Genomic DNA, 72,089 nt, shown 5'->3' with positions numbered 1-72,089 from the left:
GCAGACTCCCGAGAAAATTTAATAAAGTTAATTAAAAAGAACTAGTCGGGGCAGTCATCGGAAATTGTGGGTGGTTTATAAAGTAAAATTTAGAAAATACTTCATCAGTTACGCCTAGCGCGCCGGACACGAGAAGCCCGAAACGATAAAGCAGCAAGAGCAGAAACTAGCCCGACTACGAGACAGGGTAAGAGGATTAGTGCCAGATTAGCTAAGTAGGAACTTTTACACGAGACTTACGATTGCATATCTGCATATATATATATATATATATATATATATATATATATATATATATATATATATATATATATATGTGTGTGTGTGTGTGTATTTATTTGTACATGTGAGTATTTGTTTGTATACGTATGTATATGTACATATTAATATACAAATTAATAAAAAGTAGCGTTTCGTTTTTGTCTTTAAACGGTTGAATATAGAAACGACGTTTTCGTTCTTTTTCGAACAAGAAATAGCCGTTAAATTACAAATGAGCATCATAGCGTTTCTCCTTATAACATCTTATATGCTTTGAATTCTTATTCTCTCTTAGAATAAATAATATCGTTAGAATTCAAAGGATTGGACAGTTAAAGACGCGTTTCTCATTTTTATTTACTGTTTAACTTTTAATGTTTCGTTTGTATGTGTATATGTACTGTGTTCCTCTGTGTGTGTGCGTACTTATATGCGTATATATTAAAGACTGACGTGGCACCTTCTCATTGGCTATACCTCTTACTCCTCCTTCTTCTACTACTCCTCCTCTACCTTCCTTCCTTTTTCATTCCCCTTTTCCCCGTGCATGCTCATACTTTCACTACACCGATGAAGACTGAAGGATCAGTCGAAAATATGTACTTATAAAAAAAAGTTATTTTTATTTTTTTCATAATATTATTTTGTATTCCTACACGGCACCAATTGAAAACGAATAAAGAAACGTTATAAGCTTTTATACTTTTCGTATTCTTTTTTATTCATATATATACTTTCTAAGGAATACACGTGGATACAACATGCTATTCGGTGTATATATATATATATATATATATATATATATATATATATATATATATACAGTGTGTGTGTGTGTTTGCGTGTGTTTAAATAGAAAGCAAGAAACTATAAAAAACGTGTACACATTAACATCCAAGCGACTAATCAAAAAAGTTAAGAGTCAGACCGAACCTATACAAAATGTAGAGTAAAAAGTAAAAGCGGGTGCGTAAATGAGTAGTATGAAACTAAAGTAAGGACAATGTACAAAAAATAAAGATGTATAATTCAGTTAATGAAATAATTAGTGTTCTTTTTAATTTCCCTAAATAGACAAGTATAGTTTTCGTCATATATAAATATGCGGTCTCTACGAAATTATCCAGAAAAATGTAGGTCTTTACATTTGAAATCATACATAAAGTGTATTTACGGACAGCACACTGGCCCGTGGATGCCGGGCTGAACTGGTAGTCTCTCCCTCTCCCTCTCTCTCTCTCTCTCTCTCTCTCTGTGTCTCTCTCTCTGTATATATATATATATATATATATATATATATATATATATATATATATATATACGTATACTAGCAGTTACGACGGACACACACCTATGCACGCATCATTGTAACTTATATATATATATATATATATATATATATATATATATATATATATATATATATATATATATATACATACAGAGAAAGGGAGATAGAGAAAGAGACAGATATAAAGTGCAGGCAGCATGCAGTTTCCTGATTTTAAATATTATATTTTAATTAATGCGGATTTCTTACATCTTATAAACAGAAATACCCTAGGTATTAAAGACAATTTTTTTAAAAAGGTAAGTAAAAAGAGAAAGAAATAGAGGAATGTGCCTGCAAGTATTTTGATTTTTCTAAACGGTTCATTAAACAAAATATACTGAGCTTAAATCAAATCTAACACCTAAAAACAGTGTGTAAAGTAAGATAACCATTAGTACAGCTTGCCATGTTTTTAAGAAGTTGCTTCCAAGCATACTTATTCGTAACATAATGAGTGAGAGAGAGGGGGCTGTCATGGATCGCGACCTCGCATGTGCAATCGGTAAACAGTTGACAAACAAATACAAAATCGATGATAAATAAGTGCCAGTGTTACAATTTTGACCCCACAACACCCCTTTTTATTTATATGGATACGGATTAAAATGTTTTCTATCTCTATGAATCTTTTCTATACTATATATCAAGTGTATAGAAAAACGCCTATAGCATGATAAGTGTAATCACACACACAAACATACACACACACACTCCTTCTGCATTTATATATATATATATATATATATATATATATATATATATATATATATAGCTATATTATAACATATAATAAATATCAATATATGAGTGGCGTTTCCAAGGTAATTCCTCTTATTTTCTATTCTGCACGAACTGATCTGATGTCATTGTAAATGCTAATGATGTTGAGCAACTATATAATTATAGATGAATATATAAACTTAATGCATGCATATATGTTTATATATATATACACATATATATATATATATATATATATATGTATAACTACTTCATTTACTCACATAAAATCAATATACGAAAGTATAGATTTATGCGTAAACTTTAAGTATTTACTTCAAAAGTGCTCAATACGTAGGTAGAGCTAGTTAGTAATTCATAAAATATATATGGCGATTAAGCTACACTGAATACTCGGCGTTTCATCCACTCTAGGATTCCTCAGGCTTATGCGAGGAATCCTAGAGTGGATGAAACTCGGAATATTCAGTGTAGCTTAATCGCCATATATATGTTATAAATTACTATATATATATATATATATATATATATATATATATATATATATATATATACGCATTTACACACATATACATACACACATATATATGTGTGTTTGTGTGTGTATACTTTGTACTAATGCTGAATTGCTGCTGAAAAACATATATTTTAATATGTTAGAATCTTTGTTTATTATAAGTCGATTGTTTTTGTTTTTTTGTGATGGATTAATAAATATTATAACTTATTAAATCTTTTGAAAAAAAAAAACCTTTATCTTTGTTCTCTGAGATGAGTATTGACTGAAGATAGCGTGATATGGATATCTAAAACTGTTCTAATTATCGGGATTGAAACCGACGGTACCAATGACTTATCTCATCTAACAACTTTCTATACACAAAATACGAAATATAAAACGCTATTATTTTTCGGATTTTTTTTTAATTGAGCACTCTACTGGATTTCTTTAAAAAATATTCATATATGTGTATGAATGTGTGTATGTGTGTGTGTGTGTGTGTGTGTGTGTGCCACTGCTTTTGGTTGCCCTTATATATTGTAAATAATCGTATTTAATAATATTTGATATTTATTTGTGCAAACTAAACACAATAAAGCGAAATCAAATAAATGAATTCTTACGTTTCTGACTATTTTAGATGGGGATAAGTGTTGCATATTACTTACTTATTCAGAGTATTATTCCCATATTGAGTTTCAATTAAAAACAATATAACAACGATATAGCCCTAAATATTTTGCATATGAATCTTCTCGACCTTTTGAATCTTATGTTCTCGTTTCATACACTAAACTGGGAAGTAATTGTTAATTTTGTTCTCGCTTGCTGGCACTTAGGATTTACTCTTTTAATCTGAGATAATGTCAAATTTACGACAATTTTGTTTTACAGGAACCTTACAAAAACTGGCTGATGATGAAAGTTTGGCCGATTGAAATACAATTATAAATTCCATAGGATCTTTATTCAGCCTACATTAACAGATGGAGATCAGGCTACAGCTGTGAATTTAATAAGGGTTACCTCTCAAAATTCTTTGCAGATTCTCAAGTTCGTCAAAATACACGAAATATGAGATTGGGATTAGATCGACTGAAATCTTGCGAGATGGTACTCAAGTTATGAACCGTTGTATTAAGAAATCGATTACATTAAAACACATTAGTTTCATGTATCTTTTTATGGAAACAGTATAATTTTCTATGATTTATGGCAATGGTATGATGCAACTAGTAATCTCTGAAATATTTCCCTTTAAATCAATCTATAACAATGAGTAGCCTATGTTTTGTTTATGGAAGCATTGTTAATTAAAAATGCAATCAATCAGAACAATACATTCCGGCAAAATTCAATCAATGTTAAAGCATGTCATATGCATATATTAATTGATTTTATTTCATCAGCAGGGATTAAAATGTATTTGTAATGAAAACATGCATCACGTTTCTGAATTGTTAGATTATGATTCCGTATTTGTATGAGCTAGAAACTATATATCCAAACTATATATATATATATATATGTATATATATATATATATATATATATATATATATATATATATATATATATATATATATATATATAGTAACTGTATGTAGTAATTAAGGGAGACTGTTCTTAATTTGTAATGTCGTAACAGTGAAATTTATACAAAAATATAAGGAATGGAAATATACCAAAATATGTTTCTAACATAAGTGCTTTATCTTAACATTCGATTTAAAATATAGTATAGTTTTATAATCGGAAACTGTTTGCCTTTGAAGATTAATGTGTTAAATTAATAAGTATCTTGCTGTTTGACTCGGGGCAAAGAGTGTGTGTATATTATGAAATAAAATATAAAATAATTTTTTTTTTGCATAGGATGCACCACTTATCAAGGTCAGGAAGCCTTTTTTAGGATAAGTGTTCATGAGTGTACAGTAGTAAATTGGATAATATCGTAGTCTTCGTTAGTAGTAGACATTTTATGAATCGGATTATTAAAGGGGACAGCTCATAAAGAATTTCTTTGTGTTTGACTTGAAGAAGACCCAATTATAGCCAGTAAGAATTAACTTCTGTTATTATCACAGCCCATCTCCTTTATGAATGCGAAGCTTTTCTTCGATTTTTAGTTATCCCCTTTTATCCGAAATATAAAATTGTAAAATAAAGTTCCTTCTTTATGTTTTCCAATCAAGACTAAGATAAACAAAATTTCGATTTGTATTACGTTTCATCGGAATTATATTTTACTTTTCTTTCGATACTTAAATTTGGATTCATAAATAAAATCTATTCTTCAGTGTGTAGTTTTAATTTCGTAGAGCCCACAGATATAATAGAAAAGCATTGCCTCTAATTTTGATAGAAACATCATCCCTGATTAATTCAAGGTGATAGCAACAAAAACTGTATCAGGTTGTAAATGCTCCTGGATTCTTTCTTCAGCTCAAAATGTAATCGATACTTCCTCATTGCAGAAAAATATTTATTTTGTTATTGGTTTGTTATTTTAATAACACAATTTAATTTTAAGACATTTCCAAGTTCATTTAAGGAAATCCTATATAGATTTGGACTTTCAAATATTCTCTCTCTTCCAGAGGAATCCGAAGTAAAAAAATGGTAATTGAAATCCACCATTATCTTGTTTCGCATAATACATTTTAACAATTTATTATCCCATTGATTTCAATGAAACACTGATTACTAAGTGTATTTAATATATTTAATATATATGCTACCTCAATTTAAAAAAAATAATAATTAAGAGAAAATAAAAATAAAATGTTACTTTTTGTTTTATAGGAGGTGTTCAGGTGGTTGACACTTTGCATTTTCGACATTTAATTTTCTTGTTAGAACTTGAAAACAGAAGTTTACATTAACAAGATAAAATATCAAACAATATATCACCACTTTTAATATAAATATTTTGGCAACGGTACACACTGATTATCTTTTCCTTTTATTTGTTAAACTATTAAACGCATCTGGTTATACACAATCCATATTAAAGTGAAAAATAGCAAACTTGGATTAAGTATATGTCCAATAGATATAATATTCGCCATGATTGTAAAAAAAGCAAATATATTTAAGTTTTGGTGAGAATTCTCAATAAGCATATTATATTTGATAATGTGACGGAAAGTATGGGCTACTATTGAATTGGACATGCACACTTTGTTGAGTCATGACTGTGTGCATAACTGCTTTGTTTATGATGTATTTTTACAAAAGTATATATTTTTATATTGCTAAACAATAAACAAAGGAAATTACTGATAAAATGAAATTATAAAAACTAAACAAATCTGAAAAATAATGGTGTTACTTATCTTATAATTTAAGAACAAAAATAAAATAATTCCCACGCAAATACTCTGGCGAAGGAAATAATGTATTTTAAAATAAATAATTATAAAGTATCACAAATATTTAATGGTAGTTATTTTTTCTTAATAAAGTTAGTCTGCTAAGACATAAGATGCAAAATGTTTGATTATATTTAAATTTGTTATAACATTGGTTAGCACACATGTATTAGTTTTATGCTTAATGTGATTAAAAACAAAATGTGATCTATTCTCAACCGAGTTTTGTTTAAATGTATTGTGCCTTCATTTATAAAAAAAGCTAATACGTTTCCTTTGTAGATTACACACGCCAACATGCGGCCTAATGTTTCGGTATTTTCTATGCGCAAGAGATAATAATAACAAGACGGATGGAGTGATTTATAACTATTAAAAAAGGTACTGCATTTTTCTAGCATTGCATTTCTGCAAACTTTTCTAAAGCAGGCCATTTTATGACAACGCTACTCTTGTTCAGCACCTGCGCCACATAGTAGAAATATGAGTAAATCGCACTAAAGACAAATGTAAACATATGTGGGTGTATATATAACCAGTATTAATAGTTTTCACACCACAAATCTTATAACAGGTAGGGAATAAAAATGAATATTATTAAACATACATTGTAGTTAGTTTTCAACGGAGCCGTTTTTTTTAGTTTCTAAGAGTTATCTGCCTTCAGTTTTCAAAATAATTAATTTAATGTGCGGTTTTCTTTTTTTTCTCTCGGAACAGGTCCAATGTTTATGTTATAGGAACAAAGCCGACATAATGTATTATTTTTATACGTGCGCGATAGAAAATAATTATAAAACGAATGGAGTTGTGTATAATTAATAAATTAATGATATGAGTTTTGGGGAATGGCTTGAACGCTTTGACATGACATATTGCACGTAACAACTTCTAACATCTTAACAGTGATTGAGGTACATTTTGAGTAATATAGATTTATTTGTTTTCAAATATTTAAGTTTTCAGTATTTCGATTAGTGTCATCTTTTGTGAAAGGTTAATTCGTTTTTCTCACATTTGTAACACATTAATTGCATAGTGAAGTGAAAATGTTTCATAAAAAGTTAAAATGATGCTTTAAATTAACAGGATTGAAAAGGAATTATAAAAATATCATTGGTGTTTTTATTTAATATTTGCTTCATAAATTACAATTCTCAAAAGGTTTCTCAGATTAGTTTTATTATGAGAAAAACCTGTGTCATTAGTATTATACGCATCAAGAATATCCTTGTATATTATTCTAACAACGTTTTTTTAATGGTGTTAACATACATATGATACGGGAGCGTTTTAATAACAAAGATGTAGTTAGATTTGAAGTCGGTGATATGGACGGATCTTCTAGTCGAATATATGTCCTACAAGAAATTTCCGAGTTCACTAAGACAACAAAAAGGTTGTCGGAAGTAATGTCGGCTAAGTAGATTGTTACAAAAAGTAAAATACTAGATAATAGCCCGAATAATATTTACTAATTTACGAAGATTACTTGGTTTGCTTTTGTTAACGACGACCGTGTAAAATTCGTAATCAATTCGCAATTATATGCTAAGAATTTGAACGTTACGGGAGCAAATTCCCAAATTAGGCTGTGTAAAGGAGTTTCCTCGAAATTTGTCCATATTTTAGTTTGATCAGATAATCGAAGCTACAGCCTCCAAGATGCCGTGACAATTATATCAAAGATTAGTACTGTATTCTTAAAAAATATAAATCATAAAATTATCAAGCAATACTTCAACATTTCAAATACATATTTTACAAATTTCATGTATATAGTTATGTTTTTCAAAGTAAATCAATATTATCAATATTTAAGAAAACAAATAATTAATACTAACGAAATATACATTTAGTGATTAAATGTAGAGTTTCTCTTAAATGGCGTATATAGAAAATACATTAAAAGTTATCAAAATATTGATGGCATAAAGCTTAAAAAACTGTACCACCAAACGGGATAACGTCTTCATCTTTGGTCTTAAAAAGACGGTAATGGTCATGATATAAATCACAATTTACGATAAATAACGACACTTCGTTTGTTAAACTGTGAAGTATTAATAAACGCGGGTCAAATAAAATAGGTGTAAGAGTCAATTATGGAAGACATAGTTAAACCCCGACCTACGTGTTGAAGAAAATGTTGATCCAATTAGATATAACTGTGGCGTATAGTATAAATTCGATCAGAGTAAATCGATGATTGATGTAAAGACACGTGAACTGACATTGCCGAAAGATGGTTTAGGGTTTCAGTGACATTGATTTTGTGGAGATATAGGAATATACACGCTATTTGCATGATGCTAATGTTTTATTCCCCCAAACACGAAAACACACACACACACATAATCGAATGGATTATTAATATTTCTTCAGCACATAGAATTGCCCCAATAATAATAAACAAATTGCACAAAGTACATAGCACATAAAATATGTACAAGCAAAATATTGCGAATAATCTTATACCTACAAAAATCAGGATTATCTATATAAAGTTTATTTTAATTCGTAACGAATCTTGACTTGTAGAATCATAAAGCGTGTAATTTCACACAGGGTCGTTTCCGTCTCTAGTCCTTATTTTTAGGACATGAAGTTAACATTGAGAATGCAACTTATGCTCAAAGTGATTCTATTTTTAGTGAGATAACTCCATATTTACAGTTCAATGTAGTTTATTTTTTCTTAAACGCTGTTTCTTTGTTTTGATAGTTATAGATAGAACACAGGTATTTCATCATTTTTAGAATATAGTATTTTACCTGGAATAACTGCTGATAATGGTAGGTTTTTAGTATATATTGTTTTTTAGAATTGTGATGTTAACGTATAGTTTTCCTTATTGTTATTCAATTAACGGGTCTCTGCAAAATTCTCTTGGAAATTATAGATTTTGATACAAGTAAGGATTTTAATTCTCATTTATTTAAAATTTCACAATCTGTAATTAGAGATGTAATGTTTTACTAAAATGCACAAATGACAGAAAACTCCGTGTAATGTACACCTATATTTTGCAAAACATATGCACTTGGTGGGATGGTTTACTGTACAGGAGTAGCTGTTTCTTTATAATTTTACAAATGTTTTACTTGTCAAAGAAAAACATAGTTTATAAAGCCTGTTTACACGGAAAATATGTATTTCTACGAGGCGGCGTGCAATAAGTAATGTCCCTGACCAACTTTCAGTGGTTCGATCTAGCTGAATTTTTTCATGTGTAATGATGTATATCTCTACATATTATGTGGCAAATTACATATCTGAACTAATTGTGGTTTCTGTTTTACAGGGGTTTGCACTGATTCAGGTGTGAAATGGAGCCTGTTGAATGTCGAGCAGTGATCTGGTTTTTGTATTTGAAAGGACGCACACCACAAGAGACTTCTGATGAAATATAATGAAACTTATGGTTATAATGTCCCATCATATGACCTTGTAAAACGAATGCATTGTGAATAACAACATGACCGGATGTCTGCGGAAACAGCTCCCAGACCTGGGCGCCCCCCCTACCATTGATGAGGCATCTTTCCGTCAAGTTGAGGCTGCCATTTTTGAAGATCGGCACATTACTATCTGCCTAACAGCCCATGATATCAAAATTAGTACAGAGTCAGTGAAAACTATAATTCCTGACAATTAGCATATGCATAAGTAAGGTGTCGCCAGATGGATTCCCAGGTTGCTCACACCATTCCAGAAGCGAGAATGTAGCGAGTGCTCGAGTATGGATTTGCAGATGTGCCAAGAAGATTACTCAAAGTTTTTCAAAAAAACTGATTACACTGGATGTGAAAGGATGTTATTTTATTATTGACCTTATTATACACCCTTGTCTGATTGATATATTTTATTGTGGACTTAAAAAAATTAAACTAATAAAAATGATAATATTATTGGCGTCAACAATGACAACACACACAACAACAACATACACATAACACTACTACTAATACCACTACTACTACTACTACTACTACTACTACTAATAATAATAATAATAATAAGGGGAAAATTGTCGATTTATACTTTTAATATAATTACCCTCCCATAAACTGAAAAAATGCGGTATATAACCCTTTTCATATGCAATGATCGTTTACTTAATCTCATAATTTTTTTTATGGATCATTTCTCTAACTTTAAGCCAATATGTGTTATTTTACCAGTAACAATGGCACCAGAATAACAGTTCTGGCCCCATCTCTCTCGGTGTTAATGCGCATAAAATTCTATATTTATTCTTTTTTATGGTGAGGGGTTAGCTTTATTTAACTAGATAATTAGAAACTAGACTTGAACTTCTCGAACGGTTCTTAGTTTTCGTTATCTTAGAGTCGTTTTTATCTAATAATTCAATTTTGGAATTTTTAGCGATGCCATTTTACCGTGCATTTTTCTTGTGCCATTTTTACCCGTGCAATATATACCCGGAAGCCATGTTATCATATTAGAGCATACCTATTGAATGGGTGAGAACTGCGTTTTTTTAAAGGATGAGTATGTGCTCGTTTATTATATACTGGCTTAGAAGTATCCTCTGCACCCAGAAATATTAAGATGTAAGCATTACATATTAGTAAATATTTTTAACGATACGACACTTGTTTCTGCTTCTCATAGTTATATTACGTGTTCAGAAGAACAATCGATCCAGATTAAACTACCGTGCTAGAATATAGAGCCAGCATGCAGATATTTTATAATGCATTATCATTATCGACAAATAATATTTTCTTCTAATTCCTTTTTTTATCTCCACACCGTATTAATTCGTAGAAACATTGTATTACCGATTGATTCATCAATTTTCATAAAGAAGTTGGTAGTTATTTAAAGCAATTCTCAGTTAAGCTATAAAATCTTATAAAATATTCATAATTACCAAGAGTTTTCATTCCTCAAATAATCCCCTGGATCTTTTCCTGAAATATTAATGCGATTTAATTACTAAAAAAACATTAACACTGTTTTAAAACGTTGGAATTCACAAAGCTGAATGTTATTAATTATTGACGACATATCGGAAGTTGTCAAATAATTAATACCATTGCTAAAAAGAATTTGTTTTTCAACATTTTTAGGAAATAGTGTATTTGAGAATGTTGCACCGATTACTGAATATAATTTATGAATTAAGCCGATTTTTAACTCAATGAAAAGGTTACAACACTAACCTAGAATTTAATGTCCTCAATAAATTTAACACCAGTTCTTTCAAATAATGCTGTTGATATCGACATAAAATAAGTAAATAAGATGCGTGAATTTAGGATTATTATATGGACACTTTAGTAATAATGAATCGTAAGGCATTTCAAAAATTGTATGAAATGTCTATAAGTTTTGACATCACTTTATTTAAAATATTAATAAGGTTATAATTACATCAATAATAACGTCTTAAAAGATAGCTAATTTTACAGATTTTTAAACGTACACACACACACACACATATATATATATATATATATGCACGTACAGATTTTTAAATTTTGATTTTAAATGATGTATTTTCTAATAATTCCTTGTTATAATATATGTTCCTTATATATCAATTTAAATAGTGTTTTCTTATATCTCATCGTTTAAATTACAGTCGATTTCAGAACGTTTACAAGCTGAAATAAAGTAAAAGCGCACAATTTCCTTATTTTAATTCAGGCTATGTCCGAAAAGCAGCTGAAAACGTGCGATAGAAACGAAGGCTTTTTGCCATAGCAATACTGCTGAACGGACAGTACAATGGATGTTTAAGAAATTTGGTGGCGAAAAGTTATGTCTTGAAAATGATCAGCTCGGCCATTGGATGCTGGCGACGATCAATTTAAACCCGTAGTTAAAGCCAATTTACGCCCAACTGTTTCAGAACCTATTTCTGAATAAGACGTACTCTATACGCTTATTTACAGTAAGTTGAGACGTACTTTAAAGGCAAAATTTCTTGATAAATCGGTGCCTAACGATTTGAACGCAACGGAAACAACACTAGTCATTTGTACTTTGCAAAATTACGTAATATAAATATATTATAAGGTATTTACAGCTTCGTATATTAGCTTCCAAGCTTATACAGTGATAATTTTCTTGCGCGCTTTAATTCTTGCTTACATTTAAGCTGCGATATCGTATAATTACATTTGGCTAAGAGTATATATATATATATATATATATATATATATATATATATATATATATATATATATACTCGTAGTCAAATTGAATATGCAATGCTGATATCTTTGGATCATCGGGACGAAACTGCATGGAGATTTACAGGCTTTTAGAAGATTATAATTATATTATAGGGTAAAAATTGTCTAACAATAAATATCTTTTATAACAGATAAAATATGGCGAAATGCGCATACCTTTTAAATATAGTTATCTGGCAGGCTAGCTTCAATTTTAACGCTTTTGGATGAATTTTGCTTAGTTTTCTTGGAAGTTTTCTAGGTGTTTTTTAGACTTACCAGGATTCTAACAGACCCCCCTCCATATAAATATATATATAGTAAGTTATAAAATATATATGCCAATTAAGCTACACAGAAACACAGAATATTTCGCGTTTCATCAATGCTAGGATTCGTCAGGCTTATGCAAGGTTTGTGTTTGTTTAGCGTTTTTATATATTACATTCTATTGAGTTTTTTTAGTTAGCGAATCATTTTTCTAGTTTTCACCGCACCCTTCCTAATCAGCCAGTGATCAGGCATTTACAGGACAAAGGCCTTGTTGACCTGCGGTTTAGCTCTTTCGTTTAGGTGTGCTATTTTAGCGGGGAACGTAGATATCTAGTGCTTGACCTAGTTTAAAACTAAGCGTAGTTAAATGTGTGTGCATTTTTTTTATATAATGTAAGATTACATGTGTATATATGTATATATATATATATATTGTATATTTTATCTATATGTATGTTGATTTTATTTATTTATTTCCTATTGTTATTGCTAAGTTTAACATTATTTTGTATCGCTATCCTAGAGAAAAGTTTATGTTGTCAATGCAGTTGGTCGCTATCTCTCCAACAGTTTAATAGATGTTGTTGTTTTTTTAAGTTAAGGATAGCAGGTTTTTTATGGAGGCTTATTTACCTCGACCGTCGGGGTATGCAAATGTGTTTGTTTGTCTTACTATTTCCCATTTGACTACCGGCGAACGTCCGCTTACTTTGAGTTCCCAGTATTTGTTTGTTAGAGTTGTTTTTATTCGGTGTTATTTTTAATTTATAAAGTATTTTTGTGGTTTAATGTCGGATTCAACAATATCCACGTGAAGGTGGGAATTACATTCACAAAAACTTTGAAAAATGGCAATCAAGATAAGAACAGTAGTTCGACTTATCCAAATAATAGGAATAACGAGTCCTCGTCTTAAAAATTCAGAAACGTGAAACACAAATTCTTTGAACATCACATTCCATACAGTAAATCAGTAATGTATGTGTAATCGCTTAGGTAAGTGAGTGTTTTATATGTTTAGGCAAGAAAGAAAACTCACATTGCTCATAATAGCCTGCTAGAAATTCCAATTTTTTTTTGCACATTATACAACATACTTTGGGATAGGTTTGCAGGTATAAGTAAGATAGGTATTTCTGTAATAATAATAATAATAATAATAATATATATATATATATATATATATATATATATATATATATATATATATATATATAGTCACTTATAAAATGTATATGACGATTAAGCTACACTGAATATTCCGCGTTTCATCCACTCTAGCATTTTTCAGCCTGAAGAATCCTGGAGTGGATGAAACGCGGAATATTCAGTGTAGCTTAATCACCATATATATTTTATAGCTTACTAACTAGCTCTACCTACGCATTGAGCACTTTTTAAGTAAATACTTAAAGTTTACGCATAAATCTATACTTTCGTATATTAATTTTATGTGAGCACATTAAGTAGTTATATATATATATATATATATATATATATATATATATATATATATATATATATATATATATATATAGGAGAACAATAGGAATAAAAATGAAATCAGAAAAAAATAACTGTATATTGAATATATATGTGTTCATATATTCAATAAGGGTATACAAACATTTAGGTGTGGGATAGAGGAAATTCTTTATGCCAAGGCATTTCGGGGCCAAATGCGTCTCATCAGAAAGCTAGAGATGATGATAGGTAACATAATGGAGATGCGACGAATAGCGTGGGATTCATTAGGGACGAAATAAATCAATAAAATTATAGATGATGTTGGGAGAGTTTTATTGAATTCTAAGATAAGGAGTAGCGTATTATACGGAGTGCAATGGGAAAGTGTTGATAGGGTCTCTATCATAGTCTTAACTGTATGTAGTATATGACTTAAGGCTTTGGAGGATGTATTATGTGGATGGGTGGTAGTTCTATTTTATCGGTATGTAAGATGCCTATTATCTATGCAAGAGGCATTTTATTGGCAGATGCTAGTGAGACGACAACATCACTCTAAGGCGGTATATAGTTCAGGAGGAATATTATGATGATGATTTAAGGCGAACGGACGTATTCTAAGCAGGGGTGAACATGGGGTGTCGTGCACTAGGGTTTTAATTTAGTGAGGCGAGGGAGTGAGTGAAAGGAGCAAGTTATGGAGTGGTATGAGAAAATAGTTGTATTTTTATAATAATAAATTTCAGAATACAAATGTATATTAGAAAATATAAAGTAATAATCCGAGGGTTGCCTTGTTATTAGATGTACAGTGAGTATAAGGTATAGATATAAGGATAGTGAATTTTTTTTATGGAAGTGGATTATTAGACAAAGGAAATTGTAGGATGTTGGCAGTTGGCCTGGTGTGATAATGAGTGGGAGTATAGTATTAATAGGAATAAACGGTACTACTACTACAACTACTACTACTACTACTACTTACATTAATAATATCGAAAATGTGATTACAATTAAGGGATGAATAAAAGTAAAAATGATAAATGAATAAAATTAAGGGACAAAGGATAAAGAGTAAAATAAAAAGAAAAAGAAGAAATGAAAAAAATAATTAAACTGAAATTCGGTTTAATAGGAGAAGAGTTTGATAGTTAGGGTGCATACATAAAAAATGAGGCACAAATGAATAATTCGTATATGGATTTAGCCAGCAGAGGAGAGAATTCGATAGAGAATACCCCGGTGGATACAAATCTCTAGGACAGAAAAATGTATGCATGTCAACTATATAATCGGAAATATAACGACTGCAAAGACAATTGATATCTGGTATTTATGAACAAGAGGATACATGTATAAACGTTTATAAACGAGAAAAGTATTCTCCTGTGTGGTATTTCGGGGAATTGTGTTATTACTCGTAATGAAAAAGATTTACAAATCCAACAACAAGAGCTTGTTTTATCAATAGATGTGGAGGAAAGAGACATTATCTCTGTCCAAAAAGATGATGAGAAGATTGGGATTCAGTTAGTGGCAAGGTTGATGTTGGTATTTCCGCGTTTATCTTGTATATTCATTGTTATAAGATTCCGTGGGTGTTTCTTGGTAAGTGTTAATACATTGTAGTCTTTATTCGTCCTTTGCGTATATTGCGTGCAGGTTTGAAGTAGTAGAATAGACATATGGAGTCTACCTTTTTCCTCGAATACATTAAGAAAAATAATAAAACTTATCACCGATAGAACCTATTTCCTGTTTAATAATTCCTACTACAGACAAAAATTTGGACTCCCTTTGGGTAACCCCCTAAATGGTGTACCAGCTTGCTTATTTTTAGAATCCCTAGAGACCAATTTTTTTTCAAATTCAAAGTACCTAAAAACTCCACATACTTTAGATACATAGACCATATTCTTATTTTTCTCCCCATAAACGCACAAATAGAACAACTTAGTAAAATTAAATTCAGTAGAGCATTCCATAAAATTTTCACACGAATCCGAACAAGACCACTCCCTAGCTTTTCAAGATATACTCATCATCAGATCAGAAACCGATCTGAGTTTCAAAGTACTCAGAAAGATCACAAACAAAAACGATTATATTCACTACTACTCGAACCCCAATGATAAAATAAAGACCGGCATGATTATTGTTTTTTTCTTGCGTGCCTTTAGAATATGCAGCCCCCAATATCTTAATGATGAACTTCAATACATGACGAATGTTTTAAAAATATTACAGTGCCCGCCCTATTTCATTTCTTACGCAAAGAAAAAGGATACGAAAATATACTATGATATAAACAGACAGAAAAATAAAACAAATACATCCCTATAAAACATACATCTTTTCATTCCCAGCCACACTAAAATACAACACTTCGACACTCTTAATAGACTTGGTTTTTACTTGATACAAACAACTTCCACAACAATAAAACATACATTAAAAACTACCTAGCACTCTCCCTAAACCGTCACATCCGACGCCAGTATATATTTCATCCCATGTAACGATTTCGAACAAGCATACATAGGTGAGGCACAGCGTAAATTGAAACTAAGACTTTACGAACACAGAAGAGATATAGGGAATGGTAACGCCCTAAATGCACTCTTTTGCCATTGTGTAGAACACGGCCATTCATTTAATTTAGATCATTCGAAAATTATAAAATACGTGATGGATAAAGTAAAAAGAAGACTTTTAGAGTCAGCACTAATATTAAACACAAATACTATTACGCAAAGAAAGGGGGTCTACCATTTTGCCCCTAGTATAGGGAAGATAATATCGAAAAGGACAAAATATACAAACAGATCCTGCATAACCGTTTTTCCTTAATCCTTAAATAATTAAAACAAAATTAATAAGATTAGAGAAAAAAGATGTACATATTTATTTAACGTATTTTTAAAAGTGTATATATATATAGACATTGAACAACCCACCCTTCCCATACACACACATAGTTTCCTTCTCGATGTGAGTAGGAGTCTAACACTGTTTTCTTTTCATTTACGTATGGTCTTTCTTCTTCTGCATTTTTCTTTTTAATATTCTGAAGATGTCCTTGGCAATAGGGACGATACGTTGATTATTTCATAAATTCATTCGGTGTTTCTTTTTTTCAAAACAAGATACATACATATATATATACATACATATATATATATATATATGTATATATATATATTATAATTTTATGGAATTTCACTATTGGGACAATGATCACATATGAATGAACAATAAAAAATCCTCATTTCGATAGTTCGATAGTACTACACTAGAACCATAAGTATGTTTCTATCAAGTGATAACGTTAATTCGGATAGATACATCAGTATTTACACATGTTCGGAAAAAAGATTTCATTGATTACAGCAGTGGATACAATTGCTTCAGCCCGATTGAAACTGTATATACGAGGTGCCTAAAATAAGTTTGTATACTTTTTGTGCATTCCTTTAAAATGGTTGTGGACTCTTGAAAATTTAATACACTATTGCAATTATTTTTCTGAGACGACGGACCAATGTTTTATGATTTCAGGTACAAATAAGCAGTTACAATATGAAGAAGAATACACCCTACTCAAGCCTGATTGTCACAACTGATGAATTATATCAATGTAATCTTGAAAGGAGAACACTTTAGGAGAACGATGTGCAATAAAAGTATGTTTAAACTAAGAAAAATGTCACAGAACACTATGGAATGTTACAGTCATGTTTGTATTAACTTGCATAAATTTAGGACCAGGGTATGAGTGGAATAAGAGATTAATACAAGGAAGACAGTATGCAAGAGATTATGAGAAGTGTACTGGAAGGAGTATAGAAGCTAGAATAACGTTGATTGGCCAATAAAGCATATCGTAAGTAAAAAAAACGTATGTGTCTATAGAGACAATAAGTGTTCAGTTGGCGTCAATGTTCGAAGTGTACACACAATTATTTGTAATGAATGTACGATGCGAATGTTTTGCCCGAAAGCATCAGCCCCCAACACTATCATTGACCCGAATTGGCATCAAGGCAGTTCCTTACCATCCATATAGTCGAGACCTTGCTCTATGTGACTTTTGGATATTCATTTAGCTCAAGGAAAACCTCATAGGCTGCCGTTTTCAAAAACAAATAAGCAGATACATGAGGTTGTGATGAAAGTCATTAGAAATGCCTAAACTAGAAGATTTCATGAGGCGTTCCAAAAGTTGTAGTAAAGGTACAAGTGCATTGTAGTCGGAGGAAATTATTTCGATAGGAGACTAGAATTCCATCTGTGTACTATCAATAAATGTGCCCAATACGAAAAAAATTACGTCTGGTAGCTTATTTAAGGCACCTCGTCGTAGGGTTTAATGAGATAACATAAAAGATATTTAAAAAACAAATGCCGACTGGTGGGTACATCCTAATAATAGGCTGAAAACTGTTGAAATGTTTATTTCTACCGCGCCTATGAAGCCTAAGTTTGTGCAAGTTATAATCGACAAACAATTGTATATTTATATGCCAACGCAGGTGAAGGGCTGAAACAATTTCCGCAATTTGTTTTCCAATGAAGAAATACTTTCCAAAAATGACTATATAACTATGTATTAATCCCTATTAAGATTGTATCTTGAATATATATATATATATATATATATATATATATATATATATATATATATATATATATATATATATATTTATATATATATATTAATGATATTATTATGAAAAAGCATGCCAGGAAGTATTAGTTCTTGTGTGAATTCTTACAGGAATATTCTCGTGTATTGTGTAAAAGACGTGTCTCTTCTTCTATGTAAAATCGTGTGTTAAAATTATTGCAATGCGTTATGCGGCTGGGTTTTTTTAATAGCAAAATGAGTTAAACAGTTCAAAGTAAATATATTTATCTCTCTCTCTCTCTCTCTCTCTCTCTCTGTATATATATATATATATATATATATATATATATATATATATATATATATATATATATATATATATATATATATCGGGTTGAATTTTTCCTCAGACCAATGTGACTCGCTTACTTAAAATGTTCCTGTCTACACTCATCTGTCTAAAACTTTGATGATCACGGTTGGCGTCCTATGCAATTTGCCGACTGTACGTTCATCTATGTCTTCCTATTCTCGTGCAGCCGTGATGTAGAATATACAGAAATACATTCCCTCCAACTCTTGTAGGCTCCTCCAGGATTGACCGGAAAATCATGGACGACGTCGCACCCTGATGGTAATAGTATGTTGCCATAAAGTTGCTATCCTTGCGATGACCTTGCCTATATATATATATATATATATATATATATATATATATATATATATATATATATATATATACATATATATATATATATGTGTGTGTGTGTATGTGTGTATGTGTGTGTAATACTATTCCTAAGAGAGAGGTGTATGTGCCGTCTAGCTTTCTATTCAATTTTTGGGCAGTGCCGGGGTTTTAGCCTCTTAAACAAAGACTCCAGTTGTCAGTCAACCTTGAAGTCTATACTTCCGTTTTAAAAATATATTTCTAGGGAAATCGTAGCTTACCTGACTAGCGTTTGTGTCGTGTTTATTCGTTTAAGGAAAAAAAACTAAAATGGCGAGGTTTCTTTCGTATTGGACGATCACGTGTGAGTAACGCAAACCATCTGTAAATTAGTTCATGCAAAGTTCCTAAAAGAAGGACAAAAAATGGTCAGTCGGCAAGTTGAAATATAGCGTTTCATGCGAACGGGCGTGTGTATTATCATGGTTATTGAATGTGACGCACAAAACATTGTGGTCGAGCCAGAACATAAATTTAACAATCCACTTAATTCAATTAATAACTAGAAACTAGTTCGGCTTTGTATTACTTTTCGGTGATATCGGGCAATATTTTTTATGTCTTGCTGATTCTGTAGTTTATTGTTACTTCAGCTGATCTGCCCTTTATCTAGTAGATTAAAAATGTGGATGTGTGTATGAGCTTTTATATTGAGAGTGCCCTGCCATAAAGAGCGAGGTGGAACACTACCCATATAGAGGCAACTTAGAATGGAGCAGAAACCGGACGCAAAACAGATGAAACAGGTCTGTTATAACGGCATAATACTGATGCATTTAATGCATATGACCAGTTTGATGAGGCGGTGGAGGTGTATTTTGTTGAGCTGCGATGCCTAGCCCAATTTGTTGGGGAACCGTTCGCAGAATGTTGCTTAACGTGCGCATTTGTTTCTGGACTACCGCAACATGTCAAGCAGATATTACATGCTCCTTCCAAAATGAAAACCATGAATGTAGAACAATTACTTACGCGAATGAAACCCACACTGAGTGTCCTGCAGAATTCGGTGCCGCCACTTCGGTCACACGAACACCTTTAGAATAAAAAGTGCGCCCACTGACGGTAGAAAATTTGCTTGCTACATTTGGCAAGTGGTCGCTTACAGAATCGCCAAAGGATGGTCGGGAGGCGGATATGAAAAATCCGTCGTTAAATGCCGTCGCCTTGAACATACATCATCGCAACCCAAGCAATAGGGTGCATTAACATTAGTCTTCTCCCCGAGTCACTGAAAACGAAAGTGTGTGTAGACGGGTATGATTTCACAGTGTTGATTTATGCCCGGTGTTAGCCCACTCTTGTGATTAAAGCCGGCTGTCGCTTTTGGAAGCGGAAGTTTACAGGAGTACTAACATCTGACGGAAGGACATCGGAGTGTCGAGGATACGACAGAATAAATGTAGAGATTGAGACAAATTCAAGCTGTTGGCATTGAAGCGTGTTTTTGGATAAACAGCTGTTGGGCTATAACCTACTGTTAGGGATTGATGAAATCAAGGAACACGTTGAAGTTTCTTTCACGGAATCACGTGAAGGACGTTTCGGATGCCTAAACAAATGTGTTGCTATGTCAATTGATGAGCCAGTATTCATTATGATTTATAATCGCACTATGAAATAATAGACTGAAAGAATCGTCCAGACAAAGACAAATATCTAGCACTTCTAAACCTAACCATGCAGAAAAAAGAAAGAAAGAAAAAAACGGCCATTCTCCCAACTGAATGGAGTAATAGTGTTCAGGAATACACAGTGCCTCGTCATTCTAGGAATGCTTATGAGAACGAGTGTCAACAGTAGCAGCAGAAAGAATTGGTGTCATGTTCGTAACAAGCACTTGCCCAACCAAGTAAGCATTTGTTTTCAAATTTGCTAAAGACAAGATCTTTCAATTTCATACAAGCCCCCCCCCCAGAATATATTTTTGTTTTTACTCTCGTTTTATTTTACCATCTACAATATTCGATATCACATCAGACGTAATACTCGTGCATAAAAATGTACAGCAAGCCATGACTTAGGCCGCGTAATGATTTTAGGCCTTACACGTCTCTTTGGTTACTACCTCAATTTTTCTGTCTAAACATTTCTCCGCTAGCTACTACAAAACAATATTGTAGTCTACATTGTATATTACGTTTATAACGTGTTGATTATTATTGAACTATTTCAGAACAACAGGTATCCTTTGTGAATAAAATGAGGTTCTATTGTTTAGTCTGTTATTCAGTAATGTCGACTTCAATAATAAAAAAGTAATTGCCTATATTTTCTTTTATTGGTTAATCTGAGCATATTTTTGTATATTCTTTACTGTTTTCCTGTTTACAATATAGCAAGTATTCAGCTCCTAATTGTATATGTTTTGTTATAGTATACTTAATTGCTCAAACTTGCCAGCTCAAGATCTCACACAATCTTAGTACAGACCGTCGAACATAAAATCCATCATACACCTTAACTATAAAAATTACATTTCAGAAAGATAAAGCATTGCTGTTCTGATGAACCAGACGCACCCACTACAGTAAAACCTTTAACTTCCGCATTAATTAAGAGAGGTGCGATCATTTCCAACGGCCCCTTCTCCGTGCTTCTGAATACACATATTTCGTCATCGCTTACCCATTCATCCACCCCCAAACTACACGCATAATATATATATATATATATATATATATATATATATATATATATATATATATATATATATATATATAAAGCTAAATGCATGTGTGTGCGTGTGTCTGGTCACGAATAGGCTCAAATATGTTCTACCATTTAAAAAAAAACTGACTACATATAATGATAGAAAATTGAACTAACTTGGCCTTTTTTGTCAAGATCCAAGTGTAGTGTCTGTTCTTCAGATGCTGCACTTCAATTTCTTGTTCTCTTTCGGTGGAGGATCAGTCCTTCACAACTGAGACATTTTTTTTTATTTTTGTACCTTTTCTCCACGTTAAAAAACGACCCTGGTGTCTAACTCTGTCCGGTGGGGAAGAATAGTAAATAGGTACATATAATGATAGAAGATGTATTGAGACACAGGAATGACAGAACAGTTGTTCATTAAAATTGTTGGGTCTGAGTTCGCGCTTGGTCCACAAAGTATGAAAACAAAAAAATTACAAAATTTAAGAAAAAAAAAAACGTTTACAAGTATTTTTGATATAGATGTACATAATATTTGATAAGTATGTTTTAACTAAAATAGGGGTGGTATAATAAAATTGTGGGGTCTGCGTTCGCGCCTGGCCTCCATAGAATGGAAATAGGCACACACTTTAATAAATAATTTTCATATCTATCTACGTAAGTATACTTTGATAATTATGTTTCAGTTTGAATAAATATTATATAATATAATTATGGGGTGTTTCTCTCGCCTGACCTCAATAGACTGGAAATATGTCACAAAGTCCAACAATTTTTTTTTAATATAGATCCACAGATTATTGTGATAAGTGTTTCAGTGTGAACAGGCATGGTATAATAAATTATGGGGTTTATCTATTTTATTTGAACTTTCATCATATTTTGCTTTGGTTTTGATACCCCTAAATTCGAAGCTATCTCTTTACAACCCTTCCTTTTCATAACCTATCATACTTTCATAAATCATATTCCATTTTCTGTAGGCTATTTATGAACCCAGTCAACGACGTGTAATTGTGCTAGTGTATATATATATATATATATATATATATATATATATATATATATATATATATATATATATATATATGTATATATATGGTAGTAGAATGACATAAAATGGTAACTCACTATTCATACTGTAAAAGTCAAGCTCTATCCACAATAGGGACAATTAACCATATGATCCCACATTAGAAAACTATAATTTCATTCGTTATATCTATAATGCATCAACGGTGTTCTATTCATCCCTTTTCTACTGATTTACACATAGTGGTGCATTCTCGCTATAAAAACATCGCCCGATTAAACATGGGCGAATGGCCCCATTTCAACAAGGTCGGTATCCACAATACTACGTTCCCGCCATATGCTCACCGGGCAAAAAAATTCATATGCTCCTTGGAGTGTGTCTAATAGTTTCGATACGGCAATCTTCATTAAATCTTTATTGAGTTTTCGGTAATATTGCTCGAACAAGTAAATTGATTTGAAAAAAACATCAATTACTTCTATCATTCTAAATTTTCATTTTCATACGTCAGAAAAATAATATTGAATTTATATTTATCTTATTTTCTTTTACATTATTTTATTACAGGAGCGTAAATCATTTCATTCTAACCTCAGTAATTAAACAACGAAATATCACCCAATAAATCTAATTATATGGTGGATCTAAATCCAACATTACATCCAAATTAAGGACATGAAACAAAAATGCATTTTCACTTCATTAAATAAATAAAAAATACCTGAAAATATTTACTCAGAACCTAGACAGAAACAACATATCTATCTTCCAGAGTATGAACTTCTGCTTTCGTATCGAAGAAACATTAAATAACGCCAATACAAAAACATTCAATTATATTTCATTTTGACACAACTATCAGTTTTACATTTAACATTTTTCCAAATTCATGTTTTATAGCTAAATTTACATTTCTATCCAAACAATAGAATCCAATAACAAACACATTTGTACACTCACTGTTTCATTATTTTTAACGAAATTATTGTTTCAGTGAAATCATCACGGTCGTTACTTTAATGCATAATGTTTTCTTACGTTTATTTCCTCGTTAGTGAATAATACATTTAAAACATTTTGTCGGACAAATAGTTAATCGTAGACTCCGGTTGTGTAGATTCCATATCAGTTTGAAACCGAATCGACAAATGTTATATAACATGTATATACCGAGACGCAACTAATCTTTTTTGACGTATATACACTATATCTATTATATGTTCATTATCACATGGACCTATCTTTTAGTGGTGTGTATGCAAACGCTAATCTTTCCCTCCTACATGAATCCAGTGTTAGTCTTTAGTCCAATTCGTGGGTTCCTGGGCTTCTTTACTGCAATGAATTATTAGTTAAACAAAATGTACGCATAATTCATAAACACAGTAGTTTATAATAGACTGAGTACTTCAATTTTGAGTCTGAGATATCGACAGAAATAATGTCCATGCGTTGATAACGTGCAGCGTAAGTAAGGCATATCTTTATTCTCCGGTGGTTGGCATCTACTTCGAATCTGGCATGAGGATATCCGTAAACCCAGATAACTTCGTGCTTTGTAGAATTATGTTTTATGTTTTCATGTTGTCTGGAGTAGTAGTACAGATTATCTATATAATTCCCCATATGTTCCACCCACAACGTAAGTCGAGTAATGATCTACTAACAAGTGTAAATTCACTTTCTGCTCTGGAAAACTCTGTTATACAGATAACTGCACATCATTCTAACAGATTTCATCGCTCATGTTTGCAACATTCTGTTTACCGTTTACCTTATTTAGCATAAACTGGTAAACTTTGTAAATTGTCCATTACTTCATTTGGTATTAAAAACATGTTTTCATATTTTACGTTGATAGTGTCATAATTTCACTTAGGAAATATCTGCCATTATAATATTGTTGCAACACTTTTTTGTATCTTAGAACCTGGCCAGTTTTAAAACGGCATACTCTACTAGAAACGTACTCGCTCTTCTCGCATTGAAAAGCTTCAAATTGAAACTAAACCTATCAAATCAACGATTTCCAGTACAATAATAACACTATTATTATTATTGTTATTATTATTATTATTATTATTATTAATAATAATAATAATAATAATAATAATAATAATAATAATTCGTCTACAACATCAATATTCCTTCTTATTTTAAGTGTAATTATAGTGTAAATTTGTAGTAGTTGTCAAACCGTATACATTGGCATGGTTTGGCACATATTAGACAGAATAATTCAATTATTAAACAAGGTTAACTAAAATTAGTTTCAATACTTCTTCGTATTGCCATTTTATTTATAGTACACATTCCCCATTCGTAGTAAGCTTCTTCGGCCCCATTGTATCCTCTTGTGTGTGCGTGTCAATGAATTTCATCGCAGAATATTTTATCTAATCAAGTGTCTCATGACCACATACACTAAAGATTTCCTTGAGCTTATGGGATAAGCCACATTTTATTGAGCAAATTCCGGAATATGGTGACGGTCAGAATTTTTGTTGATGGCCATTATTGTTATGTCAACATTCTTAACTTATTTTCTCTTAGCACGCTTAGAGCAAACTAATGCTCGATTCATGCAAGCAAATACCAAAGCCGTCTGAAGCATTCCATATGTTTTGTGGCATTTTCCGAGTTTATAACATAAGTCTTTCGGATAACATTATTCTAAACTCGCGTCCAGAGGTTCTTTTTAATACTCCATCTGGAAAAATCAGGCTTAAGTAGGAGGTATTCCACTTTCTGCTGCATCTGTTTATTTTAACCTGAAATCATAAAATTTTAGCAGTCATCTCATAAGATGTGTAGCAATAACATTCTTATTTTTCAAGGGTATTTAAGCTGTCTTTAAACATTAAATGGAAACTTATTAAAGGCACCTAATATTTGTTTTAGGTGCAATAAAATGCAGTCAATGACGTGTAATTTTAGACCAAACTACACAAGGGCTCTCTGGTTGAGTTTGGAAGGTTCTCGGTTATTTAAACAATATAATATTTGGGGCCAGTGTAAGAAGCGTCCGAACGAAATATTGATGATAATTGAACATAAAACTGTTTTACTTGAATTTTCTAATCGAATTGACATTTCGCTATAGGGTCCAGTTTTTGACAGGCATATTGAAAGGGTTAAACATTGTATTTTCTGCAATACTCGAAACACCTCTTTGAGAAGTACTGTATAAATATCCTAGAATATTATTCACTGAAAAACTACTGCTTCGGTTGAATTGCATCCGTCAGCGAAACAAAATTATGGAAAAGTGGCTGACATGACCATCAGATCAATGCTTAAAGATGCAGATCTTTATATCTATTTCAAGTTTGCGACACCAATCCATTTTAAAAACTGACCTTATGCTATTAGTTTTCTGGTTTTTTTTTGTTATGAATGTGCGGCCTCACTGATCAAGTTGTAAACTGTTATTCATTGTCGCAGTCAGCTTTATTGATATAATGCTGTTCATGTGCTTATGCAGTGAGCAGTGGGGTGGTCTATGTGACGACGCTTACACTTTTGATAGAAAAACAAACGTATCGTAGACAAGATAAAATTATTTACCAAACTACAGTATATTTAATTAATTATTCTTTACATTGCAAATGCCGTAGCATCTAAGTTTCTTTTACATGTAAGATCTTGTCTAACCGGTGCATTAGAATCACAGAAAATCGTCTAGTTGCTCTTTACTTTGTACGGTGCAATGTCTTATATAAACATGGCATTTTCTTTTTGTTGAGTGCATAGAAAGTGCATGCACTGACTCTATTCCATAAGACGATGATTACTTCCTTTTTGATGTTCATCTATGACAATGCAGAGATATATGTTTGCAACACTAATAAGACTATTTTACTAAACACCCTCTGCTTATCTTTCCAGAATATGTCTGTAACCTTACTTTACTTGAGTAACGTGGTGCCACTTTAAGACAGAGCTGCTATATTGATTATTAATCCTTGTAACGTTTACCTAACATGCACCAATTCCAGGTTATTTTTCAAAATCGTCATGCCTTCAGATGTTCGAATAACGCACATACACTTTGCTCTTCCTTTATATTTCCTTTTCAAACTGGCCATGCAAAGGTAAATTGCCGTTAATCGCATTAATCAAACAATATTGGTTCTGATAGCCAATTGTTGTACATTGCTATACAGAAAACCTTTGGGCTCCCATAATTAAAACAAAAATTACCGATTGTCAGTATTATTAACTACGGAATATTCTGAGAAAATATTTCAATAGCAAAACTGAATATTTGATGAAATGGTGCATATAATAATTGAGATGGGAATGTTATTTGTAATAAATAGTTATATTTCTTATTTACCAAAACAAGCAGCGACCTCGGTGAAAACAGATAAACAAAAAAGCATTTAAATGTATACACGTAGGCAAAATATATAGCGAGTGTATATGTTAGAATCGCGGAGTAAAGCCATGCACAGAGGAGACTGGTTTTGTGTAGTAATTATCATCCCGGGAGCATCTGGCTGTGGAGGTAAAGAGAAAGGTATTAATCAAAGAAAAACGGCGTACTTTCCGATAGTAAAAGAAGTCTGAACCATTAAAGTAAATGCTATGCATAAAATAAAATTTAGTTTTTTAGTGTTTTAGGAAGATAAATATTTTCAATTCACAGGGAAAGATCAACGAACAATACCTTTTCTTTTAACATGGAAGTCATCACTTATCAAGGGATGAGGATTATTGTGTGTACAGTAATCAATGGGGCAATATCGTAGTAATTGATAGTAATGGGGATCTGATAAAGGGTCTTACTTAAGGGGGCGCCCCATCAGGAACTTGTTTATGTTGGACTTAGACATCCAAGTTTTAGTCAGGTGACAAACAGGAAAACGGAAGAGAGTTCCACAGGCGTGCCCTTCTAAGAAAGAAGCTTCCTTCATGGAATCTACGTTTGTATTTAGGCATAGATAAAGAGTGGGGAAAATTACTGACAGTGGTTTAAGCTAGATGGGTGTTTATAGTAAAAAATGTTGAGGGGGGACGAGAGATTGGAGTTCAGGTAAGCACTTCCCATGGAAATAACGATAAAACAAAGACAGACTCGCAACGTTCAGTCTCTGATAGAGAGGTTGCAAGGAAGAGAAAAGGGCATCCCCAACTAGGCTACGAAGTCTATTTGTACTCTGTCAAGGAAGGATAGGCTGTTTTAGAAGCTCCCGCCCAGATATGGCAGCTTTATTCTATCCTTAGACGTACTTGTCTTTTATATACATAGAGAAGAGCATCCGCAGTGAGATATATACTGGAGCTGTAGGAAGATCCCAACATTTTACAGCGACCTTGGCAATAGATTTGATGTACGTGTTCTAATTCAGATCAGGGGTAAAGGGCAATCTCAGAAGCTTGTTAAAACATGGAGCCTCACCAAGACGAGAGCCATCTATGTCAATTGATGCCAGATGGGATCAGAGCGTTGGTGATGTAAAGATAGAAAAAAAAAGATAGAAAGAATGGGTTGCGACTTTAAAGAATGTATGTGTATTTTTGTACGGTATGTTGCGAGTATGAAGATAGTGTGTCTCTTTCAATTTAGTATCAATCAGAAAATTATATTTATTCGATACGTTACAGAATTGTATCTCATCTGTTTAATTGTCTAGTTGTGAACTCTCCGATTTCATGTGTCTAAATACTTACACACGCATGGCTCGATAAAATTTTTATATGTATATACACACCCACTAGACGATAAAAACGACGATGAAAAAATATATAAGGGACGTATATACGCTTACATTAGGCATAACTCGCGAAAGTTATCCCACACGCGCACACACACGTTTCCTTTGCAAAAGAAGAATGAAAATCATATGTTTTCCATAAAGTGTACTCATGTAAAATATTTTATAATATCGTCTAGTTAAGTTTACTTCTACCTTTAGTCACATAATTATGACGCCCATGTTCTTTCCATTTCTCATGTTAAAAAAAGAAGAAGCTAATAACGTCGCTCTGTACCTGTGCTATAATTTAGTGCATTAAACGTCGCTCATTAGTTAAATAGAGAGCTTTTCTCAGCATACAAATCGCAATTTTGTTAATGTTTCTCCTAAACCATAAAGACGTCCATAAAACCGCTTCGGTTGCACGTGACAGGATTGCATTAGTTTGTCGCTTCTCTGCCCTCAGGGACAGGAATTTAAAAACCATGGAAAAAAGGTGTGCGCGTTTTATCATAATTCGTGCAGAGTGTGACAGCTATTCAAGCGCGTCTTTCAAAGCTGAACACTCTCTCATTATTATTCAGAACAATTTTGCTATGATTTAACGCAACGATAAGTAGTATTCATTGGAGAAAATTATCGTTTTTATGAGGGCATAGGCGAATTGTTCTATACAATATAAAATAAAATGTGCACTTAGAAACATCTAAAGGGGAAGAAGTTTATAGTCCACGATAATAATTATTTTACCATAGCAGTTAAAGTAGATTGAAATGCATGAGGTTAGACTGAGTACCCGCTTTTTTATTAGGAGTCAAAAATACCGATCGATATCTATCGTCATAATTCAATTTATTATATTAATTTTATTTTCACTGAACAGGAACTGTGTGATAAAAAAAAAATGTGTGTCACATATTAAACTGCCATTGTTTGTCTACATTGAATTCAGAGTCTTAACAAAGAGTTTTATCTATATAGACTACGATACACAGGAAACATATAGAAGCACGTTTTTGATTAATTAGTGATTCATTTTTTATTCAGAATTACAAGTAGTTTCTAACAATTTCAACTTGTTTAATAGTTTTATTTCTATTGCTACGAGAGTGAGCATAAATAAAAACATACGTATGTGACTGTTAGTATACAAATTTAAATACATATAATTATTTATAACATTCTGTAATTAACATCATTTCCAATAATTCGTTATTATAGTATGAAAAAAATGAAACCTTTCGATATTTCAAATAATATTATTACAAAACTTTGGTTGCATCGGTAAATAATACGCCTATCGGTTTATGTACTTAATCCTTTAACACATGTGCTTGGTTGCGTTTAATTATGACATAAAATGGTGTAATTCACATCTTATTATCGGCATAAGTAAAATATATTTAAAATATAAACGCATAAATGAGAAAATATAAAACCGAAAAGAATATGAGCAACATTGAACGAAAATTGATTGAAATTAATTCAGGCACAAACAAAACATACGCACCGGAACATATATCCAAATAAGACTAGATTAATTCAGAGATTCACATACAAAAATATCGTGGATAATTCCGTCGAAACTAATCTCCAAGAAAGGCTATATGCAGAAGTCGGTGTAATAAAATTATAAGTATTTCCGTGTACGCTGGACATATTGTGAACAAACAATTTGGGCGAGGGCGAACATGGCAACATTTAAGGGCGAAAATGGCGTCATTAAATGGCAAAATTGGCACGAGTTTGAAGCTTTTATTGTGTAAGCTCTCCCGGACAACAGCGAACGACACAACAGATTTTAATATATCAAATATGAAAATGAGTTAAAATTTAATAGTGACACACTCTCAGGTAAAGGAAATTGCAAAGACAAAACACCTTCATCCGAAGCCGGATGTGTCCTAGAGTTCAAGTTTTTTACCTTTAATCGTGTGAACAGATATGAATTATGTAGTTATTTCGGGAAAGTTCCCATATATATATATATATTTAGGGATATGTTGGCCAACTGGCCAAAAAGAAAGGCCCTGTTGAGGGATGAAGCGAGATGACTGGCTGAAAGGGGACCCAGTATCCCTCGAGCCTCACACCATCGATAGCAAAAAAGCCGCTGCATAAGCAAATTATGGGAGTGAGAACCAGTTTTAAGTCAGTACGGTTGAAATTTTTGTACTGTGTACCGGGTTAGATAGAACGCGACCTGCTAAATAGTCCTTTCACATTTGATCACATTATATATATATATATATATATATATATATATATATATATATATATATATATATATATATACATATACACAGCTGTACCCTGTCACGCGTTGCTGTGGCTCAATATGGGTGTAATGGAAAATTCTAATAAAAAGAGAAAATGCATATTTCTTATATTCTTAGTTCAGCAATCCACTCCAAATAGTAAAAAAAAGGCGAAAATGAAAAAAAATGGTACTCTTGCAAAATTGGATCTTGATCTTCCGGATTACCGTCAATCATGGCTTGGCCTCGACCAAAAATCAGTGGATAAAGCTGAACGTACCAAAAATGTTGAAACGCTAAATGTGTGTGTGTTTTTTTGTTGTTTTCTGTATAAAAAATGTGAGTTAGTAATAGATATTTGAGTGAAGGCGGAGTACTATACACGGATTCGAAAAAGTTGTCCAAAAACAAATAAATGAAAGCAAAGGTAAGGCAAGTTATGTTTCTACCTAACTGGATAATTGTTTAGTGTTTGTATGTAATGTAAAATGTTTAATCGGCTCGAAAAAAAAAATGGTTGCAGACTCTGTTGAATACGTTAAGTTTGGGAAAGTAAGTTGAAAACTAAAAATTATACAATACAGTGTCAAAAACCCACCGAATATATGTTACCATGACATAGGCTGACATAATCGGTGGGTTTGTGACAGCATTCTGTATAGTTTTTTACTTTAACTCACTTTCTCAAACTTAACGTAATCAACAGTGTCCGCCACAATTTGTATCTTTCAAATACACCGATAAACCCTTTTTTGTGAGCCGACTAAACGTTATATGAAATGAAAAGAGTTTGTATTACTACACAAAGATACAAAGAAGTTGTAAAAAATTATTATATAAAACATAAATGTTATCAAAGGCAAGAAAAGTAAATGTTCTACCTTACTGGATACAATGCTAGTGTTTTTTAATGTAATGCATAATGTATAATCGGTTCAAAAACATGCAGTGTTTATCGGTATATTTGAAAAATACAAATGGTGGCAGACTGTATCAGACAGGGTAATGATGGGGAAATTTTGGGCAAATCAGTTTAAACAAAAAAGCCATACAAAATACTGTAAGGAACTCATACACTATATGCAACTGTGATGTAGGCTGACATATAATCAGTGGTTTTAAACTTTTGCTCGATCCAGGTGACGACTTTTAAGAGCCCCTTCTAGTGATTACCTGGTTTGAGGATATTTGTACAACTACAAGGCAAATCTGCCCCCCCAAATCCGGTATTATTTTACTTTAAGGCCCGTCCCATGTTCGTATATAACGAAATATTTTATTGTTGATTTCGGTGTACTAAAAACGAGTCTGCAAACCGTTTACGTCGCAAAAAGAAAGTTTTCATTATATGAAGAAATTATTTTTTCGAAAAGTGAGTGATCACTTTTCAATGTAAATTTAACTTAGGATGAGCACCCACTTTCTGACCACGTGAGAGAGGGGCATTTTTCTGTGTGTTTCTTGGCTAAAAAGTGTTTGTTTTGTTCGATTTCTATTGCATGGTAATAACCCATGAACTCTGGGACTATTTCCATTTCACAGTCGTAGCCTTCTTTTATGCTACGCGCGAGCATTAACGAAAGCTGTTTAGCCAATAAACATGGGGGAAAATCGCCCCCTCTCTCAGGTGGCTAGAAAGTTGGTGCTTATTTTAAGTTGAATATTCATGGGAAAGTGATCGCTTACTTTTCGGAGAAGTAATTTCTACATATCATAAAAACTATTTTTTTGCGACGGAAACTGTTTGCAGATTCGTTTTTAGCACACCGAAATCTACAAACAAAATGTTTTTTTTTTATATACGAACGTTAGATGCACGGCCCTTTTATGGAAAATTTTATCAAAATTCCGGGAGAAAATAGTTTTCAATAAAAACAACAAATGAATTCAATAGAAAAAAATGGATGCTACTTTTAAAAATATTTCTGCGTGTGTCTTGGCTAAAAAGTGTTTTGTTTGATTTATTTTGCATTTTGCAATTTAAACACGTAATTTTAAAGGATGTTCCAAGGGTAGAACCCCCCCCAACAAAAAATCGTAGCAACAAAGTGGGTGATCATTTCACGTTAAATTATTATGGAAAAGTGATCCTCAATTTTTTAAACTAACATCTCTTCATATCTTGAAAAGTACTCGTTTGCCTTAATTATAAACGTTATTTTCGTTTTCAACGACCCCGAAAACCTAGTAGAGCAGTACTTTTGGAAGGAATTTCCGAGGGTGGAGTGATTCTTCATATGTACCTTCTTTTTTTTCCAATAACAAGAAATTAAGAATTAGAAAAAAATTATTTTAGGTAGGCTTCGCCAGGAAAGCTTTTAAAAATAAAAGATAAGATAAACAAATGGTGCTAGTGCACTTACCGATCCCCGCTATATTTTAAATCGTATTTCCAAGTTTAGGTAAAGTTTTATGCTATGCTGTTTTATTCAACTGTAATCATTATTATTATTAATATTAGTTGATCTGAAATATTTACCATTGTTATATATATGATTTAAATATCTATTTAAGTTTAACCTATACTATACTTATTGATTTCAATAAATAAATAAATAAATTATTAAAATTTTATTACATTCAATAAACTCCTCTTATGTTATATAATATAAAAAGAATAAACGCTAATTATATCATTTGGGTCATTTTATTAGACAAAGATTATCTCCCCTTTTTTAACGATATTTGCTTAATTTTAAATTAGGTGTTACTAACATATTCTAACCGCTAAAAGTATTCCAATAGCGTTCACTTTGAAAATTCAACATTTCGTGAATTTAAAAGCTACCATCGACATCCAAATGATGATTTTACGATAATTACGGTTTTCCAAAGGCGAACAATTAAAAGGTATATATATATATATATATATATATATATATATATATATATATATATATATATATATATATATATATATATATAATTGTACACTTTTATTAGAAACATATTATTATAACCGTATATTTAAACCAAATTCAGATTTATAATTTTATTCTATTTTTTATTATCAACCCATATTACTTTGCTTATCAAGGCTAATAAATAACTATTTTCCTTTGTATGTTGATATTTTCCAGATACATCTGCTTACTTTAAAATGATTGGTTTATTCATGGTATATTTTCTATATATAAAAAACACCAAATATTTTTTGCTGATGAGGAGACTTTCTTTAAAAAAATATATGTCAAAATTATTGTCGATGACTTTATGTGTGTCGCAATAAAAACATCGTTTCCGAAACGATCGTACAAAGTATTGACTTATGAAACAGATATTTAATTTTTGATCTTAATTTTGATTTTTAATTACTACTCACAATACTATATGTATATATATATATATATATATATATATATATATATATATATATATATATATATACATATATATATATATATGCATATATGTATATATATATATACAAACCTATATTGGAATAATTCGATTGTTACCAAATTATTGTTCCCTACGAAAAGTGTCCTGCGCGTGAAATATGTTCTAGACTGTGGTGCGCAATCTTCAACCTCACATCTCCTGAGTCGACATTGTTAAATACCAGTGACAAGTGAAGTGAATGTACAAGACGACTGGAAACAAATGCTGAGATAAGCAGAGAGTACATACAGCGCCTAGAATACCTAAAGGGTCATCCTTCTTTTGTTACATAGTGTTATCATTGAAGTTATCACTGGGGTTATCATAGACGGGCGCCAAATTGACGTTTGGTGTATAGCATAAAAGGGGAGGACCATAATTGTATTTGTTGTCATGGAATGATTATTATTAGAATGAAAGGAGATTATGCGTGTCATAAAAGAATTCCGTGTGCGTATGATCGTCTAGTTTCATATGCGGTTGTGTGTGTTCATATCTAATTGTTCATATGCTTTTGTGTGTGTGTGTTACATGCATTTTTACGACATACCTTACTTCATGTGTCGTCGATTTTGATCCATCTGGAATTCATCTTCTCTTGGAGGGAGACTGGTACCTGTTAGACGAAGATTTATCACTCCAAGACGATGAATTGGTTTTATAGTGTTTTTTTTAATTTTCCTTCAGGATGTCGACACAGAATATGGAAGTGAATCTTGCTTGCTTTGAAATGTCAGCGTCCCCCACCCCCAGTGAAGGGGAGGGAACAGCGATTAAGCCGTCCGTCTTCTTCAAAGTCCAAATCCAGTCTCACAGATCTAGCCGACCCTACCACGTCACTCATACGTAATCTGGTCAGCTGACCCTCGATTCTGGTAAACGTGTCTACACTCCACGTTTACTCACCTCTCTCTCTCTCTCAATCCATCCTGTAACGTTTTTCCCCCCCCTTTATCAAAATGTATGGCGAAGGCATACATTTTCTACTTCCCACATTTACTAAGAATGGAATATATATGTTAACCCCACTGGCAAAGAAAAATGTCATACCTTTATTCAATAATTAATAACATATACTAAGTAAAATAATATCAACAAATAATACCATGTGGCGCTAATCATTGCGCCCTCGAAGGTCAACAACTCCCTGTGACCCAGTGGTCTCTTCATAATTTAAATCAGAATTTCAGGAGCATCCTTTACTCCCGTCGACACTACGCGTGATCGATCAATTCTCGGCAATCAACCGAATAATAAAATCGAGGTCCATCTGCCTCTTTAAAACGGACTATCATCGTCTTTGGCTTTACAGATCAGCTTTTCTTCCCATAGGTAGCACACAAAAAAGTGTTCCATCCCAAGCCTTATCCTATTCATCATTAGCCTACTTTTATTACTAGTATTTTGTGGGAAACAAAAAACCTCTTAACATTCCTTATGGTGGGTAGCCTTCTATTTTCCTAAGTACTTGCATACATATTAATTCATCTTCTCTTGAGCGATTCGTAACATAATGGCCACGTCAGCCATTGCACCCCCTCTGTCCCTTACGCCATGTCAGAAGGCATTTCATTTGCTCCCTGAAGTTGATTACAACTAGATCCGCTCACGCTGGACATAATACATTCCGTTTACTGCTATGTCAGAAAAAAACTTTTTTTTTCCAAAGTCGGTAAGCGCAACCTGCCTTGAAGACACATAGCTTCACGGAAAACATCGGATTTCCACACATGAAGTACTCAAAGTTGCTCCATGTTTATTCTACTCGAAATCAATAGATAACAAAAAATAACATTCGAATCACTTCTCGAGAATAATGAAATTAATAACTACCCATGTAATTCAACACCTCTCCAATATTCTAACATGCTTGCCACAGAAATTAAATCCCATTCACGCCCCACTTTTTTCTTTCATTTTTTCATCTAGTTTATTTAACCCTATATTTATCCTTTTCTTCTACCTTACTTATGTGGTCAAACGTTACTCATGTCGAATAGAACATTTTTTTTTTTTTTACACAGTGATCACCACTTATCAAGGCCCGGAAGCCACTCAGGGATAAGGGTTATTGCAAGTACATCACGTTAGTGAGGAGATGTTATGAAGTGTTTAATTAGGGGGGCGGTTCATTAGGAATTTGTTAACATTAGACTTGAAGACATCCAAGTTGTAGTCCGGAGGGAAGCAGGCAGACGGAACAGAGTTCCACAGGCGTGCAGTTCTAAGAAATAAGCTTTGCTCATGAAATCCGCGTTTTGATTTAGACACAGATATAGAGTGGGGAAAATTTTTCACAGTGGATTCAGCTAGACGGGTGTTTTTCGTGAAAGTTTGGCGAGGGGGGACCAGGGATTGGAGTTCAGACGAGCACCTGCCATGAAAATAACGATAAAACAAGGATAGGCTCGCAACGTCTCTTCTGTGGGAGAGAGGTTGCAGGGTAGAGAAAAGGGCATCCCCCAATAAGCCACGAAGTCTATTTTGTACTCTGTCAAGGCATGATAGGCTGTTTTTGGCAGCTCCTGCCCAGATATGGCAACAGTATTCCATCCTTGGCCGTACTTGGCTTTTATATAGATAGAGAATTGCATCAGTAGTGAGATATCTTCTGGAGCGGTAGAAGGATCCCACCATCTTTCCTGCGACCTTGGCAACAGACTTGATGTACGTGTTCCATTTCAGATCAGGAGTAAAGGTCAACCCCAGAAGCTTGTCAAAACACGGGGCCTCACCCAGACGAGAGCCATCCATCACGATTGATGCCAGCTGGGGATCAGAGCGTTGATGATGTAAGGATAGGAGTTTGGTTTTAGATGCATTAAAGGTAACTAGTCACACCTTCCCCCACTGAACCACGTGCTCGAGATCAGAGGAGAGAGAATCCGAGAGAACTTCGTCATTTATAGCCTTTGATGTGTTGCCGTAGATGGTCGTGTCATCAGCATAGATGTCAACGAATGATTTAAGTATGTGTTTAGGGAGGTCATTGATGTAGATCAGGAAGAGAGTTGGGCCGAGGATTGACCCCTGAGGGACTCCAGCATTTATATTGCAGGCCTCCGATTGTTGTCCATCTACCACTACTCTTATGAGCCTATCGGAGAGAAATGATTTAATGATTGAGAAAACATTTCCAGTTATACCGTAGCTGGAAATCTTGTGAAGTAGACCCTTATGCCATACTTTGTCAAAGGCCTTTGATATGTCAAGAGCAATTGCCCTAGAAAGGAAGCCTTTGTCAAGAGATTCACTAATCCTGTGGGATATAACCGTCAGCACATCTGCGGTAGATCTTGCAGAGCGGAAACCATATTGTGTGTCACTAAGAAGGTTGTTTCTGCTGAGGTGGTTGACTATTTCTCTATTTAATATTGATTCCAGTAACTTACTCATAACACAGAGAAGACGTATTGGTCTGTATTGAGAGGGAGATGACTTATCACCTGAATTCTTAAATACAGGGCAAACTGATGAGGTCTTCCAGGGAGTCAGAAAGCACTTCTCCTTAAGGCAGCGCTTAAATAGTTTCGTAAGTATGGGAGCAAGTTCTGGTTGAAGCTTTTTTAACACTATAATTGGGATGCCATCAGGGCCAGTTGCTTTACTGGAATCTAGGTTTTTTATTAGCTTGGCGACCTCATGCACAGATATTTGTATATTACCTAGCTTGTTCTGTGTTATAGGAGGAAATATGGGGAGTTGATGGCCTTCGTCGCATAGGGTAGAATTAGCTGCAAAGTTCTTTGCAAATAGTTCGGCCTTGTCTGACGCTGACGAGATAACCTCTGGTCCATTGATAATGGTTGGGATAGAACGCACACTTCTGTTCAGGATCCTATTTGTTATTTGCCAAAACTGGTGGGAACCAAGCCGTTGATCAGCTACCTTGGATTTAACAGACTGGGCATATAGCTCTCTTGCATTTTTTATTACTCTTTTACAGTGGTTGCTGGCAGTCCTGAAAGCAGCTTTAGTCTCAGTGCATCTATTACGTTGGTAGTTATGGAAAAAAGTGATTTCTGTGCGCGATAGCAGCAGCACATTCTGGGGAGAACCATGGCTGGATGTTAGGTTTTTGTTGGAATTTTTTTGATGGTATGAATTGGTCTATGCCTACAATTAACCATTCGGTCAGATCTGATACTATAGAGGACACTTCCTTTTTAAACATGGAGTGCAGAGGTAAATCAGATATGAATGTACGGAAGCTATCCCAGTCAGCCATAGAGTATCGGTATACAGTACGGTGGAGGGGTACGTCTGATGGCTTCTTACATTTTGTTTTTATCTTAACTGATACGACGGAGTGGTCGGAGGATCCTAAAGGAGAATGAACGGTATTCTACATTTCGAAAATTAATATTAATACCGACTGAACCTTTGATTCTTCCGAAACTAAAGAACTAGTTACTCCCTTATACATAACCCAGTAGTGTGTTTTATTATTATTTATTACACTGTTTAAATCTTATTTCTTTCTCTTTTCCCCAATTTTATTATTACTATTATTATTATTAATTAATTAACAACACGTTCTTTCTTTTATTAATCATTCTTTCAATAGACCCCACAAGCAAAGATTCCACCTCCCCATTCTGCGAAAAAAAATCACATGTCAAAGAACAAGAAAATTCTGCACAATACCGTTTGACAATACATCAATTACATAAAAATAATAAATTAAAAAATACAAAAATATCCTATAAGCAATCACAAAGTCCAATCTCACTAATAACAAAATTCCAATAACAAAACACAGATTCGTGGAAACCCAAAATTGACCACGTCATTAACTCCTGAGGTCGGCTGTATAGTGCATCCTCTTTTACTATTCCACAGAATTCAAAATTAAAGAAAAATCACAGTCGTTTACAAAAAATACCTAACCATTTACAATAAAATACATAGTCGTTTCTAAAATAAAATAAAACGACTCACTTATCATCAAAAGTACATATTGTTTTTCATTAAAAGTTACACTTAGTTTCACAGTTTGAAAATGCAACAAACATATTCATAACACATATTTGTGATTGACGTGTTTATCTTTTGGTAAGCTGAAAGGTTCATGCCTGACCCACATTGTTACTAAAGTTCTATGTTCTATTTCTTTTTTTTCTGGTTTACTCACTGGCTGTTCATTAAAAATTTACAATGTATTATCTGTATGTCTATCGTCATAGCTGTTTTTTTTCAATTTCTTCTATTGTTTTTTCTACACAGAAACGTACTTTTTTCTTTTCTTTTCTTTTTAACGTAACGTTCTACCCTTAATTCTTCTTATTAATTTATCATATAAATCTATCTATATAAAATTTTAATGTGTCTGTTTTTTTCTTCAGGACCATTTCTTTATTTTTTTATAAGAGGTTCTTCATGTGTAAATGTGTATTTCTTTTCTTTTTTTCTTAGTTATTTTTCTAATTCGTCTAGTGTTTTAATGGAACCTACGTTGTGTGTGTGTTGATTTGTATTTTTCTAGTGTTCTTTCTTTTTTTCTTTTTTTTCCAGACATCTTATTGTGTTTTTCTTGTCCTTTTTTCTTTTTCCCCGTGGTAACCGAAGTTCTTTTTTTCTTCTTTTTTATCTTTTAAACCCACCCTTGCTAGGTTGTCTGGTCAGTTACGGCACCAAATTGAACGTTTGTTACATAGTGTTATCATTGAAGTTATCACTGGGGTTATCATAGACGGGCGCCAAATTTACGTTTGGTGTATAACATAAAAGGGGAGGACCATAATTGTATTTGTTGTCATGGAATGATTATTATTAGAATGAAAGGAGATTATGCGTGTCATAAAAGAATTCCGTGTGCGTATGATCGTCTAGTTTCATATGCGGTTGTGTGTGTTCATAACTAATTGTGTATATGCTTTTGTGTGTGTGTGTTACATGCATTTTTTTCGACATACCTTACTTCATGTGTTGTCGATTTTGATCCATCTGGAATTCATCTTCTCTTGGAGGGAGACTGGTACCTGTTAGACGAAGATTTATCACTCCAAGACGATGAATTGGTTTTATAGTGTTTTTTTTTTAATTTTCCTTCCAGATGTCGACACAGAATATGGAAGTGAATTTTGCTTGCTTTGAACACGTCAGCGTCCCCCACCCCCAGTGAAGGGGAGGGAACAGCGATTAAGCCGTCCGTCTTCTTCAAAGTCCAAATCCAGTCTCATATATCTAGCCAACCTGACCACGTCACTCATAGGTAATCTGGTTAGCTGACCCTCGGTTCTGGTAAACGTGTCTACACTCCACGTTTACTCACCTCTCTCTCTCTCGCTCTCTCTCAATCCATTCTGTAACACTTGTACTAACCAGGCTCAACGTTGCTTAAGTTTGGTTTTCTGACGCGAACAGGTGTGGCAACACGATTATGCTGTATATGCATCTGTGTATTCAATCATACTGAGGAGAATGCACATCAACATATATATACATACATATGTATATATATATATATATATATATATATGTATATAGATGTGTATTCTCCTGTGTCTAAATGCATACAAACATGAAAGAAATCAATACGCAAGCTAATTCTAAATAAACGCATATCTATAAACTAATAAACGATTTGATTTTGAATGAAAATATGAGGAAAGATTTGTGAATAAATACCAAAAAAATAGTACTTAATGAAGTTATTTATAAATGGAAAAGTGCGATTTAAAAAAAAAACTGCGTCGAAGCTTGAAACTATTCTGATATCATTAGTGACTCATTATTGCAGAAAACAATGAGACCCTTAGGTGTGCTTTTCACTTCCTACATGCGGCATGAATGACGTGCGTCCTTTTCATGGATGAATGTTAGACTGGGAAAATATCCTCAAGAATGTAAATGGATGAATGGAAGGCAAGCGAAATATCCTTTAGAAAAGATGGAAAGGGATATGACATCACATTTTTTTTCATTTTATTGGTTGTTTCTTCTGTACCACACATTGCGATCTCTATTACTGCCTTGAATCTTACAGTGAATTTTGAAAGGTCCCTGCTAGGGTTCCTTGATTAACTTGATTTAAATAAAAAAGATAATCTAAATGTACAGTACTTTTGGAGAAAGCATTACTCTATGATCACTAGTTAGATAGACCCCATATTGTCTCAATGTTTCCTCTCCAAATAAATAACGTTCAATCATCGATAAGATAGTTTGAATTTCTAAAAGAAACTTCGCACATAAAGATAAATGTGAGATAATTCAAACTTTCACATTTCCATTCAATTCTCTTCTCGATAAATCTGTTTACTAAATATGTATGTGTATATGTGAACAATGTATACTAGTTAAAAAAAAAGATTTTGTTCTTTGTAACAGGATTCCTGATATAGAAGTTTAATACTTTAAACTTTGGAAAAGAGAGTCGCAAACTTGATTGGTCCTGAATTGTCATGTAGGAATTAGCCTCTGCCCCATCGACGAAATTCTGCATCCCACTACCTGTTGTACAAATATTTTAATGGTGAATGCTCCGACGTACTACAAACACTTGTACCTCCTAGATGTAAATACCCCTGACGAACCCGACAAGTAGCAAGATCCAACCTCTACTTACTAAAGATACCTGGATGTAACAAAGCTTTCTATTCCAATTGTTTCTTCCACAGAACGTCTAGACTTTGGAATACTACTCCGGGTTACTGCTTTACAAACTGTAGTGACATGAACAATTTAAAGTGAATGTAAACAGACATCTTGCTTGTAAATTCCTTACATTACAACCCTGAACGTTATGGTTCTGAACGTAACCCCCTACATCACAGTGGCACTATGTCTTGTTTGGGTGAAAATGTAACAACAATATTTAGATGTCCCCAGCTAATACTTATAATTTCATATCCAATTATGATCTCAATTAATACCCAGTTCTCCTCTTCATATGGAGTAATAATATGAAGAAGTAAAATAATTAAATTGACATCCGTATTATATTAATAAGAAGACTTATTAAATAGAGTAGTGATTATACTTCCAAGCATATCATTTTGTAAGGCATTAGGTGTAAAGTAAAACTTTGTATCTGGTTTATCCATCTTTCTACTAATATATAACGGATTTTCTGTCAACTGAATTAAATATAATCATTATTTATGAAGCGTCGTGCATTAATCGTGTAATTCTAATCTGAAACTTGGAGAACTGGATTATAGTAAAACATTTCGAAATTTTCTTTCATATTTGCTTAGTAGGACTATATGTTGAACGCATACAGATGAAGTAGGGGCTTTTACATAATGTTTCTAAATGTTTTATAAAGGTATTGATGTGATATTTGTACTTTACAATCTCATTTGGAGTCTGCTTCCAGCAACGTTGCGTCTAATAGAATCATTGACCTTCGGATGTAGATTCGGTTACCTTACCGAATATACGCTTATAAATCAATTTACAACGTATATTGTGTATAATGAAAGAATATTTATTTGTTTACGCTTATAATCTTAACTCATACTTCTTTCTATTCTAAAATTTAAACAATGGTTATATCACGGGAAACACAACACTGGTTTTCATATCACGTGTGGCTAGCGTAATATGTGGAAATTAGAGAGAAAGATCGCAGGCAATCACTAATCGAATTATATAGTGCGTTTCCTTTTATTTACCGCTACGAAGCCGGAATTTATTTATAAAATTTTGATAGTAGTGTATATCGACGAAATGTATGCTTATACATTTTTTTCATAATACAGCGTTGCACTTGTTCGTATAAATGTAATTTAAGCGTAATTTATTATATATACATATATATATATGTATATATATGTATATATATAAATATATATATATATATATATATATATATATATATATATATAAAATGACAATTACAATTGAATTTACCAAAATGATCCAAGATGGTAAAATAAAAGTAAATTATTAATATTAATAATTAATATTTATAAAATTATCACAGCCAGATATAAAGCTCGATAAAACCAAATAGGAAATAGAGCTTATAATATGAGCAAATAGTTAATAATCTAGTGTTTCTTTTTCAGATTAAATATGTTTTTAACTCATTTCAAAGTCTTTTTTACATATTTTATTAACTGTTTGCTCATATATATATATATATATATATATATATATATATATATATATATATATATATATATATATATATATAAGTAGGTTGTCGTTTGCTTGAAGCATTGTTGAAGAAAATTATAAGGTGAAATTAAAGACAAGAACAATGCGAGAAAATTATATATAATTATAATTTTCTTCAACAATGCTTCAAGCAAACGACAACATACTTATATCCCTCAGTCTCGGCCAGACAGAGTTTGCACTCATGAAGAACACTCTTCCGCGTTCTTCTCTTGAAAAAGGACTAATAAGTCCGAAATATATTGAGATTTATAACACCATTGAATACAACAGAAAAAAAACTACTGTTGTTTAGAGTTGAAGTAATTTTAACTCTATATTATACTGTTCTTCAACAATGCTTCAAGCAAACGACAACCTACTTATATCCCTCAGTCTCGGCCAGACAGAGTTTGCACTCATGAAGAACACTCTTCTGCTGTCTTCTCTTGAAAAAGGACTAATAAGTCCGAAATATATTGAGATTTATAACACCATTGGATACAACAGAAAAAAAAAACTACTGTTGTTTAGAGTTTAAGTAATTTTACTCTATATAAAAAAAAAAATCTCGCATTGTTCTTGGCTTTAATTTCACCTTATAATATATATATATATATATATATATATATATATATATATATATATATATATATAAGTCTGCACGTTTGTGTGTGTCTAGTCAGAAATAAACTTTCTAAATAATTGACTATTATGGAGAACATATAATGATAGAAGATTATCGAGACACACGAATGGATCTGTTTGATCTGGCTTAATGATGATTCATTAGAATAGTGGGGTATGCGTACGTGCTGAGTCTACAACGTATGAAAATAAAAAAAATAAAAATAAAAAAGTTTACAAGTGTGTTTTTATATAGATGTACATAATAATACTTTGATAAGTATGTTTTAACTAAAATAAAAAAATGTGGGGTCTGCGTTCTCGCCTGCCCTCCATAGAATGCAACAAGGCACAGACATATATAAATACTTTTCATATCTATCTGAGTTTCAGATTGAAGAAATATGGTATAATAAAATCATGTGCTGGTCGTCTGCCCCTGAACTCCATCGAATGGAAACATGTCACAAAGCTTAACAAGGTGTTTAAATGTAGATCCACGGAATAGTGTGATAAGTGTTTTAGTGTGAACAGGTATAGTATAATAACTCATGGGTATTATCTATCTAATTTTACTTTCATGATATTTGGCTTTGGTGTTGATACCCTTAAATTCGAAGCTATCACTTTAAAACACTTCCTTTTAATAACCTATCATATATATATATATATATATATATATATATATATATATATATATATATATATATATATATAGAAAAGCGAAAATATGTGTATGTGTGTATGTATGTTCGCTTTTTGTGCATGTCTGTAAAAGGCTTTTTTTCGCTGGGCATTTCGGTCGGTTTATGCCTTCTTAAAACTTTTTTATATAACGTCTAAATGATAATACCTATGAGTTACGAACGGTGGTCGCCTACCTATCTAATGTGCCCGACTTTCACGCGCTATTTTCCCCATATTTTTATAGCGTCTCGTTATCCTGCGCTTTTCAGTATAAAACTAGCGAAAACTGGCTTGCAGACGCCTCATATTTCAACGTCAAACATCTTGCGTCTTAAGGTTCCCGCACCTGTTATTTTCATCTTATAAACGTTAAATTAGGACGTTTTTTATTACTCTTCTCTCGTGGCCGAGATGGCTAGGTCCCAGGCGTTTTCCCATTTCGCGTTCATCTCCACGTCAAAGCTACGGGGTTCTTTCCTACTAAAAGTGTTGATTTTCTTTTACACATCCAAACACGGTTGTTTTGATCACCCCCCCCATAACACAACCCTACAAACACCCACGCCGGGTACCTCCCGCTAGTACTTTAATAAATCAGATCCTATTTTCTGTAGGCTGCATTTCAGCCCAGTCAACGATAGGTACTTTTGTTAGTATATATATATATATATATATATATATATATATATATATATATATATATATATATATATATATATATATATATATATATATATATATATATATATATATATATATATATATATATATATATATATATATATATATATATATATATACGGAATAATCACGATGACACACCGGTTCTCTTCAGGTCACTTAAGTTAAGCAACGTTCAACCTAGTTAGTATAAAATGGGTGACAATTTCGGAAATTCTAGGCGCTTTATGTTCTCTCTACTTATCTAGGCATTTGTTTTCAGTCGTCCTGTACTTCTCATGCTACTGGTATTTTATAATGTCGTCTTAGGAGGGGTGTGGTTGGAAATTGCGAACCTGCTTCCACAAAAATTCGCGCAAGCTACTCTTGTCAAGTTTGATATAAAACCTGGAACATATATAGCTAAAAATGTTCATGAAGTTTTTTAAGTGTCATATAGCATAAGCCCCATGGTTACATATTTAAACTGAAAGACAGGACATTTATATTTTAAGCTATTCTTATATGTCCATATTTGTGTATATATATATATATATATATATATATATATACGTGCATATACATGTATGCTTACTCACTAACACACCCATATATATATATATATATATATATATATATATATATATATATATATATATATATATAAACTTATTTATTGCATATTCTTTATTGCACGTGTAAGGGGTGGAATAGTATAAACTACTCTGTTAGCAGTCAGCAGGAAACGGTCGTTTTTACTGCTGGAATCCTCTTTCTATCTACATGCGGACGTAAGAAGTTTTATTGTTTTATACCGTTGGAAGACATCCAGCTAAACATACGCATCTCAGTATTTTCGCAATATAACGTTCGAATTAACTACAGTGAACCAAGACTATATATACCTTGCTACATGTTCTAATTTGATTCATATGAAGTTGGGAATTGTGCAAGTAACTCAATAAATTATGTATGAATAGTTTTGATTATTTCTGAAAAAAACGTCCATCTATTGAATTAGAATTAAATATATTAATCGAATTATTTTAGGACGAATGTATTCATTTCAGTATCCTAGGGCTGGATATCTCGAATTTCCTACCATAAGTCATATTTGGTGAAATAATAATTAATATTTTTCAAACTACTCTAATTGTTTAATAGATCGTAGGTGTCATTATACATTGAAACAAAAATGCATGTTTTCTATGAAATGATGTGGAATTTAAACGCTTCCAAATGCAGAACAAGAAAAACATATGAAGTCCAACAACATGAGCAATAAACAATAAGAACACATAGTTACGGCAGAAATAAGTAAGGAAAATATTATACTAATATATAAAATTATACATCTATCTGTTTAGTCGTTGCGTCTACTATGTTTGTATAAGCAAATAATATACAGTGTGGGCATATTTATATATTTATATATCCGAATTCACCGTTATTTTCGAGTCTCAGATAGTGCCAGTGAAATATTATGCAACTGCTCAATTATTTTCTAGAAAGCGATTGAGCTCGGAAACTATAAATCGACTGACAATTAATCTTGCTGTAGTTTTAAGTAATGCAAACTTTATTTTATATTTCCTAAACTATTCTTAAATCCATTAATCGAGACTGTGCATAACCAGCATATGCAATTAAATATTTTTACTTCACTGTCTATTACTATCATTAAAAATACAACTTATAGTAAGAATAAAAGTATGTACTTCACATTTTACATAGTCGATAATTAAGGAGATTTATAATAAAAATCAAATTAGTACCAAAAGTAATATTTCCCGTTCGTGTGTACTGATTTTATTAAGTTCTTGAAAATCATTCATTTATTTGGGCATGGAACCGATTAAAAGACTTAATAACAGAATCTATGATGCTTGCAATCTGTAGCGCCTTTCTTTGTCCTCTCAGATTATGAAACCGAATAGGGAAGGAGGAAAAATACGACGTAATTTAGTATATGACTTTGTTTTTCCTTTTTTTTAAATTGTAACGCACGGGGCTAGTAATTTCAATATGACGCGAAATTTTATTGATTAATAGAGACGCAATAGAGAAAGTACGGGAAAGAGCAGAGACGGCGGTATACATTTGAAAGATTTAGTGCTGCATTCTAAGATTTTTGCGTATGTTAGTTTTCAACGTTGTTTTGCTCTTCGCGTGTGAGTTTATGATTTAGAGAGAAGAAAACGAAAACAATTATGCTGCAGTCTAGAGAAGAAGCGGAAGTTTCATTTTAGAGGAAGTGCAAATACATCTTCGACGTAGTTACTTCTCAAAAAAAAAGAAAAATTAAGTGAAAAAATAGAACTTAATTCCCGAAATAAAGTATTGTCCGTTCGCGAAAAATATAGATATTTTCTCAGTGTTAGTGATTTTCTAGCAAGACGACAGAAAGATACGAAGCGCCTCCAATGAGTCTCTATATTCTTTGTGCAGGAATTTAAACCTTTCGTAGATTTTCGAAAATTCGTTATGCTATCGCTATACATCTTATGAGAATACTTACCAAGTGCTATTTATTTAAGGTTCAAATAAACAAGTATAGCAGGATAATAATACACCTTACTAAAACTTGCAATAGCTGTTGAATTTCAAAACTGCAATCTGGATGTAAGTACACATTTGAATGACTATATGCAATAAGATTCTGTCTTTAACTGAAAAAAAATGCTACAGAAACGTATGTAATGTTATAGAGTGTTAAGAACCATCTCACATGATTTGAACATCAGTTTTTTTGTGGCATAAAAAATTGAAAAAGACGAACACTCTGTGAGGTATGATTAGGATTTCGAGAGAAATAATGACTTCAGAGCACTAGAGAAACTTAGCCAAATAATAAAGTGGATGGATATGGATCACCGTGTGTATATAGACAATAAGTGCACATTTTGGGAACTGTATATACCATTATTCGCGAGGAACTAAACATTCGAAGTTATGCCACATTTTCCCAATTGTGCACAGAGAAGATTAGAAAGAAAGATGTTGTTATGACCAATATTGGCATCAAGAAAGCCCCTCACCTTCTCTATATTTTGAACTTGGTTTCTGTAACTTTTAGTTTGTTCCCTAAGCTGAAGAAAAACCTTAGACGCCGCAATTATTACACAGTTGAAGATGTGTAAGAGTCTGCGACTAAGGGCATTGGCAGTCTTACCTAATAGTGATTCTGTGGGGGTCTTTCAGACAAGTGGTATGCAGCCGGACGACATTACTTCGAAGTGGGTTAGGTCCATGTGTGTCCTATCAATAAAAGTGTATATACGAAAAAGATTGGACACCTATTTTAGGCATCTCGTGGGTTGACACACCGACTCTTTGACAACTAAGCACCTATCAACTCTTTGTATTCGTTGATTTATTAAGTGATGTTCTGATATTTGATAAATGCTTCCTTATATTCCATACGGTTACTACTCTCATTGTCTATCGTTATCTAAATAATATATAAGCAACGAGATGTTAGCAAAATCATCCGTTCGGGCCTGACAACAAATATTTGCCTATCTCTTAAATAATAAAACATACGAAATCTTATGTGAGATGTATTCAAAATGTAACTTGCTAACTAGTGCGTACGTGTTGATATTTTTTGTTCAACCACACGTAATATTTTGATATGCACAATTTTAAAATTGATCTCTGATATTACGCGATACAAATACAATGGTTTCTACCGTCGCAACGCCAATTAATAGGGAACTTAGCATGTTTAACTGAAAAAAAAACAGTCCCAAACACAATCATGTACTTTCCTATTGTGTATTAAATATGTTCATTTCAGTGAGTGTCGTATCGTTTTGATATATATCGTAGTCGAAAACTTAATTTTTCTTTTCAATTTTCTCTCAGATGATAAAATATAACGTGTTATTAAGAAGTATTGAAAGACACTTTTATCCCAAAGGTGCCAAGCCCATTCAAAGATATCGATTGGTAAACTCAATTTAGCCAAGATAGTTTTGTTAAGTCGGGACAACTGCGCCTAGACACGAAGCTAAGTAGCTGAAAATGTTACCTTAAAAAATTCGGATATATTTTTTGAATGCAGCTTATCTCACAATCTCTTATAACATTTAGAAGATATCTTTATTTTATTGTCTCAATGTTATTTTTTCCCATCACAAATGTAGCACGCATTCCATGAAAATAAGTCTGATACAATACCGACAATATCTCATTTTATTATATTAAATATCGAATAATGAGTACTAATAATTTCTGTATATAGCAATAAGTATAATAAAAAATAAGGTATGTATAACATCTTGAAAATGGTTTATATAAAAGCAACAAAAGTGGAGACATAGTATAAAATACGTTAATAATATGGAAAAATGTGATGGATGTGTAGAGCATTTCGGTAGACATTCAAACATTCTTAAAAATTGTTCAGTCAAAATAAAAATCTGTATTCTAACAATTTGTAATATATATATATCTTTATTTATTATATCTGTCTGAAACAATGTCCTATCCATGTCATATATTCGATTGCTAAGCGGTTCTCTGTCCTTTGTGTACTTTTGCCGACAGTCGGTAATAAGTAAAAGCCAGACAAATTAAATATACGACCCCCTCGTAGCCAAAGGTAATTACTGAAAGTTAAGGAAAAATGAAAAAATCATTATCGTGTTTTCAATCAACATTCACTTTCTGTTCTGTCTAATTTGAACATATTGTTTTATATTCTTCGCCTTCTGTAATTCGTCTTACTATGATATTTTTAGTGGGTTATCATTTTCGTAAGAATTTCAAATATGCAGACAATAAGAAATAATAGCTTTTTTTTTTTTACACAGTGATCACCACTTATCAATGCCGGAAGCCACTCAGGGATAAGGGTTATTGCAAGTACATTACGTTAGTGTGGAGATTTGATGAAGTGTTTAATTAAGGAGGCGGTTCATTAGGAATTTTTTAACATTGAACTTAAATACATCCAAGTTGTAGTCCGGAGGGAAGCAGGCAGACGGAACAGAGTTCCACAGGCGTGCAGTTCTAAGAAAGAAGCTGTGTTCATGGAATCCGCGTTTTGATTTAGGCACAGATATAGAGGGGGGATGTTCACAGTGGATTCAGCTAGACGGGTGTTTTTCGTGAAACATTGGCGAGGGGGGACCAGAGATTGGAGTCCAGACGAGCACCTGCCATGAAAATAACGATAAAACAAGGATAGGCTCGCAACGTCTCTTCTGTGGAAGAGAGGTTGCAGGGTAGAGAAAGGGTAGAGAAAAGGGCATCCCCCACTAAGCCACGACTCTTTGTCACAGGTCACCAAGAATAACGGTCTCGGGTCACTAGTAACAGGTGTGAACACTTACACACGCGCCTTCATCGTCTGTCACAGAGAATTTTCAGTGAGTTCTCTCGGCGGAGCGGGATCTTTTATTTGGTTTCAGTGACGATTTCATCTTCGGGTTTATAGGCCGTATCACGCTGGGACTTAATAGAGTTTCATGCCCACAAAAGAAAGACAAACTCAGATTTCCCTATTCTATGAGGTAATTAAACTCAAATTTACAAAATATTATATGAACTTATAAACAAATATCCAATGTTGATTTTTTGCAAAACACACTATTAAATCTTATTTTCCGTGGTTTGCGGTAGGGTCGGTCGGTAGAAGGGGTGTGACGACTCTTCGATTCCTGTAGGCCTCTCAAGGCCAAGCTTCAACTAACTGATATTGAGCACGAGCATTCGCTTATCCAGTGAGGTGATAGATAAGGTAGGTTGTTCTCTTGATTAATCGCCAATCAATAAGTCATCCCGGGGGAAGAATCCCGATCCGATGCGTGTGCTAGTGATTCTGCGAACGCGCGCAGTTTTCAGTTCCCAGGACCGCGGAGTTTAATCTTTGACCCATCGGCTGGCTCGAAATCCTATTTGTGATGCTCTCAAAACGACACCAAATTGTCGCTCCCCCCCAAAAAAAAGCGCATGTCGGTTTAAAAAAGCACAATACAATGCATAACTGAACTCTTCTCTCACTGAGGTTTACCGCCGCTACCCGGGCACGCAATAAGACTAAACAATTTATACTAGCATAGTTGCCCAGCCTTTTCCAGTGTTTCTGGATTCTTAATCTCCAGTCAATAGGGATCCCTACCAGTAGTAAGTTTCCACCTAACGTTATAAGTAAATTTTGCTTGTAATGTTTATAGTTATAGGTTGACTAAACATATAATGCATATATACGTCAGGTCAGTTTTCTCGGAATGTTTTGTAAAAGACATTGAAGTAAATACATATTAGAAATATTAACCAGTAATAACACTACACACTGAAAATCGTTTAGAAACGATCGCGTGTGTACTTTAATATTGATGTAAGAAAAACGACATTGATAAACAAGAAAACATGTGTATTATAGAACACACACACACAGACACACACACACACACACACACATATATATATATATATATATATGTATATATGACTATTCATTAAATATCATAAATTATTATACGAAGATATGTTTTTATATGTAAATTTTAAGTATTTACTTAAACAATACATAGGTAGAGGTCGGTAGTTATTTATCGAAATATAAAGTGCAATAGGTCTACACAGAATATTCCGCGTTTCCTTCCCGGAATAATTCATTTGGTTTATATACATCCATGCTATTGAATTTAGTAGGAAGCCAATCAGCGTCCATCCTAATCAGACAATCAGTGGGCACTTACAGAACAAAGGTAGGGTTAATCAAAGGTTAACCCCTCCGTGTTGTGCGTTTTATGGGAGAAGTAGATTCAGATTAAAAAATAATTATATATATATATATATATATATATATATAAACGCACAAATGTAATATTGTAAAAACGCATAATATCTAAAATATAGACTAACATACAAAATAACATATCCACCCACCTAGGTTGAATGTAGGTAAGCTTACTACAACAAATGCTATCTACCTTTACGGAAGGTTACATTGACTCTTGTGACTGAATGGAGGCATCAATTTGCGGATGTATACATATATATATTTATATATATATGCATGCATATATGTATATATATATATATATATATATATATATATATATATAATACAATTATATTTATATTAAAATCCAACTTTTTCTATTTAAATATTATAAAACAAAAGTGTTAATAGGCTACATGAACATAAAATAATTTGTATATATATTCAATAAACAAGGGTTGATACTTATTCATTTTTAAGTTATCCTAATTTTTTTATTTGTTTTATATCACTATTACACTGATTTCACTTCATGCCTGATTTCTACGCCCTGCTTAATCGCAGGGAATTTAAGATTTTCTGCACACACACAAAAAACACGCGCGCACACACATACACACACACACACACATATATATATACATACATACATATATATATAAATATATATATATATATATATATATATATATATATATATATATATATATATATATATATATATATATATATATATATATATATATATAGTCCAGTATGCGAGTCTCCTGGACCTTTTTCTGACAACTAGCCCTGAAGTATGTTCCGTTCCGTTCTGTCTCCTCTTTGATCGTCCGACCACTCAGTTGTAACTCTTAAGATAAAAATGAACTGTAATAAGTCCTCAGACGTACCTCTCCATCGTACAGTATATCGATACACTATGTCTGACTAGGATAGCTTCCGTACACTTGATTCCAGTAAAGTAACCAGCCCTGATGGTATTCCAATTATAGTACTCAAAACTTCAACCATAACTAGCGCCCATACTTACAGAACTGTTTAAACATCGTCTCATTGAGAATTGCCCCAATCACCCGAAATAATCTCATCAGCATGCCCTGTATTTAAGGATTCAGGTGATCACTCAACCCCATCTCACTATAGGGTAATAGGTCTTCTGTGCGTCATGAGTAAGTTGCTGGAATATGTGTTAAATATAGAAGCAATCGACCATCTCAGCAAAAATAACTTTCATAGTGACACAGAATATGGTCTCCGTTCTACTAGATCTACATCAGATATGCTTACAGTAATACCTCATAGGATTAGCGATTCTCTCGAAAGAGGCACTCCTTCTAGGGCAATTGCTCTTGACATATCAAAGGCCTTTGATAGGGTATCGCATGAAGGTTTTATACATAAGATTTCCAGCTATAGTATAGCTGGAAATGTTTTCTCAATTATAAAATCATTTCTCTCTAATAGGTTAATAAGTGTAGTAGTTGATGGGCAAAATCCTAAGCTCACAGTATTAAGTCTGGAGTCCCTCCGTAGTTCATCCTGGGCGTAACTCTTTTCCTGATCTGCACTAATGATCTTCCAAATCACATCCATACATCATTCGTAGACATTTATGCTGATGACACTACTATCTATAGTAGCACATTTAAGACCTTAAACGACCAAGTACTCTCCGATTCTCTCTCCTCTAATCTTGGCCATTTTGATCAATGAGGAAAGGGGTGGCTGGTTACTTTAAATGCATTTACAACCAAGCTTCTATCTTAACATCATGAACGTCCTGATCCCCATCTGGCATCAATTAAATAAATAGCTCTCGTCTTGGGGAGGCCTGAAGTTTGACAAGCTCCTGGGTTTGACCTTTACTCCTGATCTGAAATGGAACACGTACATAAAATCTTTTTCCAAGGCAGCTGGAAAAATGGTGGGATCCATCGATCGATCCAGTAGATATCGCACTGCTGATGCATTTCTCTATCTATATAAGAGCCAGGTACGCCCAAGGATGGAATACTGTTGCCACATCTCGGCAGAAGCTGCTAGAAAGAACGTTTCCTGCCTTTGTAGAGTTCAAAATACACTTCGTAGCCTCGTAGGAGATGTCCTTTTCTCTTCGCTGCAACTTCTTTTTGGCAGAAGAGGTGTTGCGTGTTTGTCTCTGCTTTATCGTTATTTTCATGTAAAATGTTCGGCTGAGCTGCAATCTACGTCCCCCCTCGCCAAACTTTCACAAGAAACACTCGTCTAGCTTAAAACACTATCAATAATTCCTCCACGCTTTATATGTGCCTAAACCTAAACGCAGATACCATGAGCACAACTTCTTTCTTAGAACTGCACGCCTGTGGAAGTGTCTTCCGTTTTCCTGCTTTCAAGCCGACTACAATATGGTTGTCTTTAAGTCCAACGAAAACACGTTCTTTATGACCCATTCCATTTGTTAACAAATTTAATGAATTTACATTACTAACGATTACTTTATTGTTCAACTGACTACTGTACAGTCTTAACCCTTATCATCGAATCCATTTGGACCTTGATAAGTGGTTACGCTTATGTAAATATATATATATATATATATATATATATATATATATATATATATATATATAATCAAATATGTCTGGGTATGTTTATCCATTAAAGGTGTTGAGTGAGATTTAAAAATCAAATTAGAGACTATATATATATATATATATATATATATATATATATATATATATATATGTGTGTGTGTGTGTGTGTGGGTGTGTGTGTGTGTTTAGTCACGTAGTGCTCGGATGCTAACTTAAAAAACTCATAAAACAGCACTATTTTACAACTAACGTCGTTCATTGAACAGCCACACTTTGGCTTCCTTTTCAGTTACGATGATAATTTTAGGTATCTATGAGATAATCTATTCACTATGATTATCATATTGTAAACAGCTTATGGTAACAATTTTAAAAATGTAAAACAGAATGACGTGGGATTCATAGACTTGAATAGAAACAACAAAATCAGTCTCAGACTTAATCGTTATTCTTTACGCATCGCCAATTCTCATATAGCGTTGTTAAACCTATGTAGATTTCCGTGTGAAAACAGGTCTAATCGAATCCTGCCAACACCAAGTGGTTGTTGTAAATTCCGTTCCATTAACAGCAATTATTGCGTGTTCAAAATAGGTACCGAAGGTGTGCTACAGTTCCAAATACACTATATATATATACATTTTCACCTCCTATTTAGAAGGGACTTCTTCATGGTAACATCTGCACACACACACCTACACACACACACACACATATATATGTATATATATATATATATATATATATATATATACGTGATAGAAATGCTGTTTTCTTAAATTATACGCAAGTATGCAAATTATAGATACCATGAATACAGTAATTTAAGATCAAAATTTAAATATATAAACCCATTTATTTTGTAAACTATAGAAATTAATAAACAACAAATAAATGATCGTTTTTGTAAGGTATATGCAAATTAATTAACCATAATCTAGTATCTCTCATGTTCATGACAATGTAAGAGATTCAAAGGATTTAACTTGATAACTTTAAGGTGATATGTGGAATATCTATTAACATACCTCTTCAAATAGTAGCGATTTTTCTCATCATTATTACGCAACTGCGACGATTACTACTTTTATTCTGAAATACAGCGATATTATTAAATGATTTGAAAAAATTCTGATGCAACATGTATATGTCCATTTGCTGCGCTAATAGATCACATATTGTATATGGTTTGTAGATGCTTGCCAAAACATTGAATGTAAAATCGGTGGTCGTGGCTGATACGATCATCACTCAAATTGTTAAGCTTGACAACTGGTCATTATTGGCGGGAAAATGTACTTGGCTGCTTCAGACGGTTGCCTTCGACTGTCATGTTGGGTTGGTTATGCTGGAAGTTCTTGGAACACTGCCATCTGAAAATGTCCATCAATTTGGAATGCTACAAGTGTACAGTGTCAGCTTTCCTACAAAGAAGTCTGTGACACGGTTAGATAGTATAAGTTTTATTAGTTTATACATTGTTGAACATTAATTTCCAACAGTAATTAAGTTCAATTGAAATCTCCATTTATTTTATTAAAACTATAGAATATGCCATATCAAATCAGTGTATATTAATTACAATAGATATTTATCTCACAATCTCTGTATAAATACACAGACACAGAAACACCTACACACAAACACACACACACACACATATATATATATATATATATATATATATATATATGTGTGTATGTGTGTGTGTAACCCGAATTCAATACTGTTTCGCTATATCACAGCTAATCAATCCGAATAAAAGGGCAATTACCTAAAGCCAGGTTTTAAACTATACCGCCTAGACGGCAGTCGGTACTTATAAGCCTTACGCTATTTTGCCGCTTCTAAGATGAATATGTGAATTTACAATGTTCAAACATTACACAAATGCATTTCAACCCAAGATAGAAGCATTTATAGTAATCCACATACATTACTGTTTCGATGTATAACAGCTGTATTATACATATGTCTATGCTTATATATGGACGTGTAATATATTACAAGTTATAATACATTTAGAAAAACCGCAAGCTAATTCAAAAGTAAATAATATAACCAAAGCTATGACAGGAAAGTATGATATTTAATCACGCTAGAAAATTTTTAAAAGTAAATAAAACTTGATATGAAAATGAATGTTAATTCTGAAATCGTTGACTGCTTCTAAATGAGAGCTTCGTGCGCGCGATTATATTTATATGTTCTTAAATAACCTCGGGTTTAAGCTCGCGCCTTCTTACATTTACGCATCGTTACTATCGCTTAATCAATCGAGAACTACAACACAACATCATCATCATCATCATCACCATGACGGGTTCCTTGCCCGGACAATGTGACTCTTCCTCTCCAAAGTTTCCTGTCTTTCATCAGCTGCCGCAGATCTCCAGGTTCACAGTTGGTGTTGTGCGCTATTTGCTGGATGTAGGTGGATCTAGGTCGTCCTTTGCTTGCTCGCCCGTGTCCTGGAGATTATAGCAATACATCACTCAGCAATGCATGTTTGCTCCTAAGAGAATGATTAGCAAATCGTAGGCGTCTTTCTCTGAAAGTATTAGATATGGCAGGAAGGTTGCTATGAAGTTGCTGCTTCGTGGGATGATTATGCCAAGATATATTTAATAAATATATTTAATAGTATCGTTACTCTGTCGTGTATGAAAAATATGCAACACTAGTAGGACCGGCGTTGCCCAATGAAACCATGCCTCCCTCGGAAGAAAAATTAAAGTACGGTTGTTATTGATGTCGATGTTGTTGTTGTTGCCCAATCCAAACCTCATCTTGTTAAGAATGGCTTTCAGAATAGTCACTCCAACAATATATTGTTAAGAGCGCTTTTCAAAATGAATACTACAACGTCATCTTGTTTAGAACGCCTCTCGAAATGGTCACCAGCAACATGTAAAGAACGGCTTTCGGAATAGACAGCCCATTTTTGTAGTGGAGTGGTTGTCAAAATATTTGCCACAAATCTAATGTTGATAATCACTGTAAGGATTCCCGCACGCAATAACTTTGAACAAACAAATACATGTGGGGTGGCATTGTCGGTCGTATATAATTAGATTTGTTTTTCACTCGTTCCTACTAATGTGACGGAACGTGATTTAAAATGGATAATACAAGGATTTATATCGAGAAAACTACTTGTATCCGCTAAATATAAAGAAGATATACTTAATCAGTTTACTGGAAAATTTTCTAAAAGGCGTCATTTTATAGAAAAGTATGTAGGTTGATCTAACGTAAAAAATGTATCTAAAAAAATTGGGCTATAATAAAAATAACCGCTTGTACATAAAACAATAAATTATATCGTTGTTTTTGTAGTTGGTGTTGTTGTCCCACCACAACCTCTCACGGTTAGAACAGCTTTAGGAATAGATAGCGTCATCCTGCTTACGTAATGCATGTCTTTCGGATTGGACATCTACAAACTCCTCATGTTTGAACGGCATGTTGAATGATAATTTGCTATATCCACTTTTCAGACGATTTTCAGTGTAGACACCCAGTCCTCTGAGTATGGTGTGTGTGGGGGGGTTGACAAATGTTTGCTCCAAATATAAACGTGATAATTGCTGTTAGGTAACCACATGCAAAAACAACAAAAAAAAAGGAAAATATTGTTATTTTCATGAAAATGTGTCTATAATTGGGCAATAAAACAGCATCATAACATATTAGGGGGTTCACTTAATTCTAAGCAGATAATTCTTAAATGAAAACTAAGCAATTGTACGTGTATATATTATTGTTATTGTTCAGGTTTTTTGCTTGTTTTATGGATGTATCTGCACACTATAAATGTGCGCATAGGTATAGAAATGCATATAAACAAAACAAGTAAACGAACCATGACGAAACAAAGTAAAATAAGAACATTAATAAATGACATAAGGTATTAAATTTGCATACGTCACTTTGTAAAATGTATAAAAGTGCACTTTGAAGATAAATAAATTTCAAATTGAATCTTGTACTTTTATTTTAAGCCTATAGTAAAAACATTTTGTTCAACAATTTTCATGCCTTGGAAGAAATGCTTTTCTAACTTGTATCCTATCTTTTTAATATTATATCTTATTTAATTTATTAATTTGGATTAACAAAAATAGATGAATGTGAGTTTGTATGTCTTCATAACAACTCTCCTACTCTCTATTTCAGGTTGTATTTCCCCTCACACCACAACTCATATTTTCCAACCCTTCTTTGTATTATTACAGGTCTGAATATTCTCTTTGTTTCAGTTTGTAATTCTCCTCGCTCCACAACTCCTTTTTGCAACTCTCCTTTTGTCATACATGTCTGAATAATAAGAAAATCTGATTTTTTTTTACAAAATCTTAAAAGTAATTTTTTTAGTTTAATTTTTTTAAACTTCTTTTAGAATAGAAAATTTTGCAATTCAATAAGGAACGTATTTCATATAGGTTTCATAAACAATATTCAGTAGATAACGAAAAAAATAGAGATGAAAATTTCAAAAGGGGTGTATAACTGGTTACGCTCAATAGTAGTCCTCGCTAGCGAAAGACTTTGTTATTGTTATTCTATTATTATAATTATTATTATTATTATTATTATTATTATTATTATTATTATTATTATTTAAAAGATGTTGTGTCCTGCGCTTTTGCGCGCGGACTAATATATATACATAAGATATCACCTATATTTATAAAGCAACAGATCCGTCCGTTTGTCAAAATAGTAACTGACAATCGTTAATATCCAATGAATTTTAGCTTATTTGGATGCTATATTTTAATACAAATTATCTGGCTGAAAACTAAAGCATATGTATATATAAAAATGAAACGTCTTGCTCGTTCGGCTTAAATAAACTAGAAAACTACAGGGTCGTTATCCGTCATATTTTGTAACAGAGATTGTAGCTAATGTAACTGTGTTTTTAAATATTAAAAATTTCCAAATGTTACCATATAAAAAAAAATATTGGACATCTTTCCTTTTCGGCCGATTCTTATGAGATCACGAAAAATAATTATTCTGAATATACGTTCTTAGAAACAATTTTTAAACAATCGTAAAAAGAGTAAAACAGAAATTAGAAATAAAATAAATATAGCTAAAAATAAAATAATTTGTGCATATGTATTTAATGAACAAGACGCAACTCAGTGTTCGACACGGATTTCTCCGGAACATGACGTCCACATCTCGGGTTTTACTGCTGCTTAACGCACCATGGTGACCAGGCAATCACAGCGAGCTGAAACTTTACGCGCGTACGCGCGCGCCTAATTCATAGAAGAAATCTGATCGCAATTGGAAGAGAGAAAAAAAGAAACCAACAAACAATTCGACCGGTGGATATGTGCTCCTTCCTAGCATAATAAAATAATAAAAAAATACTTTAACGAAAAAGTCGCTGCTTTATGTTTAAGACTTGTCCCAGCGTATTATACATACGCCATCCCCGCTATGTTAAAAATAACTTTAGGAGTTAAAACCCCCAAACCTTGAAAGCCGTTCAAACATGGGGTAGGATCTTAAAATGTAATTATTGGACAAAAAATGACATTAACTACAAACATTTGTTTAGAAATGCAAATGAACGGTAGGTTGTATATTGTGTGTTTGGGGTTTTTTTTAGTGTTTTTTTTTCTGTTGATATTTCTACATATGAAATTTTCCTTCACTTTTTCTTTCACAAAGCGCTGTTATTATTTTATCGGCAACGTTCGTCTTTATCCGGCGTTTGACGTCATGCGCCGGTAAAAGCCGAGTCGAACGCTAAAAAATTAATTACACAACACTTTATATTTTAATCATTGTGGATTTCTTCAAACAGTTCTTTGGGAAATACATTTTTAAAATAAAGCGGTGCTTCTGCACCTATATTACGCATTAAAATCACATTTTTTAATATCTTTTTTTTATTAAATCGTTATTGAAAGTACAGAAAACGTGGTCGTGTCATGGGTTGTGGAAAATCTAACCCCCGAAAATAACGGTTACTCTGGATAGTAACAAAAATAAAAATGGCCTCAGTCTCGAAAAGGTTATTTTATACTGATTGAGAAAAAAAAACGGTGAAGTCTTGTTCACCCTCTTTTTCTCTCCCTCTCTCTGTCTTCCACTCGTAATATGTCTTTCCAGCCATCTCTCCTTCTCTCTTGGTCTCAATTCCTTTTTCTCTCTATATCACCCTCTCCATCTCTCTAACACTCTCGAACTTCATATATCTCTCCCCTTTTCTCGTTTTCTCTCTCTAGCTCCCACTCTGTTCCAACAATCCCTCTCCTTCTCTGTATATCTCTCAATCCCTCTCTTTCCGTCTCTATTTCCTTCTCTTTCTCTGTTTCTCTCACACGTTCTCTATTCTATCTATATGTCTTCCTCTCTATCTGTCTATCTCCAATCTCTCATCGTATTTTTGTCTCCTAAATTAATTACAGTGTATAAGGCATTGCTAAAACATGGGTAACTCCTAGTTAATCACCTTATTTACTTACAGTGAGGATAGAAGTTATTTGGAAATTACTGCTACTTGAACATCACCCCGAGTAACTGGTAAAACCCTTCTAATAAAATTGATTTTGGAAGCTATTCGGTGACAAAATATCATAACCGTAACCCTTGCTGCATGCTAAATACCTGCGACCTCGCTACCAAATAGAATCCTTACTTATTCTAATTTGAAGCTACTATTACCCATTCAATTTTGAAAAAATCTTATGTTCAACATATAAAAAAACAGTATGAGGAAAATATCGCAGAAATGGAAACATATTGTTTGGGATTAATGCACAATAGGGCAGGTTGGTTTCCAACGTTTTTCAGAAAATCAACATTGCACTGGTGATGATAGTTGGGGTTTGATGAGATATAAACAGATACCAACAATTAGATTCCTATCTTGAACAGAAAATTGAGCATTTATTTTTTTAAAATCATGTGGAAAAATGCTGAAAAATCCTTCATTTTCAGAACATTTTACCCAACACTGACTTTGAAACTTCACTATTTTTATAAAAAATTCAATTAAAATTGACATATTTTTAGGAAATTCATTGAAAGAAAAATCAAGGTATGTACTATAATTTTAATTGTGAATGACAATTAGCAAAAAATCTCAATTTTTACTGCATTCATTAAATAAAATTGTAAAAAAGCTAATTAGCAGCTAAGTCTTTAAAATTTCACAATTCAAAAAGATATGTGAAAATGTATTACACAATATAACATCTTGATACAAGTAACTTGCCCATGTATTTAAAGTTTTTTTTATTAAAGACAATATTAAAAACAGTTATAATAGAACTAAATTGTTCTAGAAAATTTGCTTTTGAGGTACGATTACTTTGTAATAGTGTGTTTATGTCTTACTTCCTGCCCATATAGATCTTTCTGAGAAAAACAATAAAATTTGACCAGTGTATGGCTACACAATTGATAGCAGTAATCTTTTTCAGTTATTTTTTCATTAAACCTTTTTAGTTCTTCACGATTTCTGGAAAGAAAACACCAAAAACAATCATTTAAGAACACTTATTTTTAATATTTTTGTAATGTAATATGAAAAAACTGACTATTGTTTGGCTAAACTGAGAAAACTAATAAAATTTAATGGACAAATATTTATTTACTTTATGGAAAAATCGTTTGAATGCCCTCTTCTCTGACATCAATTCATTCGTTTGAGTTTATCATCGATAGAATATTTTCCAGTAGTGCAAAACACTATATTTTGAACTCTTTAAAGCAGTAATTTAGAGTTTACTTAACCGTTTTGTTCTCGGAATCCTATTAAAATATACTGTTTTTGATTAAAAAAAAATTATGTTTTGATCCCAAACCAACTAACTGCATACACTTGGATGATAAATTTGTACTAGAATGTTTTATTTATCATAGTGGTCCATAAAAACATTAACCGTGTGGTTAATGTTAGCCATCTTGCTTTATTCAAGGGCCTAAATCCTACGCTGCATATCTTAGGTAACTTCTCCTCCAACAGCATACTCTAAAATTAATCTCTGGTATTCTCTTAAATAATTTGTTTCTTATGCTGTCAGATAATCGGGATGGGCTCTTTTAATAATTCTACTTGAAGTAAACCTTGAAAACTATTGATACAAAGTTTACTCACAGGACCAGTAAATGTTTTGGGCTTTCTGTTGCCCCATCAATTAATTTAAAAATTACTCTAAATGGCAGTTCTTCTAGTGAAACCTAAAAATAGCAACATTTGCATGCTTAATAATAGAGACAGCATAGATAATAAATACCAATATATTATTGTATTTCCCACAAAAAAGGAACATAATTGCAGGTGAATCGATAGAATTAATTTTACTTCCTTGCTTAGAAGACAAGTGCAGATTATTTGCCTTGTTTGACAATTTTCTGTCTTGCACTTAACTGCAAAGTCGTCACATCTCAAGACAGGAAGTTTACAGCTACAAGAAGATACATCAAATAATCTGTCTAGCAGTTCCGTCATTCTTTTCAATTTCGTTGCTACAAGAAATTTTCTATCAATCTATTTTGCCCTCTTATCGCCAAATATATTTACTGCCCTATATAACGTTCCCTTAACAAGGGCAATTGTGGGTCAACTGCTTGCCGAATATTAATTAAATCCTTTGCAATTAACTTAGAAATCTCATTATTTTTGTAGTGGGGATAACTCTTTCGAGGAAATAACTGAACTGGATGGAGTGTCGTTTAGTGGGGGGTACTGTTACATCCAAAAGACAAGATGGACCAGAAAATTTTGTGAACTTTGGTTAAAACTGAACGTTTTGCTTTTACTGACATTCTAATCTGAAAAGTAAAATACATAAATGGGTTATAACTGAAGGAAATGGTATTATGCTATCTCCCAGTTTCATATGTAAAAAAATAAGTGCTAGTTATATATAATAATAAACAACTTTGTAGAGTTGTATAAGATGTATTGAGGAGAGAGGGCCTAAACCAATCATAAGTATAGTAGCGTTTAGTTTAGATATTTTTTTAGCCAACTTCAGCTCCTCCTTCGAGAAAATGAATTTAGCCATAAGGAAATTCATTCTTGCTGTAGCTGTACCATTTTAAACGACTGTTTAGACTTTGAAAACAATGCTTTTACATCTATATTAACATGTGTTTTAATAGTATTTTCAAGTTAAATGTAATTTTTATTGTATTTTTTATTAAATTGTTAAATGAAAGTACAGAATAGTTACAACATATCATCCCATTCCCCGTCATGTAAAGAATAGCCTTCTAAGTAATAACGTTATTTTAGCACAATAACACAGATACATAAGTACAGAACAACATTTAAAGCACTGCCCTTATTTATTCGTATTAACCTTTGTGTGTTATCTGATTTTAAAACTATAATTTTAGGAGAAAAGTACTGCTTAAAACAATTACTCTCTAAAAATTAAAGAAATAACAATTTGCTACTAATCTTTTGCAAATATGTTTTATTATAAGGAAAAACTGAAACATGAACGTGGTTATGTTTCATAAAGAATGTGTAGATTAAAATTACATGGGCTATTTTTTTATAAAACTGGAGTATTACCATATTCTCATAGACATTTCAAATAGAATTAAATGTGAAATATTAGGTTGGTGAAAAAATTATGTTTTTTGACGTTCATTTGGACGTCTAAAATGACATTATATATTCACGAACAAAAAAAAAAGATAAAACAAATATGTTTACGTTCACTGCACACACATAGAATATAATAATGTATATTTTAAACGTCTTTTTCGTTTCTCCTTTCGAAATAATTAAGCTTAAAAATCGTAATGCTTTCAAATTAAATAATACACAAACGTTACTTTTCCATAGCAATAACGAGTGTGTATTTACAACAGTGAAATCTAAAATGTTCCCATCCCCAAAAATTCCTGAAATGAAAAAGCAAATTTGGTCCTTATTATTTAAATACATAATTTTGCCTTTACAGTAAATATTTATTTGATTAATTCATTCTCCTTTTTATTTAAAAATGTAGTTTAAAACATATTCTAAATAATGATTCCATTTCCCAACAGTACGGATTGTTTTGATGACGGGAGAATTGGCAATTCACTGAAAAACTTTTAATAGCTTCAATTTTTCAACTTTTAAAGTCATTTCCTCAAGCAAAGATAACGATTTTGAAAAAATATTTCTTGTAGGTGTTTTCCTATGTCAGACCACAACTATTATCACCAGTACATCACCAAGCTGCCAAAATACACCTGTCCTAATGCACAATGACATGCAACCAATTACTCGAGGTTCTTGGTCGATCCTTGCAAGATTTGTGTGGCGATGTAAGACCATTTGAGAATGCAGTAATATTGCTTGTAGGAGATTTCAGACAACTGTTGCCTGTTATTCCTCCGGTAACACCAGCACATGAAATAAATACGTGCCTCAAATACTCTACTTTTCCGTGTCATATGAAGACATTAAACTTAACTCCAAATATGCGTTTCCAGTTGCAGACTGCTCGATCTGCACAGGAATTTTTTCATCACTTGTAGGAAATTGGACGGGGGAAGATGCCGGTTGATCCGAGTTAAGAGCGAAATTCCTTGACTCTTAACTTCTGTAGTTTTATTACATCAAAACATTGCCGAAACGTATTTGTATAGAGAAAAGATTGAGAATTGATCTGAAATTAGTAAAATCATGAACGCTTTATTAACCGATTCCCATCTATGCTTCCATTCAGTCTTCAAAGAGAAAAGATAACCTTTAGGGGCAGTAGCGCCGGTAATTGTGAGGTAAGGGTTGCGCAATCGCAAACCATACCTTTCTTGAATCGGCACTGTTTGAGTCTAGTGGCAAGGAGAAGACAAGGCGACTGGGAAAATGCCAAGATAAGCGGAGAGCGCATACAGGACTTGAAAGTACCAAATCATCACCATTTACTACTGACCAGGTTCATCATTGCTAAATTCGGTGATCCAGCGGGAACCGGTGTGTCAACGTGATTCTGCCCTATAATTAACCGATTAATCTGTAACATGTTATGCTGTGTCGTAAAACACAACGTTTCCCATCATCTAGAATCTTGACAATAGGAATAGTCGTGTTTGTAAACTATTATTATCAGATAATTAAAAAAACACCGAATGTTATGTTTTCTTTCAAATGAGCGATAATAGTAATTTAATTAAACATACATCAACCTCCATTTTAGTAATCAATGCATTCTATATGTTATTTATTAAAAACATTAAAGATATTTCATACTGACGTAGTATAAAAGCGTGCTTATCTAACAAAAACAGGGTGATTGGCAAAAGTAATAATATTTTACACTTAAACATAATCGTCCGACTATTGCACACACTAAATATTATTAATGTACAGAATAAGAATTATTTTTCACTTTACTTCATTGGTTCATTATGTCGTAATTTATGGTGTTATCTTTTCATTATGAAAACCATTTAAATGCTTAGATAGAATTGACAAACCGTGTGTTTTATGTGCCAATATTTTACGCTTGATAGCATTCATATCATAGTCCTATTATGAAAATGACCACTCTTAACGAGATTGTTGGTCGTAATTTTACTTTTTTATGAAGTAACGAAATAAACCAATCTTTACAGACTTTATAATGTGTGGCGTCTTTCAAAAGATTTATAACATTAGTAATTTAAGAGTCAATTCATTAAATTGTGTTCACTCAATCTTCTTCCCTTTTGACTAAAAATACGTGAGTAACTTTGTATTTGTTTTTTATCGTGCCCACATTTCCAGCTTAAAATCTATTTTGTTAATGGAAGTCATAATCATTCGCAATATATCTATCCTCATTATCTGATTTATTTTAAAGAAAGACTTGTGATAAGCATTTATATTAATATATATATATATATATATATATATATATATATATATATTGTTTAATTTTGGATGCCGCTTTAATTATGTGTACTTCTATCTCATCTAAGACGGTCATTTTTGAATTGCAAATGAGATAAGCCTGTTTGGAATTAGACATACGCACATTAAGTGCATGTTACAATTATCCAAAATTCGCTCAGCATAGCCATTCTCAGTTATGAGTAAGATGTTACTTTTAAGCACAAACGAAGGCTCGTTTCATTAGACAAAACATAGGTATAGATCGAAATGACGCTTTACGCCTTTTAATCCGCGAAACTACAATTATTTTCACACTGTCTGCAGATACTTTGCGAGAAAGGCATTGCCAATAGTGTGTGTTGTAAGAAAAATCGATCAGGAAACATGCATTGTGTAATAGTGTAAGAAACGTTAATAATCGCCTAAAGCAAAAATTATGTAGGATCTATTTGTCTCCCACGCAAATATTCCTAGTTAATTTTAGTTATTATTTTTTTTTGTTTGCAAAAGAAATTAAGATAAAGCAAATACAAGCTCGCAACATTTCTTCTGTGGGGAAAAAAGTTAGCCAAGAGAACGTTATTATATCACCTATACAAGCCAATGCTCTCTAAATATTAAATATTTAATCAATACTTACCAAAAACAGCTTCGAAGACTTTCTGTAGGAAAACTAGTTTTCCCTCGGCTGGTTGAATATATTAAGTGGTCGACGAAAAACAGCTGTGCCAGTCAACGTTGATAAAGTTAGAAAGAGAAAGAAATTAGGTTCCTCACACGCATGCATATAACTAATAATCATTTATCTATAATGAAGATAGATTACACATAAATTGTGTGATCCCTAGGTATACATATATCTAATATAGTATACGGTTTCACGACCACAACATAGATGTAGAATATGTCTGCTTTTGTTAAGAGAATACCACATTAGAATATTCCATAACAATAACGTCTTATTATCCGTAACCGTTTGAAATGTCGTTAGTTTCTATACTCCTGTTATGTGATTGATCAAGATATCGATCGTTAACGTTCTCATTTCTTGTTCTGTATTCGCACTTTACGTGAACAAGTAAAAATCCCACTCAAATATAATCCAGACTCAAATCATATACACCTGAAACGTGTTTTATATCATCACTTTATATGTGTATAAGGGAATAAGAGTATATCAAAAGAAACAAATTGAAACTTAATAATCAGATTCGTTTACTTGATATTTAAGTACAATAGGACCCCAGTTTACGACATAAAATAGTAAGAAAATACAATACATTATATAATATAAAAACATTAAAAAAACAATACCGTACGGCGGGGTAAATGCCGTATCAAGGTGCTGAAAAAAGATCTTATTCCACATCGTAACACGAAAAAAACAGTATCCTAGGGCCAGCGTGTCCCGGCATTTTACAGATATATTAACATTAATTTTTACATGTATATGTTTTCTTCTGCAGAAATTCCTTTAACAAAAATACTCTGAAATGTCTTTACATAAGAATTTATCTTTGGTATTATTCCATTTTACAATCTACTGTTTTAATCTTGAGTGTTATTTACATAATGATTTACCAGCTGTAATAACCAATATTTAGAGTGTATCTTATCGAATTCAAATCATTTAGTCAAGTTCTTAATACGTACGTTATGGCGAATAGAACCCTTCATTTCCCCTACTTTTCGAAATCTTAACTAAAAGAAAATAGTATTCTAAATATTTCTTGCAGCGACCATTGATCATTTAACTTTCCTTGACTGTGATATAGAACTGTAGCATTCGTATGATTTGAAATTACGTACAGATTACAAACATTGACAGAAATATCCCGGAATCAAACAGGTTATTTTTGGAAGAAATGGTGTTATAACAAAGTTCCTTATTTCCCTGGTTTTTTGTGTATTTTTTACAAATATTTTGAAACGTATGCTAATATTTCTATTTTCTGTTCATTTGACGTGTGTATTACTTTATTGGAAGTGTCTAAAATGTATATTTTCGATAATAAAACAGTATTCTAACTACATATTTCTAATTATATGAAATACAGAACATATCCAGTAACAACATATACACCAAACAAGAACGAATTTCACATGATTTTGTTTAAGGAAATATTTATTTATCAACTAAACACTTATTATTACGAATAACTTAGAATAACCTCTTGATAACTGATGATGCCAATCGGCCACTTAAAATTATCAGAAAATAGAAAAAACGCATAATTTACAAAACATTTGTTCAAATTCGACGAAAATCAAGAAAATACGACTTTTTATGCTCACTGAGTGTACCAAATTCCATTTCTCTGCGTTTGATAGCAATTTCTCAATCTGAAAAATATACTGACCTGCAATAAAGCGATACACAGAGTTTATATATATATATATATATATATATATATATATATATATATATATATATATATATATATATATGAAAGAAAATGGAATGAAATACGAAAGTAATCGAGTGTTACTACATTCATTTGATGGGTTTGCAGTGAGTGAATAAACAATGTTGAGGCAATTGCTTGTCTAAATGCATGTCACCAAACAAGGGGCGCAAACATTTGGTCGCTGTAGTTATTGTCTTTTAAGGTAGTTACGGAACATTCATAGCATAGACATTGTGTTAAATGTAAGTTTCTACGTAATAAGAAAAATACATGTTATGATAATAGTAAGAATTAAAAATAATACTCGTAGTAAAAAGAATATCAGTAGTGTCCATGAGCATTACCTGCTTACATTGAACCACTGTTTAATGGGGTTTTAGCGCCTAATTGCATTTGAACTGAGTTTCTCTGCAAATCTCAATTTTATCCAATGTTAGACTTCAGTGGGCTGCTCTAGAAGAAAATCGATCGTGTTAACAGTCACTTCATCGTACTAGCGCGTACACTTGGCCATATCGGTAGTCTACGAATATATGTAACATGTTGTTGTTCTTACGCTTTAAAAGAACACATTCATATTTCATGACATGAGCGAAATAAAATACCATTCTATACGTGTTGTACACGCGTGCAAGGCGTCACAAATGAAAGACACCATAAGTAGTTTAAAGTGTATGAAGATAATATTTATTTATCATAAAGAATACAGGGGCTACTAAAGTGGCATAAGAAGAACATGTTCGTAGACTTCGGTTAAACATGGTATGAATGTCTCCATCTATTCTCGGAAACTAATGGTATTCATAGGTCTAATTAGTTCCACTTTCATCTAAAAATGAGGATGCTTTGCCACCCACTAACACCCTCCCGAGCTTTTCATTCTCCTGGAATGATCGCATAGCTCTTTTATCTGGGATTGGTCTCAATCCTGTCGATCATTTTACCTTTTTCTGGAGGACCGGCGTGGTCCAGCTTCTTGTGGTGTTACCAGGTCGAACGTGCCATATATCTGGTCCATTACCTCTTCTTGTTTAGCAGGAGGTTTTCTTTCGTCCTCTGTGATACGTTTCTGAATTTGGTTCAAATGTTCCTTGTGAGTAAATCTTGGGCCTTCAATAATGTAAACCATCCGTACTATTTTTTGTGTGTCTGGACAATACCTTTACCCCGGTAAGTACCTCGTTTTAGGAAATATAGTATTCAGCGGTTCTACTTGTTTTGGTAAAATTTTCTTGAAGACCGATTAATTTTCGTCACTATATTAACTTTGCGATCGACATCTTCCATGGAGCGCTTTCATTTGGCGTAATTCGATAAACATGTAAAAACTGCTAGAGCGCCTTTTCGATGGCGTTCCTTTAGCCTTTTCCAGGGCTCTTTAATGCGTGTCTCTAAACCTCTCTGTCTAACGGTTCGATTAGGGATAATAGTTTGACGTCGTTATTTAGTTAACCTAGAGAAGTTTGCAGAACTTTGGAAAATCTGCTGAGGTTAAGTGCATGCCATTGTCTGAAACTATACAGTTGGCCTCACCAAGCCTAGCATGCAATGTGTGAAGAGTACTGAGTGTAAAATCCGTCATTGCACTTTTACATCGAAATACCTCAGGCAATTTAGAAAATATGTCTACCATTATTAAATAATAGTTTCCATTTAATGACCCTGCGTAATCTACGTGTATGTTTTGTCATAGCTGGTCCGCTTTAAGCAACACAATAAATTGTATTGGTGCGCTTTTGCAGCCAATGCGTATCCCTTACACGATTTTTCCGTGTCTCCTATATCAGTGTTCATACTCTTCCACTAAGCGTAGGATCTCACGAGCGTCTTTATTCGAGTAGCCCCAGTGTGCCCCGTATGGACATTCTTTAGGATTTTCATTTGTAGTGTAGATGAGGTTGCTAATTTTTCTTGGAACAATAGTACCTCATTCCACATAGAATACACTTTCCGCGCCGGTTCATTTGATTGAATTTTTTGTTTCATTTCTTTGATGAAACTATCTTTTTAAGCCTCCCTTATTATATCTTCCAAAGTAACTGGTAGTTCCTTGCTCGTATTACACATTATTTGTGCATAGTCCTTTTCAGGTTGTAGTGGCGCTATTACTGTATCTTCCAGCAGTTACCGTTTTAGGGAGTAATCACGACAATCCGTCTGCCTGACTTAACTTTGAAGATGTAACAAATTCCACACTGCAGTCGTAATTCAGTCGAATGTTCCCCTGTCCTTGCATTCTGTTGCCTGTGTAAGTTGGCAGATGTTTTTAAAGACAATGATTGTTATAAGCGGCTTATGGTAAGTTTGTAATTTAATTTTACGACCGTGTAAAAATCGGTGGAGTTTTGGTACCTCGAATATGATACCCACTGCTACCTTTTAGATTTGGCAGTAATTCTTCTCGGCAGGCAATAAAGTTCTCGACGCATGGGCTATCTGCTTAGTGAACCCATCCGGCATCTTTTGTAGAATGCATGCTTTGATGCCATAGGATCTTGCGTCGGTTGTGACCATCATCTCTTTTTCCGAATTGAAATGAGGCAAGGATAACTCTGACGTTAATACATTTTTACCTTCATAAACCCTACCTTGCACGCAGTCGTCCAGTCTAATATTTTTCATGTTTTAATAGTACATTCAATGGCGCGCGCAATTAATACATATTCTTAGCGCACACTTGGTAATAGTTCACGAACCCTAAAAAATCTCTGCAATGTCGTTACGTTATGGGGCTCTGTCATCTCTTTTATAGCTATGGAGTTATCCGGATCGGGTTTTCCACTCCTTATCTATTATATAACCCAGGAATTTAATTAATTCTAAAACAATAATATTTTCTCCTTCAATGTAAAGGCGTAGTCTAATATACTGT

The sequence above is a fragment of the Euprymna scolopes genome, chromosome 17 (assembly GCF_053919585.1).
Source record: "Euprymna scolopes isolate OS-2025 chromosome 17, ASM5391958v1, whole genome shotgun sequence".
In the NCBI taxonomy this organism is placed as follows: Eukaryota; Metazoa; Mollusca; class Cephalopoda; order Sepiida; family Sepiolidae; genus Euprymna; species Euprymna scolopes.
The sequence above is the reverse complement of the archived record's forward strand: the minus strand, read 5'-3'. Positions refer to the sequence as shown.